The sequence below is a fragment of the Lepidochelys kempii genome, chromosome 10 (assembly GCF_965140265.1).
Source record: "Lepidochelys kempii isolate rLepKem1 chromosome 10, rLepKem1.hap2, whole genome shotgun sequence".
Classification (NCBI taxonomy): Eukaryota; Metazoa; Chordata; order Testudines; family Cheloniidae; genus Lepidochelys; species Lepidochelys kempii.
Genome location: NC_133265.1, coordinates 26343745 through 26415833, shown reverse-complemented (window position 1 = coordinate 26415833; position 72089 = coordinate 26343745). Strand labels below are relative to the sequence as shown.

The window sequence follows — 72089 nt, the reverse complement described above, 5'->3', positions numbered from 1 at the left end:
CATGGTGGAGAAGTTTAATGGAACTTTGGGGGCCATGATACATAAATTCGTAAATGAGCACTCCAATGATTGGGACCTAGTGTTGCAGCAGTTGCTCTTTGCCTACAGAGCTGTACCACTCCCCAGTTTAGGGTTTTCCCCATTTGAACTTGTATATGGCCGTGAGGTTAAGGGGCCATTACAGTTGGTGAAGCAGCAATGGGAGGGATTTACATCTTCTCCAGGAACTAACATTCTGGACTTTGTAACCAACCTACAAAACACCCTCTGAACCAGCTCTAGGCACCAGCAAAGCAAGCACATGCGTGGGGCAGCACAATTCCAGGGGCGGCATTCCGGCCACCCGTTTTTTTTTTGTTTGTTTGTTTTTTGCTTGGGCAGTGGCGCTCTTGGAGCTTGGGGTGGCAAATTTTTTGCTTGGGGCGGCAAAAAACCTAGAGCTGGCCCTGGCAGGCTGGACATGCAGCAAGATGAGACCATAGGCTGAGGTTGCCACTAATTGGTTGCATGTCTTTCAGTATCTGACCACTGTTTGGCAGGGAGAGAAGGTGCTAACAAGAATGGTAACTCCTGTATTGTGGGCCAAATGCTGTTGTCATGGACATCGGTGTAAGCCAGACGTGATCCCAGTACAGTCAGTGGGGTCAGTTCCAGTTTACATCAATGTAACCAGGAGCTGAATTAATTCCAATGGTTCTCATTTTACAAGTCAGTCATGAAAATGAACATTTCTCTCCGATCTCATTGCTAGCTCCTCAGTGATGCTAACTAATGGCCTTTCATGGTCTCAGCAACAACAGTAAACTTACCCTGGCACACTTCAGAAAAATGTTGGCCACTCTTGCTGCCGCTCTCGTCCTGTTTCTTTCGGGATTCAGGTCATAATAAATCCTGTTCCTTACAGAATATGAAAGACTGATGGTTTTATTTTAATTAAATTGTGATGGGGGTAAATTAGCACTTTCCACAATTTGGGAATTTTTTTTTTTAAGTATTCTCCCTCCAGCCAGCACTTTACATGAAATGTGCTACTCAGTCATTTGGATGTGTCTGACATGATCATTGCTGAAAACATATATTTGTAGTTTCACTATATTTCTCTTTGGGCGGGATGGGGGACTTTGCTGCTTCCCTGGGTATGGCACATCTTACTTGCTTTCCTGAAAAGGGTTATAGAGATAGTTGTCACATTTTTTTAATATTGCAACAGTGCTTAAATGCTGCCATCAGATTAAGGCCCCATTGTGGTGCTGTGCAAATATATAGTAAATGGCAATCTCTGCCCCAAACAGGTTGTGGTGGAGCTCAGGGAAGACAGGATAACAAATATTAGATGATAAAAACTAAGGACTGGACCCCATTGTGGTTCAGCACATTGGGGTTTTGCATGATTGGGCCACAAACAAGCATTTAGTGCCCAGGCCCTATTCAGGACATAACTTGACCATGTGTTTGTGTGTGTTTAAGTGCTTTTCTGAATCAGGTCCTCAGTCCTGAAAGATGCTGCTGGCCTGACTTTCAGAGATGCTGAGGACCACAGCTGCTATGAACTTCCATAGGAGTTGGTAATGCACCAGCACCTCTGCAGATCAGGCCATGAGTGTCTCCTGAGAGCTGCTGAGTGTTCTGAATGCCCCAAGTACAGTGGGAGTTGGGGGGCCTTTGTGACCTTGCAGGATCTGGCCCTAACTATCTTCACATAGAATATACAAATATATCCCTGGCTTGTTTGTAATTTCTGTTATGCAGACATGAAGGAAAGATACATGTGTCTCAAGCAACCAGATACGGTAGCTTCCAAAGTATAGTGAGTACATAAGACCGTCTTTAGAACTTCAGCTATTCTGAAAAAAAAAAAATATATATTTGTTTATACTTGCCAGCAGATTCCAGATTAATACTATCATGCAGGTGATAATTCACCTTGTACAAACCACTGCTGAGAAACATGATTATCACTTTAGTATGTTTTTAATTTAGAGGTCAACTTTGTGGGCTCTAGAATGTATGGCCACAATTAAAATGTTACAATCATTATTATACCGTCTTCTGATTCTTCATAGTTCCAACAAGTGCTATAAATACTATTGTTATGCTAAATTATGGATCCCCAATGTAGACATTTAATTTCATGGTATGTTAAAAGCCATAACAGCCTTATTAAAACAGGGGGGAAATCTGTACGTTTCCAAAAAAAAAAAAAAAAAGAAAGAACTAAATGCTCAGTAGTATTTCTCCAAGAGAGCCATTCATCAAAACCCAAATCTAAACAGATAAGTTATTTGAAATTCTATATTCCCCACTGGCTAATGAAAAGCTTGATGTTGACATACTTTTTAGCAAATGTTCACTGCAATCTCAGAAAGACATAGAGATGGGAGATTAAGAGAGGCTGTGCTGAAACTCAATTATGCAGAATTATGCATAATGTATATGACTCTACCAAAGATCAGCCTTCTCCCTTTATTTTTATTTAAAGAACTGAAAAAGCTACAACCGTTAGTGATTTTCCTAATATAATGTGGTTGGAGAAGTCTTTGATACTGTACTAGTGCCCAATCCTGCAAAGGTTTGCTTAACTTTGGAACTGTGAATAGTCCCGTTGACTTTATGCACATGAATAGTCTCATTAGAGACAAGCATATGATTGGCAGGATTGGATCCTTAGACACTATACTAAGTAAACAAAAAGAAAACTGTGTCCATCCCATGTCAACTCTCAAAGCATTGTCATCACCAGGCTTAGATCTTTCGGTGGAACTTGATCAGAGCTAATGAGTTTAACCCACCATCCCAAATTGTTTCCCTGTACTTCCATAGCTGCCAAAACACCAACACTGAACTATCAAACCTTTCAGTGCCTAGGTCATCAGTACAAAAATCTATGGGATATCCAACACTGAAAATAAGAGGTGTTGCAATAGAAAAAACTCCCAGGCTACCATACTATACTGATGGTATGATTGAATTCCCTGAGTGCCTGTTTCAATGCCCTTTGAAAACAACATGATTCTTTCCCCTGGCATTAGGAAGTATTAGGTTTGTTCCTAAAACCCTACCTTTAGAAATTAAATGAAGTTGCTGAGAATTTTCAGCCACAGTGCTGAGGAATCCAGAAATGTTGGTGTAGGATTTAGATCCATTTTATGCTGAGGAGATACCATCTGGGAACCATGGAAGAAGCTGAAATAGAAAGAGCAATTAAAAAATGTGAAACTCAATAAAACATCTGGCCAAAGAGCTATTGGCCCATATTGTGCATTTGACCCATGTTCAGAGTTTCCATTGTCCATTATTATTTACATCCCAAGAGCACCCAAAATGTGCCAAGGAATGAACAAGTTACTGCAAGGCACAGTCCAGGCTCCAAAGATCTTGCATTTTAAACAGACAGATGAAGGTACCAGGGGGGAAATGTTCAAAACATTGAGTGGCCAAGCTGGCAAGCAGCCAACTCCTGTCATTTTTTCCAGATGATTATATCTCAATTATTCCCAAAGGTCCATCTTCCTGGCCATTATCAGCTGAGTAATTTGTAGGTGCCATGGTAGAAGTGGATGTTTAGGTGGGGGTCAAAACCTGGAGAATGTAGTGGCTTGGGAGGCTAGCTCAGCCAGAGTGTTCCATGTGTAGGCAGCTTGGAAGGAACCATGGGCATGTTTTTAAAAGTGGACCTGGTGTCACTGGTAGACAGAAGGAGACAGGGTCAATGTGAAAAGAGCCGCTGACAGTCATGTAAAGGGAGCAGAATATTTTGGACCTGGAAGGCGAGGACAAGAAGCTTGACTGTGATGGGAGTCAAAGAACATTTGACTTTGAACTTTCGATGTTGAGGCAGTAAATAATCAGGGTCTACACGAGTGTGTTAGCTGTGGAGACAGAAAGAGAAGGTTGGACCTTACAAATGTTTGAACATGGACTGAAGGCAATATGACTAATACTGCTGCGGTCTTTCACAATATAATAAGTTTCTGCCCCTAAATTAACGCTTTTCTTTAAAGATCTTGAATCCAAAACTAACTGTCAAGGGAGCTTCAGAGAAGCGTTATTTATTTTCATTCCTAAACCTGACGTTGATCCAAATTTTTATTCCAACTACCGTCCCTTTTCCCTTGTAAATTAAGATTGCAGAGCTAAGTGGCTAAGATGGCTTCTAGGACTGAAAAAGCAATTTCCCACACCATAACTCAGTCCCAGGTTGGATTTGTTATATGTGGATTATGCACAAACAATGCTAGAAACGTCTATAGCATTATCTCTTGAGCCAATAAGCTCTTCTCCCCTACCAAATAGCACTTTCTAATGACACTGGGAAAGTGTCAGACTACTTAGAATGGGATTACCTGCTCCATAATCCTCCAGTGTTTTGGCTTTGGCTCACACTTAATAAATCTAATTTTTCTCCTTTATAAAAAAGCACCCCAAATGTTATGATTTTGTGAATGGTATTTTTTCCCATTGCTTATAATAGAGAGATATGAGGCAAAGATTCCCTCTCTGCCTATTTCATGGTTCCGCTACATGTCCTTGCTATGAATAGATGAAGTTGTACATAGAGGGCCTATATATTTAATGAGTACTTGCACTACATTGCCTAGTGTATCCCAGGCATCACTAGCATGGATGGGTTTTGTGGGGGGCGGAGAGTGTCCATGTTAATTAGCTTTGGGTTTGATCCATTTCCAATAAACAGTGTGTAGGTCATCACACAACTGAAGATAGATTTGGTATCAATATCAGATAAATGTGTTGCTTTTCTCTGCAGCTGGGTTTAGACACTTGATCCTATAGACCAGGGGTCGGCAACCTATGGCACGTGAGCCAATTTTTAATGGCACACTGCTGTCTGCCGGACCCGGGCAGACAGCAGTGTGCCACTAAAAATCCTGCCCGGCCCAGCTCGCTCTTTTCCGGCCCGCCCCCGCTCTCTCCTTGCAGGGCAGGCAAGCTTCCGCCTCCCCCTGCCTCTTCCGCCCAGCGTGCTGGGTTCCTGCCCCTCCCCCTCCCCCTCCCTGCAGCCGATCAGCTGATGGCCCTTGCTATGGAGGGGAGAGGGAAAAGTGGAGCCACAGCATGCTCTCTGCTCCGGGGACCTTGGGGAAGGGGGTGGAATCAGGGCATATCCCCTCCAGCCCCCTGCCGTGAGCCGTTCAAGGCAGGGGGCTGGAAGCACCCCCACGACCCCAGCCCGCACCCCCAGCCCTCTGCCCTGACCCCTGCACCCCCCCACACCCTCCAGCCCTCTGCCCTCACCCCTGAACCCTCCTCACACATACCCAGCCCTCTGCCCTCACCCCTGAACCCTCCTCACACACACCCAGCCCCGTGCCCTGACCCCTGCACCCCCACCACAACCCCAGCCCTGAATCTGGCACCCCCCACACATACCCAGCCCCTTGCTCTGACTCCTGCACCCCCCACACATACCCAGCCCCCCCACACCCCATGCCCTGACTCTTGCACCCCCCACATCCCCACTCCCACCCTGAGCACCAAACGGGAGCTCCTGCACACACACACACACACATATTCCCACCTGCACCCCTCACACCAAATGGGAGCTGCCCAGGTAAGTGCTCCACACCCAAACCTCATGCCCCATCCCTGATCCCCCTCCTTCATTCTAGCTCCTGGCCAGACCCTGCACCCCAACCCCCAGCCTGCTCCTTCGCCCCCAGCCCTGTTCTCAGCACACTCCCACCCTCATCTCAGTGCATAGAGAGGAAGAGAATGGCTAGAACCAGGGAGAAGGTAGGTACCTACTCTATGTGGGCAGGGCCGGGACTCCAGACCGGCAGCGGGCTGAGCGGGGCCAGCAGCCGGGTCCCTGGCTGGCAGGAGCTGGCGGACGGAACCCCAGACCAGCAGCGGGCTGAGCCTCTCAGCCCACTGCCGGTCTGGGGTCCCAGCCACCGGCCCTTCTCAGCCCACTGCCGGTCTGGGGTCCCAGCCACCGGCCCTTCTCAGCCCACTGCCGGTCTGGAGTTCTGGCTGCCTGCCCCTTGCCAGTCAGGGTCCCGGCCACAGGCCCCGCTCAGCACGCTGCCAGCCTAGGTGAACGGAACCCCAGGCTGGCAACAGGCTGAGCAGGCCGGCAGCGTCAGATCAACATTTTAATTTAATGTTAAATGAAGCTGCTTAAACATTTTGAAAACCTTGTTTACATACGACAATGGTTTAGTTATATAATATATAGACTTATAGAGAGAAACCTTCTAAAAAACGTTAAAATGTATTATTGGCATGTGAAAACCTTAAATTAAAGTGAATAAATGAAGACTCAGCACACCACTTCTAAAAGGTTGCCGATCCCTGCTATAGACACTTACTATCAGGAGTAGTACTTACTTCTGGTGCTTAATTTGTAATGAAAGTGGTGCCGGGGCTCAAGCAATTAGGTACAGAGGCTCAAGCAATATTTTTACAATCATAACTGATGCAGCAAGCCCAGAGGTGCCAGGGCTGTGAACTGCCAAGCCTAGAGGTGCTAGGGATATGAACTGCCATGCCTAAAGGTGCCGGGACTCAGCCCTAGCATACCCTGGCACAAATTAAGCACTGTTTATTTCTGTAAACAGTTGCATTGAGTTCAGTGGGGCAGCTCATGGTGGGTAGTAAGCTCTCCTCCCAGCAGTGAGTAAGTGTCATTTCATGGCTTACAATGTGACTCAATTACTACGGTGCAGAGATCTTACTGCCCCCCTCCTACCCCTACCTCTCTCCTGTGCCCCATCATCTTTATTCAGTAAGGGCTAGATTCAGACTTGGATTCTGTGTGAATGTAAGGGAACAAAAGGGAATAAGGACCCCTTATGTAGGCTACCTTGCATGCAGGTTTGTAAGGAGTAAGCAGGGCTAAGCACCCACTCTCTCTTCCCTTAGAGGCGGTGGATGAAGAATGGGCAGAACCTTGTTTATACCTCCCTACTCACTGGCCAGAACATCTGAGTCAGCAAGGCTTTTATACGCCAGCAGTAACTTACTGTCACTCAGGAGAAAGCAGAGAGTTACACTGACTCCCAGGCCTTGCATACACTAGAAAGGGGTTGCCAAGATACCTATGTAGTAGATATATAGCCAATACAGGTATATCTATCCTGATGAAGACACAGTTTATACCCACAAAAGAGTATTTTTGCCAGTCTGGTTTATACGAGTTCCCTGAAATAAGCTTTATTGACAAAACTTCGCATCAGGGACAAGATAATGGAGAATCAGGCCCCTCATCTCCCTGCCAAAGACACCAAACAAATATGAAACATGCTTAAACCTGGAGCTTCAGAAAAGTTCCTGGTTTTCCCTAATTCTTACAAAAGAGAGAGAAACACACCACCCACCTATCTACGCTGACAGTTCTTGGGAACCTGTGAGAAAATACTTTTCACAGAGTGATCACTCCATATCTGACCTTGCAATCCTCATCCTCAAAGGAAACTTGCACAGAAGATGACCATGGGAACTTAAATTCATAACTCTACTGGACACTAAAAATCATGGCCTTATCAGGGACACTGATTTTATGGCTCATCATAACAAACTGTAATACACTGCTGCCTACTAACCCCACTTCGTTCTACAACTGCAGAGGCGTTAAGTGCCCATTTCATTTTAAGTGGTCTCCTTCACCGTGTGTAAAAACAACGAGGAGTCCTTGTGGCACCTTAGAGACTAACAAATTTATTTGGGCATAAGCTTTCATTGGCTAGAACCCACTTCATAAGATGCACCACGTGTGAATTCCTTAAGCTTAACAATCTGTCCCACCTTGTATTTAGCTGTAACGCTCTAGTTACCATTTCACAACCTCTGTGAAGGACGAGCTCTGTGAAGCTCAAAAGCTTGTCACCTCCACCACCAGTCCAATAAAAGATATTACCTCATCCACCTTGTGTGTCTCATATTTTTGGAACTTATATTTGAAGCAACCCTTAAATTGATCATGTAACATATCGAGTTAAAGGTTTAAAAAAGGAAAACCAGTATGTATCTTTCAGCACCTTCTCTCTGATCTTCCAGCTCTGTACAGTCAGTTAAAGGCTAACAGGATGTACATCTCTCTTCTGTTTTAACCTAGAGTATTAGGAAAAACTTTTTGATAACAAGAACAATCTGGTAGGAGAACAACCTGTCTCCTGCATTAATGAACAAACTTGGTAGAAAGAAAAGTTAATTGTATCCAGTTTGCAAATTAATTCCAATTCAGCAATCTCTTGCTGGAGTCTGTTTTTGAAGTTTTTTTGTTGAAGAATTGCCACTTTTAGGCCTGTAATCGAGTGACCAGAGAGATTGAAGTGTTCTCCAACTTGTTTTTTAATGTTATAATTCTTGATGTCTGATTTGTGTCCATTTATTCTTTTACATAGAGACTGTCCAGTTTGGCCAATGTACGTGGCAGAGGGGCATTGCTGGCACATGATGGCATATATCACATTGGTAGATGCTCAGGTGAATGAGCCTCTGATAGTGTGGCTGATGTGATTAGGCCCTATGATGGTGTCCCCTGAATAGATATGTGGACACAGCTGGCAACGGGCTTTGTTGCAAGTATAGGTTCCTGGGTTAGTGGTTCTGTTGTGTGGTGTGTGGTTGCTGGTGAGTATTTGTTTCAGGTTGGGGGGCTGCCTGTAAGCAAGGGCTGGCCTGTCTCCCAAGATCTGTGAGAGTGATGGGTTGTCCTTCAGGATAGGTTGTAGATCCTTGGTGATGCGTTGGAGAGGTTTTAGTTGGGGGCTAAAGATGATGGGTAGTGGCGTTCTGTTATTTTCTTTGTTGGGCCTGTCCTGTAGTAGGTAACTTCTGGGTACTCTTCTGGCTCTGTCAATCTGTTTCTTCACTTCAGCAGGTGGGTACTGTAGTTGTAAGAATGCTTGATAGAGATGTTGTAGGTGTTTGTCTCTGTCTGAGGGGTTGGAGCAAATGTGGTTGTATCGTAGAGCTTGGCTGTAGACAATGGATCGTGTGGTGTGGTGTGATCAATTACAGACCTAAAAGTGGCAATTCTTCAACAAAAAAACTTCAAAAACAGACTCCAATGAGAGACTGCTGAATTGGAATTAATTTGCAAACTGCATACAATTAACTTAGGCTTGAATAAAGACTGGGAGTGGATGTGTCATTACACAAAGTAAAACTGTTTCCCCATGTTTATCCCCCTGCAACCCCCCCATTCCTGTCAACTGCTGGAAATGGCCCACCTTGATTATCACTACAAAATGTTCCTCCTTCCACCCCCCCCACTCCCACCCCCCCGGCGCTCTCCTGCTGGTAATAGCTCACCTTACCTGATCACTCTTGTTACAGTGTGTATGGTAACACCCATTGTTTCATGTTCTCTGTGTATATAAATCTCCTCACTGTATTTTCCACTGCATGCATCCTATGAAGTGAGCTGTAGCTCACAAAAGCTTATGCTCAAATAAATTGGTTAGTCTCTAAGGTGCCACAAGTCCTCCTTTTCTTTTTGTAAATACAGACTAACATGGCTGCGACTCTGAAACTTGGTAAAAAATTAATTAGAGCATAAGCTTTCATGAGCTACAGCTCACTTCATCGGATGCATACATTTTTGCGGATACAGAGTAACACGGCTGCTACTCTGAAACCTGAAACTTGGTGGAGACCCTTAAGTGAAGACTAGCAAAATAGTAGGAAATTATAGGGTAGGATCGTCCCAGTTTGTAGTGAAGCTGTCTTCTCATCCAGTTGTCCTACATAGGAAGGTCAGTTCTGGGTCTAGTGCCCTCTGCGAGTATGATCCTTCAGAGTGCTGTCAGTGCTGTTACATTCTGATTCTCCTCTGATCCGGAACTGATCTTTTTACCTCCTACACTTGCTCTGCTTTGAACCACTTGGGTGCCATGGCAGTGCAATTTACATCAATATTCAGCCTTATTTTTGTGAGCCAGTGGGAAGAACAATTAATCTGGGAGCCTTTACAAGTGAAGAGAGACAGACTTGTTTACCAGATCTCACATTTCTGGCAAACAGCTGGCTGTAGCTTTAATAATAAGCTGCTCATAATTGGCAAGTATTTAATCCACGTTAACACCACATGCACTACACTCGCTAATTGGGAATTTCTCTTTATAATAAGAATATTACTCTTGCTTTCTCAACTGATGCTGAAGTGCTGATACAGCGGAGAGTGCATCTCACTACATGAATCCAGCGAGCAGGCCCCAGCGCATGGTAATTTTTGAAGAAAACATATGGTAAGAGAAATGGCTGAAATCCATAGACAGCTTGCCTAAATTACAGTGCATCCATTGAAACCAGGACACATGCTAAGATGCTGAAAGCAAAAAGGTGTCATTAAAAAATGATTCATATACCTTTGCCTTAATGAGTGCTCACATCTGAGGATTTCCAGTTGCATGATCGATATCGTCAATGCTGTGCAGAACAAAATACTTTTGTACGAGGGAAATATTTACTATTGCCAAAGTCTGTAATTTGCACATATACACTTTTTGCCTTAAGGAATTTGAAAATAATTATTACTTTTTATTTTTTTCAGAGCTGTCTATATCCTAACCTAGCAAGTAAACAATCATGCACAGCCATATGGAGCAATTTCATAACAGCACATGGTGAGATTCTAATGAGTCTTACCATACTGTGCCTGACAGGTGAATCTTCAGCTTTGATTACAGGAGACCAAAAATAATTCATACAGGCCAATAAAGTTTGAGCCTCAATTATTTTTGCTCTCAGCCATTCAGAATGGTACATGCCGTGTTTTCATTTTCAGGCACACAAACTGGCAACAGACTATAATGGATATGTATTGGGCTCTCAAACTCACTCAGTTTTGTTTGCTTGGCTATTGTAATTGCCAATATACTGTAATCCACTGACTGTTCTCATTGAAATGTAGCTTTGGAGTTGTTTAAGTTCAACTCCTAAAATATCAGCAATTATTTTGAAGTTGTCAGTAGGTATTACAGTACTGTAGTTCCTGAAAGCCCCATTGTACAAATACGCAGCAAGAAACAATCCCTGCCCCCAAGAGCTTGCAAATGACCTTCTGTAAATTCCAGCCAGAAGACAGATAGGGTCAGACTCAGTCCTGACATAAGCGGGTGCCTCTCTGTACAAGTCAGTGGGCTTGAACTCTCTTAACAAGGTAGACTTTGCTAGTGAAGGATTAGAAGCATTTTAGGCAGTGTGTAATCTAATGGATAAAGCACCGGACTGGCACTCAGGAAACCTAGGTTCTAATCAGTGGCTCTGCAACAGTCCTATGAGGTGACCTTGGGCAAGTCATTTCCCCTCTCAGTGCCTCAGTTCTCCTAGCTGTAAAATAGATACTGACCTTTTGTAAATCACTTTGAGATCTCTTGAAGAAAAGTGCTATATAAGAGCTAGGTATTATTATTATCTTCCAGGGAAATATATATATCTCAGAGGTATTAGGAACTATGAATTGTGAGACTGGATCAGATCCATGGTCCATCTAGCCCAGTTTCCTGCCTCTGATATCAGCCAACACCAGATGCTTCAGAGTAGGATGTAAGAGTCCTACAGTAGGCAATTGTGGGGTAATCTGCACCCCACATACATCTCATCCAGGTCTCTAATAGTTAGAGAGCATCTTAAACCCTGAAGCACAAAGTTTAATATTGATGTGATAAACTAACCACATTCATTTTCTATGACAAATTCTCTAATATTCACTTTGATTGCTGTATCTGGGAGCACCCTTCACAGTAAACTTGGGCACTAAGAACATCAACAGAGAGTGAATACAAAAGGGGGTGTGGTGAACACAGCTAATGTGAATTAAATTTTTTAGTTGAGCAAATATTTGCGGAAACTCTTGGGGGATTTGTCCATTTCTAGTTCTTGTTTTATGTGAACTTTCTCACCCATTTCTAACAGATCTTGTTAAGTAAGAGTTTTTAGCTATATAGCTGTCACTCTGATTTTCATACAGTGTCCTGATGAGAATAGTGTTTAACAAAAGTCACAGTAGTTTTTAAAGTAGCTGCCATCTTGTGTAATATTCTGCTGTTTAACCTCTGAAAGAGAAGAGATGACTAGTTTTTTCTTCTCTTTATTAATAAATTTGTACTGATTTGGGACTTTAACCCCTTCCAGCAGTTCTCAGGTATGGAGACCTGGATGCTTTTATGATCACTGATCATAGAGTCAGCTAGGAAAGGGATGACCTATTTTGTATCTCCCCATACAGACAAAAGTACAAGAATCACACATGGATAATGCAAGAACTCTGTATTAAAGATTCAGTGCAAGGATCAGGGCTAGTGAATAACACTTAGTTATTCTGTCCATGATTGTTGCATCATATATGAGTAATTCTGGAACTTTTCCTCTGTGTTGAACTGACATACGGTGGATAGTACTGTTGCTATTGCCATAAAAATAAGATAATAAGAGCCTATTTCTGCCTGAGATGCTCATGTATAGCTCTCACCAAAGTCACTTGGGGTTGCATATTTGGCCATAAGCTTCTCATTAAAATTCCTTCTTGGTACTGCTTCCAGTTTCTCAGCTGTCTTAGATAAACAGCAGGGTTTTATCATCTCACTTGATTTCCTTCAGCCCATTTCCTTATTCCTCCCCATCCTTCCCTCTTTGGAAATAGACACAAGTTCAACAGGTGAAAAATGAACATTTATGCCAGTTCACAAAATTGTATACAGTGTTGGTGTAACTGTATTAGTCCCAGGATATTAGAGAGACAAGGCTGGTGAGGTAATATCTTTTATTTGACCAACTTCTGTTGTTGAGAGAGACAAACTTTTGAGCTTGTTCACAAAATTGGCGAACAAGTGGAATATGTCATTTCTGCTTTGTGTGTGACATTTTATGCAAAGCTTTATCTCTGACCTTTCTTTTCTTACCCTTCGTTACGTTTCTGTTTGCCCTGGGGTTTGATACAATGAAAAGTTAATTAGGACTCCTGCTAGTCTTTAGGGTTTCCTGGGCTCCTCATACACATCTATAAAAATATACCTTAAAGATTCCTTTCATAAAAGAGCTACAGATCTTGACTATCTTGTACTTTCTCTCCATTTCTCCTCCTTTACTTCTAGTGGAACTTTTAGCCTTTAAGTACAGATGATGTACCTGTTCATTATGAGTAATAGTGGTTATAAATTTAGTCCCACTTTTTGGTTAGAGAACCATCTGTGGATTGATTATGGCGAGTTTTCAGAAATTGGTGCCTAAAATTAGGATTCTAAATCCATATCCTAAATAAGGCCTGATTTGCAAATGTGCTGAGCACCCAGGAGCTCCCGTTACTGTTGAAAATCTGACCAATTTTTAGATGCCTAAATATGGCATTGAAAACCTAACTTTAGGCATCCATTTTTGAAAGCATTGGTCCTGATTACCTTCAAATATATTAGTTACTTTTATTCACCAAATAGTTTGGATGAATAAGTTTCAGTTTATGGCCCAGATCCTCTGCTGCTATGAAGTGGCTCCAATGACTCCACTTGTGTTAATATAGCTGTATAAAATGTATTTGTTTAGGGAAAGTACTTGCCATCAAGCCTTTTCCATGGTAGTCATGGTGGGCTTGGGAGAAAGCTGTGATATTGGTGCTTAGAGAAGGACTTCTTCAAAGCTAGAGCCACCAGGATCATGGGAGGTGGTAACCCAACCAGAACTGGAAGAGCAGGAATCTTGTCATCCTAATTTAGAGACCAGACGCAATACTAATGTAAAACCAGCAGCACAGGTCAATTTAATTTCATTTCTGTCACAAGGTTCTCTGAAGGGAACATAATGTGTGCAACTCACTGCAGCCCCAACCTGATGGCTCACAGGCCTGTGACAAGATCTGACATGTTTGGTGTGAAACTAATTAACCCCTGTCAAGAATGGAGAGTTAAAAGCAGGTCAGTAATCTCTTATTTTGCTCACCAAATGCAGGGTCAGATCATTTGAAATCACTGTTACTGCTGAAGTTTAAAGGAGCAAGTAAACGGTTAAATAAGTCGATTAAAAAATTGTTGGACATTACAGGAAAAGGGGAAGGCTGGAAAAAAATGAGACGGGGCTTGTTTTTATCCTCTGGTTTTATGGCAAGTGCTTAGTAAGCTTAAGGTAACAAAAATGTAACTGCGGCACTGGCTTGCCTATGAGATCTAATTTTCAAACAGACATAAATACTACAGAACAACTTGTCACTTTAAAAGGGTAAACAGAAAAATCAAATAAATTAAGTGACATTTAAGAAGTTCAAGGTTTATATTGCTGCCACCAGGGAAATCAGAGACCCAAAGGAAAAAAAATAGTTTCTTTAAAGCATCGATGTGATAAGAGTTTGGGGAGCAAAAAACTAATTCTTCAACCATTGTCCAAATAATTTACAAGAATAATTTTGGAAACGGAATATCACAAAGAATTAATGTTTTTTTTAATTGTGGACTTTGTGTTTTGGAATTAATTTTAAGCAAGGTGACTGAAAATTAGTTCAGTAAAGCTGTAAAAGAATAATTGCAGTCAGGTGAATAGAGGAAGGAAAAGAGCTCCATCCGATCGTAAAGCCCAGAGACATTGCTGTTTTGAAAGCTGCATAAATTGTTGCAAAGGAAAGAGAGTAGCCGGGGATAAGGGGGGAACTCTTGTCAAGGACAAAAAACAGTATTGTTTTAGAGGGAACCCCACAGAGTCATCTGTATATTGTTTTTTTTTTCCTCTTGAAGCAGGGAAGACTAAGGGCATTTTTATTTTTATTTTTTTTTGAGACTTGTGGAGCACCCATAACTCAAACAGAACTCAATGGGAGCTGTCAGTGTTTAGCACTTCTGGAAATCAGACACTAATGATTGGCCGTTGACTTGACTGACAGCTGGGTCAGACATGGAATGTTTTACTAGGGATATAAACCCTCCCAGGAGAGGTCATTACCCTAGCAGATAAGAGTTCTACTGGTATTTTAAGAAAAGGAGTACTTGTGGCACCTTAGAGACTAGCCAATTTATTTGAGCATAAGCTTTCGTGAGCTACAGCTCACTTCATCGGATGCATTCGGTGGAAAAAACAGTGGGGAGATTTATATACACAGAGAACATGGAACAATGGGTGTTACCATACACACTGTAAAGAGAGTGATCACTTAGTATGGTAACACCCATTGTTCCATGTTCTTTGTGTATATAAATCTCCCCACTGTTTTTTCCACCGAATGTATCCGATGAAGTGAGCTGTAGCTCACGAAAGTTTATGCTCAAATAAATTGGTTAGTTTCTAAGGTGCCACAAGACCTCCTTTTCTTTTTGCGGATACAGACTAACATGGCTGCTAGTCTGAAACTGGTGTTCTAGGCTCCTGGGGAACTTGACTAAGAATGGGAACAATTAACTGACAATGGGAACGTTAGCAGCCTGCCTACTTATTTGTTACATTTCTGCTCTGCCTCAGGGGACAGAGCCTGCCTCACAAAGCCCTTCCCCTCCAAGCCAGGAGCGTCACAAGAGCGAGTGAGAGGGACAGTGTGTCACAGGCACGTGCCCAGTCCTGCCTCCTTGATGTCTCTCCATGCACACCCAGCCCCCCCACCCCTCCGCGCACCGATCTACATCTCTGCCAGCTGCTCTGGGCAGGCGTGCCCAGGTTGCCAGGGAAGGGGCACAAATTTAGTTGCTCCACCATTTTTCTGCGGGGAGCAAAGAAATCTGCAGATTGTATGAATTCTGCGCCCCCCAACAGTAACTCAACAGTAAAGTGGATAGTCCCTGGAAGGCTTGCTTAGAGCAGTCTCTAACAGTGGATGTTGTACACTTGTTCTCTTCTTTTCAGTGTGCAGTTAGATGTTGCTGTATTACCCTGTAACTGAGGAAGGGAGCAAGTACAAGAGCAAGGTCACCTCCCAGGCTATCACTGCGTATCAAATGGCTTGCTGATATTTCAAACCCCTAGCTTCAGGAATTCATTATCCTCACGCCACAGTGCAGGTGCTCTCTCAGTGCTGTGTTCAGAACATAACATAGGAGCTTAAGGCTTGTCTTCACAACAGAATGTAATAGTGTCAGATGACCTTGAAGAGTCCAATTAACTAACATGATGCTGACTGGTTTCAGAGTAGCAGCCGTGTTAGTCTATATTCGCAAAAAGGAAAGGAGTACTTGTGGCACCTTAGCGACTAACAAATGTATTGTGATGAAGTGAGCTCACGAAAGCTTATGCTCATATAAATTTGTTAGTCTCTAAGGTGTCACAAGTACTCCTTTTCATGATGCTGACTGTGACTCTTCAGTAAGTGCAGAGGGCTAGTTGTATGAATTATTGCATCCACTCGCTATGCTTAAACCTGAGTGGGAGCAGGGTTTGACCATTCTAGCCAACTCAGTCCTGAACATGACCCATCCGTATCTATCCTGCCCTGTGAGTGATAATTGCATTAGTTATCTCATTTCTTCAAGATCCTGTTCCAACATGATATGATTCCATAGCAAAGACAAACCCTAAGGTAGAAATGTATTTTCATGACAAACCTCTATTTTTTAGTGTTTAGGTTGCAAAACACATCCATACAGGACTATTACTTGCTATACAGTTTCTTTCTTGATTTGTTTCCTCCTCAAAATGTGGTAATCCATATTCATTTTGGTCACACTTTATATTAAAGGTACATTCATATACAGTTTATAAAGTGTTAATAAAATGATTATGGATAACGAAACGGTTAATCAATTGTTATAGATTTTTAGAAAGCCCAATAGGTTGCAACTATCTGGAGTACCCTGTGCTGATGTGCATACAGCCATCTATAATACACCACTCATAAGTGTAACAAACTTATCACATCTATGAATCACTTATTACCCCCCTTTTAAACTATGTATAAATGAATGCTTAATATAAATGCTTAATATAAATTTTTAAAAAGAAAAATAACTGCCGGAGTCTTTCTCCACTGCCTCCCCCATGCCAGAGCTTTTCCCTGCTGCTCTGGAGTCTTTCATGAAGTGGGGAAAGTCTCCGGCAGCGCCTGTGGTGGGGAAAGGCTCCGGCAGTAGGAGGTAGCAGTGTAAACATGGGAGGCACTGCATGGGTGACTAGAGAGCTGTGTAAGTTATATAATCTAAGGTTCTGGTGTGTCTTTACTCACTTAAGCTGTGTTTCACCATCTATACTGCTATTAATAGCCATGCTATCTGGGCGTGTAGTATACATAGTCTACATGCTGGTGTAAATGTAGACATAACCTATGATAAAAGATCTCCTATAGCTGTGAAATTTGTAGTTATCCCACATGTGCAACAATCAATGTCTGCATAGAAAATGAAAGCTTTGTAACACTCTGTCCTAAAGGGTTTCATAAAATGTTGTGAGTGGAATGGGTAATATTGCTTATAGCTAAGGGTGCTCAATGCTTTCCAAGAGAGGACCCTGTTTTCAGTAGCTTATAATTTTGCCAGGTTTTAACCCTTCAAGCTGAAAATTGTCACGCTGCGTGTCTGCCTCAAGCTGAATTTTTCTGGTAAGTTTCAGCAAAAGTGGTTCAGCCATTTCCAAAACTGGAATTGGGGAAAGAACTGTTTTTCCCATGTCAAGCAAATTCTTAAACCATTTAATTGGGAAGCTCTGGTGCCTCCATGCTTTTGGATTTGAAATGGGGCAGGGAGGCTGCATTAGTGCCAGGGATATGCCTTTTGCTGTCCCTGTGAGAAGTTGTACAAGTTATGAGCATCAGAAAAAATTCAGTTTGCACATGCTCAGTAGAGAGCTAGGGCTGGGCGGCTAAATTTTCCAGAGATTCTATCTGCACTGGGTATGATCCAGCCCAAGACTGCAGGTCTTAAGTAGTGCTTTCCCTACAGCTGCTTCTTCAAGCAACAGTAGCTCCAGACACAGGTATGGAGAACAGGCATCCTGTCTCTCCTGTGCTCACAATGTTCCTTCTTCCCCCACTGAAGCCCGCAGCAGGAGGTGGAAACAAGCTGCTTTGAATGCAGAGGGAGGAGGAAAGATGGGGGGCCAGGGCAGGGGTCAGGGAGGGAGGGTGTATTGAGAATTATCCACATTCGCAATTGGCTGTTAGATGAATTAACAATCCCCCCCTCCCTTGTTGTTTAAAGGAGTCTTTAATGACCACAGTTGGTTTTAACTGAGCTTCATCCCAAAGACATCTCCCCTAAATCAGATAATTCCATGTGGATTTATGGTGAATGCAGATACCAGTCAGGTCCCAACAAGATTTTAGTTCTATTTTCATGGCATGTCTGTGGTATTAGAATCTAATCTTGTCAGTCGTTGCTTGCATCCAGACGTATTAGCTGTTACTAGAGGGGATATCAATTTGCAGTGACTTTGAGGGAAAGTTAATGCATATGATTTTCTATTACTTAAAAGAGGCTCCAATATAGTCACCATTAGTGTATGTGGAAATGGTAAATACAGAAACCGGGTGTAATCCCAGTATAACTCTAAAGAAGAAAACATTTAATTATCGATCTACTGGCACTGTACATTCAGGTTTACTCAGACTTGGAAAAGAATGGAATTCATTTTGAAAAAGGTCAACTAGCTACAGTACAAATATTTGTGTGTTTTTTTAAGGAAACACAGAGAAATGTGTTTTATATAGGCCAAATGGTGATGGCTTGTGTTTGCAGTATCTTTATTGGTCAGGGGGTTTATATTCATGTGTGAGATACCTTGGGAGTTTGCTGGATGGCACTGGAGACTATTGATATGTAGCTAAGCTAAGTGGTTCTTTGAAATGCAGTCATTGGTTAGTTAGAAATTCCAGAAATAAACAAGCTATTAGCTGTTGCTCTGACTTAATCAGAATGGTCTTGATTCAGGGAAGCACTTATGCATGTTCTTAAATCCATCCTTATTCAGGGAAGGGCTTAAGCCTCATTGACTTCAAAGGGAGTTAAGCATGTGCTTGAGTGCTTGTGGGAATAAGGATGCTTCCCTGCATCCAAGCTAGTACATACAAAATCCTGGAGGGTTTAGATGTACAATCTATTTTATCTGAACTTCCAAATTTTGTGGGATTTAGATTAATGGTTCTAGATAATTTCTAATTAAAAACATATCCAACTCGTAACATTAGAAGCCAAAGAATGCCCAGCTCCTGGTGATGGAATTCACCAGCATCTTCATGTCTACAGCAAAGGGCAGTAACACCTCATAATGTACCCAAGCACTGGAGGAGGTGACCAGGCATTTTATCTCAGTACCTTTGTGTCTGTAGCACTAACATTCTCCTAATGTTTGTGTTAGTTTTGTGACACAACAGACGTATATTTATTTTGATTCTCTTTTAATTGCCCCTGGCTTTTTTCTTCAAAATGAAGACAACAAAACAGATACATATCCATGAGCAAGCAGACAAGTGGATATAAAAGAGATGCACACAGTATTCCTCTGTTGGCAGTACCAAAAAGAAAGGTCATGAAAAGCCCCATAAACAGCCTATATTACCAGGAAAGAATGCCTCAGTAAGTGTCTAACAGAGAGCTCCCCAGCTCCCAGTAGCCGTTAAGAGCAGAATTTCATATTCAGCCATTAGAACATAAAGCTTTTTAATGAACGGAAGATGTTTTTAGTCAAATTGTTTTCCTTTCATATTTGTTTCCTCCACTTGAACAAAATGGATATGACAAATGAGTTCCTAAGCTTATGTAAAAAAGTCACTGTTTAAGTGGACAGTGTGAATCATAATTAACAAAAAATGCTGTTTAAATGGAAACAATCCAGACATCATTAAAATAAAGTAGAATTCCTTTAGGGAGAAATTATTTCTGGTTTGATTTCTATCAAAATGACTTTGACTTTCAGAATTCTTTTACAAAATGTTTCCTGAGGCTTTGCCTTTGTGAAGGGTATTTAAACAAAGGAGCTATTTGCTTCTAAACAGGAGGAATCTAATAAAAGATTCCATTCAAGTTAAGTATCTCTGCCTCTTTTTTAACAGAAGCATTTCTTTATTATTTTATATTGTTTTAAAACGTCACCAGATTAGCACATAAATCTTCATTGTGGCCACTTGACAATCTCATTAATTTTCTGTGAATATTTCAGTCTAAAGATAAGATATAATTCCATGAAGGTAATTTATTTCAAAATCAGGTGGTTTGTATTTTTAATTCTTTGGCTTTTTTTAAATGAATACAATATTGATTGTATACTCCTGAACTCAGTTTTCCCTGTGGATATTGCATGATTACAGATCAATATTATAAAGAGTGTAAAATGTAGAAGGCCTGATTCTACTCTTATGAACATCAGTGTAAATCAGGAGTAACTTCACTAGAGCCACATTAGGATAAAAAACAATGTACGCCAAAAGAAACCAGGCCCAAAGGCTTCTTCAGAATTTTAAAAGCAAAGGGATTGATCCTCATTTACATTAGGGCAGTGGTTCTCAACCAGGGTACATGTACCCTGAGGGTACGCAGAGGTCTTCCAGGGGGTACATCAACTCATTTAGATATTTGCCTAGTTTTACAACAGGCTACATAAAAAGCACTAGCAAAGTCAGTACAAACTAAAATTTCATACAGACAATGACTTGTTTATACTGCTCTATATACTATACACTAAAATGTAAGTACACTATATTCCAATTGATTTATTTTATAATTATGTTGTAAAAATGAGAAAGTTAGCAATTTTTCAGTAATCATGTGCTGTGACACTTGTATTTTTATGTTTGATTTTGTTAGCAAATAGTTTTTAAGTGAAGTGAAACTTGGGGTACGCAAGGCAAATCAGACTCCCAAAGGGGGTACAGTAATCTGGAAAGGCTGAGAGCCGCTGCACTAGGGCCCCTTTACATTGCTGGAGTGCTGTGACAGAGCTTTAGTGTAAATGAGAATTAGGGTCAATACACTGAACCTTACATCCCGTTACTTCTATAATACTTGGGCCTGATTGACCACTGTGTCACTCTGGGTTTCCACCAGTGTGGCTACTTTGAAATAAGTGTAGCAAATAGGCACCCACTTTTCACAGATGGGATCTTTACAGCTCTTGTGCTATTTAGCCCAACTGACCATCCTCATGCAGTGAGACCTGCATAAACTGGACTGATGCAGTGATGAATCAGGTCCCTTACATACAGGGCCGGATTAACCTTTTGTGGGCCCGGCACCAAACTTATTTGTGGGCCCCCATGGGAGTAATGGAGCATGGCGCGGAGAGGTCAGTCCCCAGAGCGAGGGGCCAGCCAGCTCCGCCCGGCCCAGTGCGAGGGCACTATTTACAAACCGGCAGGTACCAGACACACACTGGCTCGCCCGGCCCTGTGCTGCCAGCATGCCCCTTCCCCTCAGGGGGTGGGCCCATGCCGTGCCACACAGCCCCCCCCCCCCAACATCCTCCCAACTCCCTATGGCCAGAGCCCCCCCAGACCCACTGTGCCCAGCGCCCCCCCATCCCCCTCCACACAAATGCATAGCGCCTTGCACAACACCATTCCTGCCCAGCATCCCCCTGCCCATAGCCCCACCACAACTGCCCAGCACCTCCCACAAAACCCCCACTCCCTAGTGCCCCAACACACAGATCTTCCCTTCCCTTTCACAGCCCAGCACTGCCCCTACAAGAAACCCACTCCCCCACGCCCTGCCTCTGGTCACACTCACCGGCCCTGCTGGGAGGCAACTGTGTGCCAGCAGTGCAGCCAGAGCTGGTACCAGGGTAGGGAATCGCTCTGGTCCCTCAGCCCTGGCCGGGCTCCCTCAAGATGCACTTCTCCTGGAGGGGCCCAGCCAAGCTCCCCGCATTGTCCCGTTTCCCCCCTTACCCCCCCCCCACACCACCACCCCCCAGGCTGAGACTGGCCAGGCTTCTGCACCAGTCCCAGGCTGCTCAGCTCCTGGAGGACAGGTGGGTTCCTACAGGTGGTGGGAAGCAGACTGCCCGGAGTCGGAAGTGCACTAGGGTCCAGCCAGGGGGCAGAAAGGAGCAGGGGGGCAGGCCAAGAGGAGCAGGGGGTGGGCAGGGGGAGCCAGAGGGATCTCAGGGCACAATGCAAGTGGAGCAGGCCAGGGCTCCTTCTGAGCATGGGCCCGGCTCCATGGAGCCACTGGAGCCATTGTAAACTCGGGACTGCTTACATACACCGAAGCTGTTTGCTTTCTCTACATCTCCATCATTAAATTTCCGATACATTCCCAGCAAACTACCCTAAGAGCAGCATTCTATGCTGGGGGGTACTTGCATGTTTGGGGCCTGATCCTCCACGGCCTTGTACTTATGTACTCATTTACATGTGTAAAAAGTGGGGGTAAAGTGCTACCAAATCTGCATTCTCCATTCACTTATCGCAGTGGCAGTGTTTTACTTCGACTTAGCTGTATCTTGAGTAAGCTTTGCTGCTGCTTTTCCTGTTTTATCCATCCTTTTGCAAAGCAACAATCGGCATTTTGTGGGACTTAGCCTGCAACTCTGCTGTCTCTTTGCAACCTTTATGGGGACCTTGCAGCGGAGTGGGGAAAGGGCGGAGCCAGTCAAACTCTCTGATCTTCTTCCCCAGGTAGATACATTAGCGCTGAGAGAGGCTATGTCAGCCACTGGACTGAAGTGAGTCTGAAGCATCTCCAATGCTGACCTCTCACTAATATATTTTGTGCACAGTCTACTACTGGGTCCCCATGTTGGATGCCTGAGTACATACTGTAAATATAGACTAGCAAACAATATCCTAAGTTTGTCTGCTCTCTACTCCTCTACTGAGGAAATAATCAACTTCTAAAATACAGCTCCTGGAGCCTGGACAATACCATACAAGTCAAATATTGTGGCTGTATTTTTAAAAGATTGGCTATATATAGCCAATAATAACTCTGTGCATAGTCCACTACTGGGTCTCCATATTGGATGCCTGAGTGCATACTGTAAATATAGATTAGGAAACAATATCCTGAGTCTGTCTGCATTATAATGAGGGTATTACTATTATATGTGTGAAAGCATGAGCTGGTCAGCCTCGGGGGCAGGAAGGATATTTTTCTCCATATACAGCGGTGAACAATTATCTTAGTGCTCTGGGGTTTCCTTCACTTTCCTATGAAATATTGGGTATTAGCTACTGGAGAGCTCAGGCTATTGTTGGACTAGTGGCCTGATTAGGTATAGTTGAGTCTATGTTCCTACAGCAAAATGTTTTCTTCATGATAATATCCAATTTTCACTGTTCCTGTTGTATCGTTCATCAGGTTCAAATACCTGTGCTTGCAAACCAACATTAGCACCTGAAATAATGAGAGAAATTGCATGAGATGGGAGCAACCTTCCTTCTGGTGGCTTGGACCTTTAGCAAATATAAAAAGCAATTTCCTGCATTGTCTGAGGAGTTTCAAAAACATGCAGAGCAGAGTGTACAGAAAGCAGCTTTCAAAGATGATTTTGGAAATTGCTAGTATTTGAAACCAGCTGGTGTAACAAGGTTATTGATGTGAAGAGAGAATTGCTGCCTGGAGACATGTATTAGAGGGATCAGAAGATGTTGCAAGCAAGTTCAATATCAGTTGCTATTTTTTATAGTGATTTCATTGCAACATTGACCATTGAGAACAACCACCCTTCATTTAACCAGCTAGGCAACTTCTTCGCCCCCCACCCTTTTAATCTTCCAGTGGAGGCAGCTGAATAATACTCTTTTTTTCAAGGCAAGTGCCTGATATATTACATCAATCACTAGAGTTTCTTGTAAGATCCACATTATACTTTAAACCTTGACCTTAAAAGCAATATCAGCATAATAATTTGTAGATATCTGAAGGATTTAATACTAGATCTAGGGAGCAAGGTGTAGAGGGCTTCTGTTATGAACCGTGACAAGTAGGAATAAGATTCTAATGTTCTCCCACAGGGACTGCATTTTCTTTTTCCCCAAAGTTTTTTCAAAGTGGTTATATTGGCTTTTAAGGGGACACATACCCATCTGTACAGTTCTCAGCTTAAGTAATAATAAGCAGTAATAGTAGCTACCAGGCAGACAGCCTTGGAGAGAGATGTGAGGTTCCCACACCAACTATATCATGGAGAGTAGCAGTGGAGGCATCATTGCATCATCCAACCGTGGTCTGGCAGGATCTCCCACCCCTAAGGGTTTGAAAGTAGTTCAGTCTTCATGGCCTGCTCATTCCTTGCCTCACCCCTGAGACTGCCAACAAGGTGACAGCTAGTGGTTTTGAAATGTTGGCTTCTGTGATGGGTTCACCTGTCTATGGGGAAATGGGCTGTGACCATCAACTCACTTTCACATAGGCTGCAAAATGTTCTTCAGGTTATAATGACTTTAGGTCCTAGAAGAGTCTGGATCCCTAGCCATTTACCAGTATCTCCAGTCCTAGAAGAGTCTGGATCCATAGCCATTTACCAGTATCTCCAGTCCTAGAAGAGTCTCACTCTGTAACCACTTAGTCTGCTATCCAATTCACTTGCATGTGATGCCAAAAAACTTTCAGACCTTCTTCTGCATACATAAAACATGGGTAAACAAAACAGCCCCCAATCAAGTATATTTCCCTAATGCGCAAATGTCACTAATGCCTAGCAAGGCCATTGCGCTCTTCTCACATGAGGAGTTCATTTATCCCCATTACACTTCTCTGGACAAATCTTTAGCTCTCAAAATTTTGTTGATCAACACCTGTGACAAATGCACAGAATGTTAATGCACTCATGAGGGTCATTGTTCAAGAGCTTTTGAATGACTCGTGCTCTGGGTCACCTGTGTCCAGAGCCACTCATGGAACTGGGTGAACCTTAAGTTCTTTGCAGGCAGTTTTCTGTCCATGGCAGTTCTTCTTGATGGTTGTTTTCCCTCAGCTGTAGCGTAGCCAATTGTGGCTGGGATTTTCAAAAGAACCCAAGGGATTTATGCACTCAGTTCCCATTGCATTTCAGTGGTATTTGAGTGCCTAACCCCCTTGGTCTCCTTTGAAATTCCCAGCACATGTGTGTTCTCTTCCTGGTATTTCATAGAAGGAGCCACATATTCTGACCACTGATTTCAGAAAATAAAAATTGCTGTTGACTGGAAAACAATTAAATAATGTAAACATTAAGTTTTGTTGGCTTTTGTCTTTATCTCAGCATGCCTCAGACACACACGAGAACATAGCAGTTTCGGCTGAATTATCCAGATGGAATCTCTTCTAGTTCACCTGACAAAATTGCTACCTTTGAACCAGGGGAAAAGACAAACTTGGGAAAGGGTGTTCAAGTGGTTAAGCACAGGACTGGGATTTAGAAGATCTGTATTCTCTTCCCAGCTCTGTCCCAGACTTTTTACTTGGCCTTGGGCAAAACACTTAACTTCTTTGACCCACAATTTCTCCATTTTTAAATGGAGTGATAATAGCTATCTCTTAGGGATGTTTCAAAGGTCTGTGCATTCATGTTTAAAACACACAGATCCTCAGACAAAAGGTGCTATACTTGTTCAACATATTCTTGTTATTCACAAAACTCTTGACAAAAATTTTCTCTTCCTCGCTGATCTCTTGCTGATGAGCCAAGTCATTGCATGAGTTCCCCTTCAGGGGATGTCACAGGATTTCGGCTGTAGCCTGTTTATCAAGGGGTTGCTCCAACCGCCACTGAAGTCTGTGGGTATCTTTCCACTGATGTAAATGAGACCTGAATCGGGCTTTAGAAAACATAACCATAGCCAAGATAGGGTAATTGGTGCCTTAGAACCATGTACAATGATTAGTGAGACAGCGAGATCTCAATAAAAACAGTCAGGTGACTGAGTGAGTGACTAAGGACCTCCCTTCCTCCTTGCAATATTTTATAAATAAGGATGGCTGAATTAGTGCTTTATTCTAATGAGCATTCTGAATGACAAAGAGTTGGATCTTACTTCCTGTGTAGTGTCTCCGGATTTAGCCCACCAAAATGTATCCATTTTTGGAAAAAAGGCATATTGTCTCAAGGAATACATGTGTACTGTGCACAAAGAAACACTTCTCCTGTAATCTACTGTGCTATTTCTGCCAGTATTTATGTTTGAATAGCATTTTTCCACTCCACTTCTCCATGCTTCTCAATCCAGCAGTGAAGTTGTCATAATCTTGCATTTATGACATCGTCCGTTGTCCTTGAATTTATTGTGATATGACAAACATAGCATTCAGACCTATAGGATCATCCAAAAGTAGTTGAGCTGTGAAAGAAAGAAAGACTTTGGTTGAACTCCTATTTTTAAGGTCATCAGTAGAGGTGACTAGGACAGCTATGAAACACATTTATAATGGCATATTTTCTATAGCGGTTAAATCCTTATTTAAGACAGTGCTAAAAGTCCTCCCTGGTTTAGGTAAAATCAGTCATCAAAGAGAAAATCAGTTGTTTTTTGACATGTACATTTTATTTTAGGGGACACAACTGAAGCCTGCTTATTATTTCCCTGGTTTGGTCTATTCCTGGGTCGAGTTTTCAAAATGGGGGCTTCATGTAGCATACCTACTCCATGCAAGTTCTTTATAATCATTTACACAAAGTAATTTCTGTTACGGCAAAACTGAAAACTATAAAGTACCCCCACCAAATGTTCTGATCTCAGCACATTTTCATGGTGTGCAGAAATCTGCACAATTCCTGAATGAATTTAATAAATAACATGTCATTCAGCTATTGGCTGGATTATAGCACATGGCATAAACTCAAGCAGTCAGCTGACCTCTCATTCCCCCCACTTTACCAATTCTGTTCAGTGTGAGCAGTTATAGAAGTTTTTTTAAAACCATTAATAGAACACAGGCAGAAGATGATGAATTAAGGGAGCCTCCATTAATTTTTCATTTTGACAGATTATCGTCCGTCAAAAGGCAGAGGAGATGCCTCTTGTACACAGAGCTAGGGAGCTTGTTCTTTGTAACATAGGCTTACGTTTTTCACATGAATTAGGTAGTGGGCACCAAAAGGATAAAAAATTCATGACAATCTATAATTTACATGCTGGAAGATAAATAATGAACTAAATCCTGTCATTAAATTGGTCTTTCATTTTTCTTAATCCCTGGGGTGATGAATCTGATTTTGCAACAACATTTAGTATAAATTGATTTTTTTTTTTTGGTGGGGGCAAAGCTGTTAAATATACCTTTGTTATAAATAGCTTAAGCTGTACGGTACATTGCCTTAGGCTCAAAGATACACCAGGCTATTAATGTAATATTACATTAAGATTGACATTAATTAAAGTCAATATTAACATCACCTTTTATAAACCAGGCTAAGCTACAAAAAAAATCATAAATACTGTAGGGTTTGGTTTAATTAACTTGGCTTTTTCTTTAGAAAAGAAAAAAAAAGAAATAAAATTACTGATATACAGTGACACCTCCTTTATCCAAATGGAATTAATGTGGATAAATGAGGGTTTTCAAATTGTTTAATACACATCAAGGGACATGACCTCATTTCACATAAATTAGGCTTTTTCTGATAGCTGAGGTTAGGGTAAGTGAAGTTTCACTGTGTATAATAAATAATAAAAGTGGAAACCTTAAAAGAAAAGCTTAACAATTCCAGCTCTAGGATAAACAGCTCACCTGGTGAATTTCATGGTGTTCTGTTTCGAAAAGACTGAAAGAACTCTGGGTATGTAAAATGGAAACCCTTTTGTTACTCCCTCTTGTTTCTTTATAGAAATTAGTGTACACATCGTGTGGCCTGGTTGACAGCTCTGTAAATTACCGTACCTATGTGTGTGTCTAGATATACCCCACAAGACATTGCCCGCATCATTCCCTGCATCTCAAGCAATTGGGCTGCTTTCAAGATAAACTTTCCTTTAAAAGAATAAGGCCCTGATCCTGTAAGCTGTTTCACCTGTGTGAACCCCTTGCCCCATGCAAAACCCCACAGAAGTCATTAGGACTCTGCAGGGGGTACTCCTGGATGGAACAGCCTCTCTAGCCACCGGCCTAGCATACAGTGAAATATTAGGTGCCAACTTCCTCTCTACCCGGGGGGTGCTCGACCCTTCCACTGCAGGCCCTATCCCCATTCCACCCTAAACCCACCACCTCTTCCCGCCCTCATTCCACCCCCACTCACGCCTTCCCCAAGGCCGCACCCTGCCCTGCCTCTTCCCACTCTGCCTCTTTCTGCCCCCTGCCCCGAGCATGCCCCGTCCCAGCACCTCCTGCATGCAGCAGAACAGGTGATCTGCGGCAGGCGGGACGTGCTGGGAGGGAGGGGGTGAAGTTGATCAGTGGGGCTGCTGGCGGGCAGGAGGCACTGTGGGTGGAGGAGCTGGCTGCTGGTGGGTGCTAAGCACCTGCTAATGTTTTTCTGTGAGTGCTCCAGCCTTGGAGCACCCACTGAGTCGATGCCTATGAGTGAAATCCTAGCACTGAGACATATGTGGCCCATACACCTCCCCTGGGAACACACTCTCCTCTCTCTATCTCAAGGAGGAGGAAACCCTTATTTGACTTCCCCTAACTCAAGTGGTTTCCGTCCTTTTTGGGCAATTGGCACGCAGAGCAGAAAGGGCAGAGAACATCAGGCTATGTTATCCTATTCAAAAGGATCAGCTGAACTAACTGAAGCTGAGCAACCCCTGGTTGCTATTAGTAATGATAAATAAAGCAGAGAATGTAATCACCTCCATTCAAGGAAATCTAATCAGCACAGCTTTGGTCATCCTTCTTTATCAGATTGGCTATGGAACAAATCATTAATGATGATTACAGAAGCTGAAAGCTGAAGTCCATTTAGCTTGGATGTACTAGAAAACAGGTATCTTAATGCACTACTAACCATATCCTTTTCAATAATGGAGAACATTGTCGTGCTGGCAAAGGTCAGGTGGTTTTAGAACCTGCTGCAATATAAAAGGGAACTGCTGTACACAGCAGGATTTGCCATTTGATCTGAAGTGACGATTTGTTTGTTTCTTTGTTGGAATTGTTGCTAGAGGCAGGTAACCTAATCTAGTTAACTAAATGCATTCGGTCTCATTCTTATCTCAGTTACCATGGTTTAATTTAATTGACTTTAGTGGAGCTACTCCTGATTTACATGGTACAGGATCAGAATCAGGCTAATTAATTTAATGGTTGAGCCATGCCTCAATTAGAAATCTACCATTGATTATCAAGACATTCCTCCTTATGGAAAGATGCAGTCCTTGATGTGGCACTGTAACAGGCAATCCTACATGCAAAGAGTCGAGTGAAATTTATAGGGGGGATCAGTGATTTTGCTGGAGAGTCCTTTTCGCATCATTTTGTAACTTTCTGACAAAAAGAAAAAGAGGACTTGTGGCACCTTAGAGACTAATACATTTATTTGACCATGAGCTTTCGTGAGCTACAGCTCACTTCATCGGATGCATTCAGTGGAAAATACAGTGGGGAGATTTATATACATAGAGAACATGAAACAATGGGTGTTACCATACACACTGTAATGAGAGTGATCCCTTCAACTAGAAACTTTTCCATGCTTTGCCTTTTAGGTACTCAACTTGAGACACCTTCAAGGGGCTGGATTTTCTGACAGAGCTGAGCCCCCCACCCCCAACTCTTTGCAAACATGGCCACTTTGTGGGGTCTCAAACATCAATAACTTTTGACAGTCTTGGCATTTAATCAGTAAGACTGCAGTAGGTTTGCATTTTACTGTTTCAGTGGCATTGTGGGATTTGGCTTGTTACGAAACTCTTCTAGCAGCGGTCAATGATAGATATTTTTCCCATTCTGTGCATGGCTAGGAATTTGCAGTGATTCCTCACAGATACTCACCTGTGGGGCAAGTGCATAGCCCCTTCGACTTCAGTGGAACTGTGCAGTTTGCACTTGTTAAAGATATGGCTCATTATCTCAATCTATCTCTTTTACTTTTACAGGCGTCCATTTTACAACCACTCCCATTTCCAGAGCCCTCGTAAGCACGAGGCCCAAACACAGTTCCTGAGCACAAGGATTGTTCGTGCCCTACTCCCTAGGGGAGCACAACATCTGAAATGGGCCCCTGTCCCTACCCCATCCTCACACCAGCCTGCTGAGGGCGACCAGCACAGTGGGGAGAGTAAGCCGCACTCAACGTAGGAGCATAGCAGTGAGCTCACTTCCCTTGTCCACCAGGAAAGAGTTCTGCCAGGAGCCACCCCCAGTGGGGCTGTGCAGCTCTGCACTGCTCTTTGTTGTGAGCGATACCTAACGGGCACACTTGAGCCCACAAGCAACAGTATGTTTGCAAGTGGCAATTTGATTGTACAAGGATTAAACTCACTTAGATATAACAGCCACATTATCTCAAACCAGTGTGTAGTATTCTCCCAACTTTACGGAATCCAGAACTTGTATGTCTCTTTCTACACTGCTTATGTCCATCTTTTACACAAATACACTTAACTGGGTCCATAGCAGTCAATGGCTCAGTATCCCATCGCCTTGTATTTATATTGTGTGACTGTGATGTCCTGTGAAAGATACAGCTAGGTGCAAGCTAATGTACTGTGATACATTTTAAAATCATGTCTGTAGATCCTCTTTTGGCATCTCTCAGTCAGTTGCAGGAAATGTATCCTAAGGAATTACCATAAAGAAAGCTGGACTAACGACAGATTGATTTAATGCAAGTTCATGCCATTAATTTCTAGAGATTGGTAGATTTGAATGAGCTTCCTGAGGAATATTACAAAAATGTTTCAGTTAATTCCAGACTGGAGTAATGATCAGTAGCTCCCTTTCATGATCCCCTTTCCTGCACAGGATTTTATACATGAAGATTTCCATACAAAACACAGTGCTTGACACCAAATTTTATTATATGCCGTTGTGATGTCAGCACTAGCTGAATACAAAATGATATTGCACATGTAAAATTATCATTATCACTTTACATCACAATAAAGAGGCCTCATCTGCATTGTGCTAGACACTGTACAGATATCTAACAAAAGATGGTCTCTGCCCCAAGAGTTTACAATCCAAGTGTAAAATGAGAGACAACAAATGGACACATCAAGAAAGAATTAAAATGTAAGAATATAAATTAATGCCAGTCAATGTGGTTTTATGGAAAATAGGTCTTGTCAAAGAAACCTGATTTCATTTTTTATATTAAAGTTGGTTGATAAAGATAACTGCATAGATGTAATAGAGTTAGACTTTCGTAAGACATTTGACTTAGTACCGCACAACATTCAGATTACAAAATTATCACCAAAAAGTACCAATAAAGCACACATTAATGGTTTAAGAATTGGCTAACTGACAGATCTCAAAATATAGTTGTCAATGGGGACTCGTCTTTGAATGAGGGTATTTCTAGTGGAGTTCTGCAAGGAATGGTTACAAGGCCTGACCCTATTCAACACTGCCATCAGTGATCTGGAAGTGAATATAAGATCACTGCAGATTTAAAAAAAAAAAGATTGGCAGAATGGCAAGTGATGATGAGGATAGGGCAGATATACAGAGCAACTTGGATTACTTGGTCAGAGGGGTCCACTCAAACAAAATCAATTATAATACATTTATATCTATGGAATGAGGTATCTTGGAAAGCAATGACTCTGGAAAGGCTTTAGTGGTCAAATTGGACAAGCAACTCAGCATCAGCTCCCAATGTGATGCTGTGGTAAAACAGGTTAATGCAATCCTTGGATGTGTAGACAGGGGAGTAGGGAGTAGATTTTTACCTTGGTATACAGCATTGGTGAGACCAATACTGGAGTACTGTGTCCAGTTCTGGTGTCAACATTTTTAAAAGGATGTTGAAAAAATGGAGAGGGTGCCAAAAAAAAAAAAAAAAAAGAACCACAAAAATTATTCAAGGGCTAGAGGAAATGCCTTGCAATGAGACACTGAAAGTGCTTCATCTGTTCAGTTTATCAAAAAGAAGATTGAGAGGTGTCTTCATTACAGTATATAAGAAGACCCATCACAGGGTGAAAATACTGAGTGCTCAAGAACTCTTTAATTTAGCAGGGAAAGACAGAAAATGGCTAGAAGTTGAAGCCAAACAAGTTCAGATTAGAAATAATGCAGATATTTTTAACAGTGAGGGTGGTTAACCAGTGAACAAACTACCAAGGAAAGAGGTGGATTCTCCAGCTCATGATGTCTTCAAATCAAGACTGTGAATGCTTTTTTGCAAGCTATGCTTTAACCAAACTCAAGTTATTGGACTCAATACAGGGGTAACTAGATGAAATGTAATGATCTGTAATATGCAGGAAGTCAGACTAGATGATCTAATGGTCCTTTCTGCCTTAATGTCTGTGAATCAGATGGGAAGAGAAAAAGGTAACAATGTGAATGTTAATAAGATGTTTCTTGGCACTTAATGCTGTAGGTCAGTGGTGGGCAACCTGTGGCCCGCATGCGGCCCATCAGGGTAATCTGATTGCGAGCTGCGGGTCATTTTGCTGACGTTGACCATCCGCAGGCACCGCCCGACCCAGCTCCCGCACGTACCTGTAGCCCGCCGCTTCCCGCAGCTCCCATTGGTCGGGGACAGCGAACCGCGGCCACTGGAAGCTGCAGTGGGCCGTGCCTGTGGACGGTCAATGTCAACAAAATGTCTTGCAGCCTGCAATCAGATTACCCTGATGGACCAGAAATTGCCCACCACCTGGTCTAGGTCATATATTTACCTTATCTCTTCAGGGCTTGATATTATTTCTGTAACTTTTGGAAATCTCCTAGATACTGCTCCTAATAAAACTTAGTTCTCAGTGTTGCACCACCTCTTTTTTGAAGAGCATCCTCCCTATCAGCCATTGGAGGATTTTGGATTACTTGCCAATTAGTGCATGGCAGCAGTGAGCTTACCCATGTCATTTAAAAATTGTTAGAGATCCAAAAGAGTGGCATAATTCAGATCTTTCCTAACAGGAGGTGCATGTGTGGTTTCCGGATAACAACGCAACATATTAAAACAAATTAGCTCACTAACCAATTGTCAACTCACCTATAAGGGAGACAGCGTACATGTGTTTAGATAGGACCTGAAGTAAAGTATGCTGATTCTTCTGTCTACTGAGCTCAGCCTTATAGACTGTAGGGAGTAGCAGTAAAATTTTCCAAAGCACCTAAGTTACTTAAGAGCCAAAGTCCCCTTGAAAGTCAATGAGATTTAGTCTCCTGAGCTGCTTAGGCACTCTTGAAAATGGTACCCTAGAGCATTTAGTAAATATTGCTTAGAGAAAAACTACTTTAGGCTACTCAGTTCACCATTAGTTTTGTTCATAACTGTCCATTTCTACTTAGTGTTCTCTGAAGATATTTTTCTTTGTATTGTTATCCCTTTTGACCTGAGCACCTATTCAATATTCAGGGCTTTGCTGAGTTGTTTCCATTCAGAGGAGAAATTGAGGTTGGAGTCAGGTATTTATCTGATGTTGTTTATTTACAAAGAATGTACAAAGTCCTATTTCCCTGAACACAGCAGGAATCAAGCAACAGGAGGCAGTTTCTTTGCTCACAGTTCCACGCCTCTCTCCAGCCAACACTGTGCCCTAAAAGTTTTCTCTCTTGGCTGTGTTACCTGTGCTTCCCTTGACGTCTGCTTCTGGCTCTCCTAGTTTTTCTCTCTCATAAGCATGCCAGCTCATGCATTTGCATTCAACCTCCAGCAAAATCCCTTCACCCACATAGCTCAGCTTCTGACCAGCTTTCCATTTTGGGCCCTGGATCTTACTGTTTCAGCTATTTTACTCAAAGGAACTTAACTGCTTTTTACATTTATCCTGAATGTACGGTAACCATGAGGCTCACCAGCTTCAGGGAGGTTTCACCCAACCTCCATCATGACATTATCTTCTGGACAGAAATCAGCCATTTCTGTATTATACTGAACATCTTTCATGATTTAAGATGATCCAAAATACTTTTGTGGAATTTGGGCCAGATGGGTGTAATGCCAGTTTACACCAGCTAAAGATCTGGCCCAATATTAGGTACAGTGTGCAGAACATTATTCTTCTGATTCGTAAGGCCAGTCATGGTAACATCATAAAACCAGTCAGGTGGAATCTCTCATTGCTGAAAAAGATTTCTTTAGCCCATGCAGCCTATACCAGTGGTTTTCAAACTTTTTTTTGGTGACCCAGTTGAAGAAAATTGTTGATGCCTGTGACCCAGTGGAGCTGAGGATGAGGGGTTTCGGTGCAGGAGGGGGCTCTGGGTTTGAGGGGGCTCAGGGCTGGGGCAGGGGATTGGGGCCCAGGGCTGGGGCATGGGCCTACCTCCGGCGACTCCCGGTCAGCAACGCAGGCTTCCTGCCTGTCCTGGCACCATGGTCCGTGCTGCACCGTGGAAGCATCCAGAAGTGGGCCCGGCTCCTAGGGGGAGGCGTGGCTCTCACCTGCAGGCATCGCCCCTCCCGCCCCAGCTCTCATTGGCCAGTTCCTGGCCAATGGGGGTGTGGAGCCGGTGCTCAGGGTGGGGCAGTGCATGGAGCCCCATGGCTCCCCTGCCTACGAGCCAGACCCGCTGCTGGCCACTTCCAGGATGCAGTGCAGTTTCAGAACAGGTAGGGACTACTAGCTTTTAATGGCCACCTGCCAGGGTCCTTGGTGCTGAGCAAGGTGACCCAGTGGCTTGCATTCCGCAACCCAGTACTGGGTCGTGACCCGAACTTTGAAAACCACTGGTCTATACCACTGAGACATTTGGGGTGAAACTCTGACCTCATTTAAGTCAATGGGAGTTTTGTCATTGACTTAGCAGGGCCAGAATTATGCAATCTGCATTTTCGGTGTTTTGTAGCAAACGTGTATAACAAATGCATAGGAAATACTGGTGGGTTTTCACTATGGATTAGGCTTTGGTAGTCTCCCAAATTATGTTGGCCTATTTAGGCATATTTAATGCTATTTTGGGCTTGTTGGTATGCACACTGCTCATTGCTTTAAATGTAGCCTCAGGGGCCCTTTGAGCTGGAGTTAGAGATTAGGTTCTCCCAAGGGGGCACTGTGGACTCATACATGGAGGATAATGGGACTGAGCCAATTTGTACTGAAGTCAGTGGTTGTAGGACCGAGTCCAGTATGATGATAAAAGTACTATGTATATGAGTGAGCCCGAGTATCACCTGAGTAAACAGAATGAAAATATCAGAGGAAAATCCTTGCATGCCCATTATTGCAAGAAATGTATAGATTTGTCACAAGAACGATCTTAGTTATACACTGATTGTGTAGAAGAAAAATCTACCAGGCATTTGCCACTGATGCTGCATGACACTTAATTTCTTTCAGGGAGGTTAAATCTGGGATGCCTAAATAGTCTGACAGTGTCTCTTTGTAATGTGATCTCAGATTCATGGGTCTAGCAAAAACGACAGTCCATCTACATTGGCAGTCTGCCGAAGGGATACCTGGACCTGGACTATCAAGAGACGTGCAGGACTGGGGAGCAAATAGAGACCTTGGTGAAATCCTGGCCCCATTGAAGTCAGTGACAAAACTCCTATTTCACCCCTTGATCCAGCAAAGCACTTAAGCATGTGTTTAACTTTAAGCACATGAGTAATCACATGAAGTCTATCAAGTGCTCTTATATTTAAAGTGCGTGGCAGTGCTGTGCTGGATTAGTGCCTAAGAGCTTCAGTGAATATGGCTGGGATGAGCATGTGCTTAACACAAAGCATATACTTAGGTTCTTTGCTGAGTTGGGGGTCAAAATTATTTATTTGAGACTGCACTTTCTTGTATACAAGAACTTACACAATTAACTGGTAGGAAATTTAACTTCCTTTATACATCATAAAAGATGACAATCTCAATCTGCTTTGGAATTTAGGTGTCCTACAAAATATATGCCTTTGCGTGGCCATTGTCCCTATACAAATTTCCTTTTACTAGTTTTTAAATGAGAAATGTGCTATATAGATTCCTTCAAAGAAGAATTAGAATTGAGGATTTAATCATAAAGAATGGCAATTTATACGTGTACATTATTACTCTTTCAATTTAGTAATTCTGAAGGAAGGGACATGTTATGAAACAACTCTCATGTATATGGTGAAACTGCTTGTTTTATCACATGAAACCAATAGATCACTATATTCTCTCCAGAAGGATTAAAATATGATATGCTTGAATATTGGGAAAATTTATCTCTCTATATCTTTAAGGAGTAGTAGATTTTCAGTGATAATCCATTGTCATAACCCTAGCATAACGACCATTCAGTTAGATGGGAGCAACACTGAGCACTTTTGAAAACCCAGCCCCAAGTGATAGGTGTCTTTAAAAAAATGTAGAGACTGGCAAGCCAAATTAATGCACTGTGATGATGGGATTTCACTTTTGATCTCAGAACTAGAAGCAATTCTAAAAAAAATTTCCTTCATTTATCCCTATGTATAGTTTAGTGAATTTTGTTATTTATTTATTTTATTGTGGATCTCACTTGGAGCCCCAGTCATGGACCAGGACCCCATTGTGTGAGGCATTGTACAAACAGAGAACAAAATGGTGGGTCCCTGCCTCAAAGAGCAATCTGTTTCAATAGGTTTGTATTTTTATTATAAGAGGTTTTAACATAAAGGAAAATAAGACCGAGCATTTCAGGGTGCAAAACAAATGTGGGGAGGCAAAGAATGGACTTAGCACTGCATGAATGAATGACAAGCAGCATGATAGATTTATTGCCACATCAGTGACAGGATGGGGATTATAAGGCATCCACCCCCCTCCAAAAAAAAAAGTATGAATAGTGAGAAAAAGAGGTGATGAATGCAGAGTACAGTGATGAGACACATATGCATGACTTTTACAAAGGAAAGAACAAAGTTGGCAAAGATCAAAATGATCAAGTGTCTAGTTTAATGTTGTAATAACTGTCACTGCCAGTCAGAAAAGACCTCTTCTTCAAAGACATGGAGCATTTCAGTGAGCAGCAAGATGAATATTCAAACTTTCAGACAAAAGGAAAGATGATGATTGAAGAACTCTGGGAAGACAACATGTGGCTAATGGAAAAGGTGCTTGGAATCACAAATATTAGCATTGTAAAAAGGAATAGTGTGAGGCAAAAGGGATGTTTATTATGTTGGAAGAAAGCTGTGTAAAACCTTTGAGATTTGCCTGATGGATACTTCACAGGACAGTGATGCTCCGTTAACTTTGCATCCTAAAATTTCCTTGGGATGATATTTTCTCCTGACCACAAACTAATTTCAGTCTACCAAAGGACAACAATTGAGACCAACACAGCCATTTGGAACAAAGCTCTGAGGGGAAAAAAACTGTAACAATAAGATACAGCCATTCCAATTGACTAAATATTCTATTTTCAAAAACATGGCAGAATTTAAACTTCTATTATGTAGGATAATGTATAATGGGATAATGTCCCAGGGCCTAATACGGCTGATGATGAAAGCTTTGCCATGAACTTTCATGGGACTATGGTGGGTCCTGTTTTTCTAATCTTGCCGGCACTTGGTGGCCCATGCTTTTAAAAGGAAAGGACTATATGCTGCTGTTAGTTATGCTGTTGTAAATTCAGATGGCAATACAAAATACTTGTTGATTGCCTGTTCTGTTGGTTCCCGCAGAAGCACCTGGCATTGGCCACTATCGGAAGACAGGATACTGGGCTAGATGGATCATAGGTCTGACCCAGTATGGCCGTTTTTATACCATCTGTGTAATGTTGGAAACAAGTCTAGTGTATCAGGGTGTGCCTGTGTCATTTGACTGGAATCAGAGGAGGTTCAGTGAGAACCTAGAATTCCTCATGACTGAAAAAGTTATTAACTTAATAATCATACACTGTAGAATATTATCATGTTACTAACTTGGGTTTCAGGATGCCAGAACACTGAGTTACATTGTTGTGGTTACTTTAGGTTAGATTATGGGATTTTAATTGCTTACTGTATATTTTTTGTCTGTTTTAAATACAAGAGCTTTAGATTTCAAAGTAGCAGCCGTGTTAGTCGGTATCCGCAAAAAGAAAAGGAGTACTTGTGGCACCTTAGAGACTAACAAATTTGTTAGAGCATAAGCTTTCATGAGCTACAGCTCACTTCATCGGATGCAAGAGTTTTAGAGAGCCTAAACTGCTCCCATTGAAGTTACTGCTAAAAATCTTGATGAGGCCAGATGCTCTGGTCCGGCCAGACTCTGATCATAGCACGTTGTCTCTGCGGTGTCTGGATCGTATAGCTGACCTTTAACAGCTCAATCCTCCAATGCATGTTAGAGCAGCCTTGGGGCTGCTTTAACTTCCATCAGCTGTTTCCTAAGTTTCTGTTTTGGGGGTAAGGACAGCTCCAGCAACAAGGACTTGGCGGGAGGGGTTAAAAAATAACTGCTCTAGAGGTTCTGCAACCCAAGGATCCCTCTACTTAGGGGGAATTCTCAAGTAGCCCATTAAGCCACCTTTAAGGCTGCTTTGTGCCTTTCAGGACTGACATTGACTTTAAAAGATCAGGATTCAGTCCAGAGTAGATAAACAAGGTCAAAAACACAAATGGTGAAATCCTGAACCATTCAAGTCAATGGGAGTTCTGTCATTGACTTCAGTGGAGCCAGGATTTTACCCAAAGGGTGTAGGATGAATTAAATCACTTACATACCATGGAAAACAAACATAATCTTATCTGTATGGAAGACTCAAAAATATAATATTTTCAGAGTATGTTGCGGAAAAATTAAAGTAAAAAACATGAAAAAATACAGCAATATTTTAATTAAGTATTTTACAAAAGAAGAGAAACTTAAGCAATTACTCACCAATTAGTAACAAATTACTCAACAGCTTAGCATATGATGATTTACTAAAGTGTCGATCAGCTGACTCATACAGCTGTATTTCAGTCAAGAAAAGGGACAACACTATGAAACTGGACCCTAGAAAAACTTGGAAATAACAGACAGCAATCATTTTTGGCCTTCAAGGATTATCAGCTCTTACATAAATTAAGGATGGTGTGCAAGTTAAAAGGGTAGGCTGCTGTAGTAGAGCAATACATTGCCAGAATACCAATGCATGCTCTTGTTTACTGTAAGATCGTAAGTCTAAACTCAGTTATATAAGGAGGATTATGTTTCTATGAGCATACAGGGCAAAGGATTTGCCTCTACTCTTAATTTGTTGAAAATGGAATCAGTCAAGAGCTATTCTGCTGGTTGAAAAGGAGACATTTGAATACAGAGAATCACCTGGTTGCTAGTCAATAATGGAGCTTAATTCAATATTCTGATATTATTGAAAGCATCTATCACTGTAGCATCTGGGTTTCAGATATTCAAGAGCTCAATAAGAGAGAAGAATGGAATATTACAGCAAGCAAAGTGCCAAGTCCTTATGAGTATACCACAATTCCATTGAAATGTTCACCAACATGGGAATAACTGTGCAAGTGGAAGTGAACATCAATGTACTAGTAAAGGGACCAGATTATGAACTCAGGTATACACAGGAGCTTCCTATTGAGTTTACTGGGATCCATGTAAGAATAGGAGGGTGGATTTGGCTCTAAAATGAAGCTGGCAAGAATGCTTAGGATGGTGATGCTGTTACTTTGCAAATGATTTTTTTGGGAAAATCATAAAAGAAGAAATTACATTTGAGACAATGAGATTCTGATCTTTCTAAAAGAGGATTCTGTATTCTTGTTATCATGTCTTAATCAGAGTGTCTTATAATACAGGAAACTGACATTATCCAAAGGAGAATTTAAATGGATGTAAAAGGAAAAGACTGTTAAGAAAATATCTGGACATCAGTTGTCTCCTTCTATGAAATCTCTTAGAGGACCCCTTTATTACCATCCAGATTTGGTTTGAAAATTCGTGTTTACAATAACCTTTCACCATTAGGTAGTCCAGCTGTCTGTCCCTAGAACTATTGTGGGTTTAGATTATTTATTGAAGTTTGAAGTTTATATTCTTGCAACACTGCATTCCCCTTGGGGTATTGTTATTTTTGCTAAATGAAGAAGAAACAACATTTCTGATAAGAACATTTCATGAGAATAAAGTTATTTCTTTATGGTGAGTTAAACTAAGTGTTCGTTTTATGTTCTGAGATCAGCATTGCAGAAGCAATACAAATCTGAAATTTAGGAAGCAGTGCACTATACTTTCCATACATCACATTAAAGGGAAATAATCCCAGCTAATTTCAGTTTTCTGTTACACCCATGAAAACCTATTTACTCCACAGATGTAAGTGAGGGCAGAATTTGATTCTCCGTTCTAGCATAGCATGCTTCTAAACCAGTCCATTGTGCTAGATTTATAAATGAAGAGGAGGTGGGCTCATCAGGGAGCCAGTTCTGGCTCTCTGATGCATGGAGTCAGATTCATCCCCAATGCAATTTAAACTGCTGCAAGGCAACTTTAAGTTCTATCACTGTTATAGGGTTCTTAATCGAACCTACACCAGCGGGAAAGAGCTGTGGGAGAGCTCTGCTCCATCACCCCCCTCCTCTGTGTCACTGCCACTTCTGACATGCCTCCCCACCCCCATGCTAGGGAGTGGGGTAGAAGCACCAGGACTGTCTGTGCCACAGATACACCAGCAGGTAGTGTTCCCATCTGTCAGAGGACTCTGCTGGTGGGCATCTAGGGCCAAATTATGGTCTCAGTGGCACAATGAGGCTGTAACCTGGCTAGAGAAATCTAGTCCAACATGTTTAGAGTGGTTAAGTTTTCCATACTGTCAGGACACAGTTTTTGTCACTCTAAAAGCACCATATGATTGAAATATGTGTCTTTTATACATTTATATGCACTATTGATTCTCACTTGCTTCCCATCTTTCCATTTCAGTTTGAAATGGAAGCACTTAAAGCACTGACTCCAGATCTAAGCCTATAGTTAGAACAGTGTAATGTCCTAGAAGAAAAAGATTTCTGCCATAAAAAGCCAGAGGTGGAGAAGCAGCGTGTTCTAGTGGATAGAACATTGAACTGGGACTTGGGAGATTTGGGTTCTGTTCTCATCTCTATTACTCACTGCTGTATGACCTTGGAGAGGTCACGTCTCTGGGCCTGTTTCCCTTCACACCCGTTCGTCTATTTAGATTTTAAGTTCTTCTGGGCAGGGAATGTATCTCAATGTATGTTTGCACAGTGCTTAGCACAATGGAGCCCTGGTCTTGGCTGGGGCCTCTAGGCACTACTGTAATACAAGTAGTAAACCCGCCCTTCTTTGGCTAAAAATTACAATGCTGCCTTTCCCAGTCTAAGGCCCTAACTCCATTAGAATAACTTGTACTTGTGTAACTACATTAGTGCTGCTATTCTACACAAATCTCTAATGTAGATGTGGAAAGTCCTCCAGGGGGGCTTAGTTCAGGAATATAGCAAAGTAAGGTACTCTGGGTAGGGTCTCACTTCAGTGCAGTGCACTTACCTACACTGGGGGATTGTGCAGGTGTAACTACATTAATGGGGTTACACCAGTGTGAATTTTCTTAATGTAGAAATGACGTAAGAGCTTGATCTTTCACTGCTTTGCAACTGATAAGGTGATATACTGCCATACAGAATGCAGGTAAATCATGAGCATTCTTAACTGTCCGCCCTTTGAACCACAAGTATAAATGGCGGTATGGGTTCCCTTTCTGGGACTTTAGAATCAATAAACATAGAGTGGCAAGCTCTTCAAATGGGAGATCTTTATATTCCCCCACAGACAATGGAACTGGGACCATTGCAGAGCAGAATTGGGTGATGGGAAATTTTGGACAAGTTTGCCAAGGAAAGCAGTTATGTTAATGAAAAATACTTTGTAATCTCTATCCACACAGAGCAGACTGGACCTCAGCATTTAAAGTTTAATTCAAAAGACCCACATCTAAGAATTATGGGTAGAACTGAGTTTATCTCTCTTAGAAGGGAGGATTGAAAGCTATGGTTCTCAAGAGACTAGAAGTCCATTACCCTGTGTCTTGCATAGGAATTCCTAAGTGACTGTAAATAGTTACCATTCTGATAGAGTTGCAGTTTACTCCCACCTTCCTTTCAATTCACATTGGGGTAAATGACTACACATAGTGCAGGGCAATGGAGAATCTGTCCCCAGCTGTTTCATACTGATGCTTACCCATTAAGCCATCACTATTACACTGCTACTCCTGAAAGTCATTTGTATTTGTGATACAGTGGTACACCTGAATGCAATATCTCTATTAGCAACTTTGTGAACCCTATTAGAGACTGATCTCATTCCATTGAGTTTAGTGAACATTGGATCAATCTCTAATTCTCTGTGACAAGGTGGTCTGGTGCTTTTTCTTTGGTCTTTCTCCTGTTGTAATTGACCCCAAACTCTGCTTTCTTCAGCAAGCCTCCCCTGGCCTTTCAGGATTAAATCATGTCTTTCCTGCCTAATTGTTGTTAAAATAACCCAGCTGATTCCCAGGTGTCCACATTCTCTGCTGCTCAGTTGAAAGAAAAGAAAGTGGAAAAGGAACTAGAACATAAAAATTCTGCAGCATAAATAAACCTAATGCAGGGAGAGGGGAAAAAACCCAGACAATACGATCTTTCATACTCCATTAATATCACATTCACTCACACTACATGCAACGTAAGAGTAGCCTAATGTATCCAACCTCACAAAGCAACAGGCCATTGTGTCATACTCTGCTGAATGCATGGTTGTCCTCCTATCACTTTGACACATATACACCTCCAGCATGCGTTTTTGGAGCTAGCCTTTTAAATGCAGCAGAACCAGGTAGCTGCAATGCTACAGTAGCCATCTTGCAATGGGTTGCTGCAATTTTCTCTTTTCCAATTGGTAAGTACCTGTTACATTTTCCCTTTCTTGTTGCTGAGATGGGACTTTCTGTCATGCTGTATGAATCTCAGATAAAGAAACCTCACCCTTTTTTTTGTCCTAGGAGTGAACTGCAACTGTAAAGATGTTTTCAATATTTAAACTAAGAGGAAATGCAACTATTTGTACCACATACTACAAGTGCTCCATAGATGTGATTTTTTTTCAGTGTGGTCTTTGATATATTGTTTATTCTAAAAACATAGCTTTGCAAACCTATTTCTTAATATAAAATGTAATGAGAAATGATACTTTGTCCTTCTAACTTTCCTCCTTGTGTATTTCTGTTTGTTTTGGAACAAATTTTTTTACCACACTTGCACTCCCAATCTGAATCGGAAAGAATGAGAACTCCACAACCAATGTCAAAGACGAATGATTGTAAATCAATAGAGCAGTGCGTAGCAGTACCAATAAGCGTTACCTGTTGAAATAAAAGGGCTACTTATCTTGACTTCTAATGTGCTATGTTATTTCTATCATAGATATTGCTATTCTTTGAACTATGCCTTTGCCAATTAAATCAATTCAGACCAGCCACTTGCATCCTGAAGACAAGACAAAGCAGCTCCAGGAGAACATGAAGAATAATTAGCATTTTCCCCATATAGTAGAAGAAGAACAAAGTTAGACATACTAAAAAAAGCCCATACAGTAAAACTAAAATCTGTGGCAAACTTTGCAACCACAGAATCAATGAATACATGTATAAAGACCCCTAGAAAACTTCTCTGGCCCGAGGAAAGCCTTAAAGTGGCTATACATAGTTTGTGTCCTTGAGTATCATCAGGTTGTTTGTCACAACAAGCTGTCCTTTTATATCTTGTGAACTCTGAAATTACATGACAGAACAGCAGTGATAACTTCAATAGGCTTGTATGGTTAAAAGGATGTTACTAGCTTCTTAAAGAAAGCAAGCACTGCTTCAAACACTAGAATACATGTTTGAACGTTTTAGCGTATTCTGTACTTGGAATCAGTTTGTTTGACTTCGTAATAACGGCCATGTATACCTTGTTATAATTCTACAATATTCTTCCCAATGCACTAGATGTGTGGCTGAGAAAATTAGAAGGCTCAACTTGAAATGAGAATCCAGTTCACTGATACTTTATTTATGCTCGTGCAATGCCATGATCTCCTTAAAGCATTAAGCACATGCTTCACTTTAAGCATGTGAGCAGTTCCATTGAACTCAGTTATTTTTAACTACGTGCAGGGGCAGTGACTCATGGCAATATGACCTTGCCTCCAGTGATGTCGGTGGACAACAATAGCAGTGACTTCAGAGGGACTAGTCATGTGCCTAATTGCTTTGCTGGACTGGGGCCTAGGTCGGTAATAACTTTGTGTACAAAGCCAGTGGAAGTGCTTGTCTATACAGACAATTAGTATGTGTTAAGATGGCAGTGTAAATCTAGAGCACACTAGCTTGCTGGGCACTAACTGGCCAACCCTGCTAATGTGCACTAAAAGTTCTATGCTCTTTAATCTACTCCCATTTCAAACTGCAGTAAAGCATGCTATGGCATTTTCAGTGTGCAATAGTAGGCTCCATACAGCCAGACAGTGCACTGCAGACTAGTGTGCTATGGGTTTACACCCCAGTTTACCGTACATTAGTTTTCCATATAAACAAGCCCTATATAAAAGAATCAGGCCCACGGAAGGCTGTGGGGGAAAGGATTTGATTGCTTTGCTGTTTCTAAAGCCATAATCCCAAAGGTATGCAATGTGTTTGGGTCTTCTCTTCTCTTTTAACTGTGGCTATTTTAAAAACAAACATCTGGGCTGAGATTTTTCAGAGCTTTGCAGGGGGTTTGGCCACATATCTTCTGTTAATTTCCACTGCTTTGAAAACCTCAGATCAGACTGTAGAGACCTTTCAGCTGGGAAAAATGTGTGCCGGGAAAAGTTGCTAATTTATAGGCACATCAATGTTGGGAGGAGATACAGAAATACCGGAGGCACATTTAGACTCCCGCTCTCTCTACTCCATTCTTTGCACTCACATTATTACATCATAAGAGTTGTGCAGCACATTTTATCTTAGGATCAAAGTGATCTGCAAACACTGATGCCTTTTAACTCACAATTGCACTGGGATGTAGATAAATAAGTGTAATCCTCACATCACAGAGAAAAAAACAGAGGTACAGAGAGTTCCAGAACTTGACTACTCAAAAACTTGAGAAGTTTGAATTTGTGATGCTGCTGGAAATCTGATGAGTGACATGGGAATCCAGAATGCAAAATGGGTTGCATTGCCTACACAAGAGGCCATGTGGTGTCTGCTGCTAGCTTTAGATGGAGAGTCATGTTGCCACTAGTCTCTGCCCTTGTATGTGGGATGACAGTTATGGTCCAGTGCAGTAGTAATACACAGATGTGGGGAGGAATAAAAGAGGAGTAGGGAAATGTGTGGTGTTCCTTCTGCATCTTGGCTGACGCAACTAACCAGGGATTGAGCCAGAGACTGAAACTTCACATCTCTGCAGCTTGAGCTAAAGAGCCAGGCTGCGTAGCCTGGAACATATCCTCTGTGGGTTGGGCTCGGAGAGGTATTTGTCACATACAGTGACCAGTTGGTTGCATGTGCAAAAGCATGAGTGATCTATAATCCTTCCCTGTTTTAATAGGAAATAAGCTTAATAGTAGGTGTTCAGCCTTCTTGTAAATCAGTAAGGGCTAAATCCTGCAAAGTGCTGAGCACTCTAGCACCAGCGCAGCAAAGCACTCAAGCATGTGTTTATCTTTACCTGAGTTTTACCACTGAAGTCAATGGGAGTCCTCACAGTGCTTTGCTAGATCTGGACCAGAGGCTCAGTCCCTCGTAGCATCAAGCCCCAGGGTCCCAATCTTGCAAATCACCAAAATACGTGTGTATTTGTAACCAGGCATGTCTTTAATCTAGTCAGCACATGCTTAAAGTGCTTTGCTAGACTGAGCACCAGTTCCTAATATTCCTGTACAGTGGCATTCTCTCTTGAGAATAGTGCTAGCAGAGCCAATGCAGAAAGGTAGCCCACAGGCCTACTAGCAGGCTGTAGGGTAAGCATCTCTGTGGAGTAATTTAGGGTGGAAGAAATCCTCCCCCGGTGCTGGGGAGCTGCTGCACTGATGCTGCTTGTGCCTGGTAGATGAAATGGCCTTAGTAATGCCATCATCCTGGTGGGAGGATCTGTAGAATCTGGGCAACAGCCTACTCCGTTCACCCCTTGCATGTTATCATGAGTCCCTATCGTGGCAGGCCTCACACCAGCGATGCACAATCCAGGCATGGCCTCTCAGAATCCAGCTTCCTCCCTTGTGCTGTGGAACAGCACTGGTTCCAGAGCCAGGAGGTGCTCTGCTGCCAGAGGGGTGGGGACTGGAGCTCATGCTTAATGCAGGCACTGTATGTTATCCCCTCTTTTGTCTAATGTCACTCAGTTTATTAGTCTGGCTAGGTTGGGTTTTTTCCTTTCCATTAATTTTTATGTCAGCAGCATTCATGCATTCTTCCCCAGAGGCTCAAGGAAAATAAATAAGGGAGTTCAATTGAAAACTAAGGAAGAACTCTGGTATTTAAGAAAAATAAACAAATAAAATTGATTATTTATATAACAGAAAGGATTGACTTTGCGATTTAAATGATTGAAAGAAACATTATTGCCTAAGAAAAATTAAACTACATTAGTGTCCAGACAGCCCAAATCATGAGTCACAATTATACTTTATGATGGAAAGCATGATTTTGACATGTTTGTGTATGTATTCTATGTACACACTGTATAAAATATAAAGTATGATTGTGATGCACATGTCTATATACATATTTTATATATCATACGTATAGATATAACACACATATTTTCAACATCATAATCATGCTTTATTTTATATATAGTATGTGTAACTAATAAATAGGACCCTACCAAATTCATGGCCATGAAAATCATATCATGGACCTTGAAATCTGGTCTCCCCCAAATGAAATTTGGTCTTTTCTGTGCTTTTACCCCATACTATACAGATTTCACGAGGGAGACCAGGGTTTTTCAAATGGGGAATCCTGACTCAAATGGAGTTGCAGGGTTATTTTAGGGGGGTTTCAGTCTTGCCACCCTTACTTTTGCACCACCTTCAGAGCGGGGTGGCCGGAGAGCGGCAGCTATTGCCCAGGCACCCAGCTCTGAAGCCAGTGACCCACCAGCAGCAGCGCAGAAGTCAGGTTGGCTGTACTTCAACCCCTTCCTACGATAACCTTGCGACCTACCCCCTCCCCTGCAACTGCCATTTGGGTCAAGACCCCTACAATTACAACACCATGATATTTCAGATTTAAATAGCTGCAGTCACAAAATTTACGATTTTTAAAATCCTCTGACTGTGAAATTGACCATGTATTTGATAGGGCCCTGCTAATAAAGCATGATTATGGTATTTGTGAATGTATAGATACACGTGTATCAGAATCATTTTACCTAATCTCTAGATTTATATCTAGAAGACATTTTATACCTCAAAGACATAGATATATATAAAATAAGTCATTGGGCTTGATCCTGCAGTATTTAAGAAAAATTCCTAGTGACTTCAGTGAGGCATTTAACTGAGTAAGAGCAACAGGATAATAGTAAATGCTTTGGGTGGTCAAAACTGCCTTCGGGATTTGGATTCCAAATTCTCTTCCCCAGGGGAGCCAGAGCTCTTCTACAAGCTGTTCTCTCTAGCATTTAATCTTATGCTGTCGCACAATTTTTGCCTACCTTTTGTCATTAGCTCAGCAGTCTGATTAAGTTCAAGTGATGCTTTAAATGCAGGAGAGAATGTCGGAACTTTGACAAGTTTTCTGAGATACCATGGGCTCTTTCCCATAAAAATAAAATGAAGTTGGGTGTTTGCATCTAAAATTAATGACCGTATCACTAGGTAATCTGTTCTTTCATCTTTCCTTCCTTAAATTGATTGATCCCTACATTCTGAATACAGCACCAAGCTTTTGTGGCAACCTGAAATAGATTTTGAATTGTGCTGTAATGGCATGGATGCTTGTTAAAAGTTTCTGAAAGTTTAATCCACGAATGATTTATGGGTTTGTGTAAGAGCAATAGCAAACATTATTTGTATTTATCACGCCCCAAACCTATTATCTGACACCAGTGGTAATTTTTTATTGTTTGTACTTCAATGAATTTGAATTATAATTATGTACAATAGCAGCTTTATGATAAATATCTTAGTGATTTACAAAGTATAATTAATCCTACTCTAGAGATGGGGAAACTGAGGCCCAGAGATGTTAAGCAGCAGGCTTGAGTTCTTACAGAGAGCAGAGCGGGAAGTAGAATTCAGATCTCCTTGTTCCCAGTCCCATGCTTAGACTACTACCCCACATGTCAGAGGAGTATAAATGAGGGGAATAATAAGAAATGAACTGAATTTGAACTATTCTTAGTTTTAAAATGTATGAATAAGTGACACTTTTCTCTTGTACCCCAGTTCCTCTACTACTTCTCCCTTTACAATTAGATGGCCTGAGCCTAAGAGTTCCCATCTCTTTCTCTTTATTTGTCTGCCATTTGCCCTAAACCACTTTATTTACTTTCTTGCCTTGCTCTCTCCCCATCCCCGTCCTGATATTCCTGTTTAGGCTGACCAGACAGCAAGTGTCAAAAATCAGGACAGGAGGTGGGGGGTAATAGGTGCCTATGTGAGAAAAAGACCCAAAAATCGGGACTGTCCCTATAAAATTGGGACATCTGGTCACCCTATTCCTGTTGCAGGCTGTCACTGGGCTTGCCAACTTTGGTTGGACAAATTCCTGGAGGTTTCTTCATATGACACAGTCTTTAATTAAAGATTAATCTTTAATTCCTGGAGACTCCAGGACAATCCTGGATAGCTGGCAGCCCTAGCTGTCTCACACTCGTTAGGTCTACCACTCTCTGCTGGGCCAAGTTGGTGGCTGTATTAAAATCCTGCATAAGCAGGTTTTTCCCCCAGGTCAGGGATATCTGCATATATTATGTGCCTCTCTGGGGAAGCTGAGGTTTAAAGCTAGCAGCCACCCCAGCAGAACTGACCAGGTCACATACACATCTAGTGCCCTGCAATACATTTGTCAAGGTTCAATGAAACTGAAGGCAGCATTTTTAAAGGTGATATGAAGAAGTACTTTTTCACCTGACTCATAACTAGCCTGAGGAACTCATTGTCACAAGATCTCATACAATCTAAGAGTTTAGCAAGATTTAAAAATAGGATATTTATATGAATATTTAGAATATTCAGAATTAAAATGTATAAAAGTTTTTTGGAAGGGTATAAACCTTTATGCTTGAGGGCACAAGCCAACCTCTAACTGATGGAGATTAGAAAGCAACTTTCCATTATATATGTAGTACTCTAACTGCCTACTGCAAGGTTTCTTACACAGGTTACTGAACTGCTCTGGTATTGCAATTTCTCTGTCCCTAAAATGTCAGAGAAGGTGATAGAGGAAATCAAAGAGTGTGGGTGGTGTTCTGGGGCCATAAAATAACTTAGGTCGGGTAGGGAATATTTATCTGTAATGATCAAACTTTTCTAAAGTTCAGGTCAAAATTTGGTCTTGAATTTTAAGCAGATTCTTAATTAGTTTGAACCAGTTTGCTTAGCTTTAATGAAGAGGATATTTTTCTCAACACCTGTAGGGATTTTTATTTTTTTTAAATACAATTTGTGCTTTAAATGTAAGCTGAATCACTTCTATGGGGTATAAAGATGGACAAACGCAAACCTCCGCAGACTTAATGTGACAGGTAATAAAGGCAACATGTGAGATAGCAGTATTAAAATTTAATAGTCTAATAATAAGGAGAATGTGCTGGTCATTGTGTAGGAAAACAAAAGTTAAAAGTTCAGCCTGTGATTACAGCTTTCCATGTTGAGCCTTAAGGGCCTAATTTAGATCTGTGGCTTTGCAGCACAATGCGGTGGAATCTTTCAGAAGAAAGCTGCATACAGATTTCAGCGCAGTGTTCATCTCTCATGATCTGAAATACAAATGGCTGCAAACATAATTGCGTCATGTAAAAGAGATGGGCTTCGTTCAGTCTTCTCTGTGAGGCTGTTGCCACGGGACAATATATTTTCAGCTAAATATTTCTGTTGCGTTGCCAAGAACATTTTCTCCCTAACTAAGCTTTCAGAACAGTGATCTTCAAATTAACTGTGGTGCTGAAATGCTAATATTGGTATGTAAAGGCATAGCTCACTTAATATGCAGGACTCCTAGTATTGTAAATTGGATCTAGATTCTAGGTATTTCAGCTTTACGAAGTTAAACACTACAATCTTGGACCAGTCATTGGGAATACTTGACACTACTTTTGACATAGTATAATAGCTGTCATGGCAAAGCAAATTATCTAGGTTGCCTCCGTTCATCATATGATGTCTGTTGCAAAGGCAACTTAGTGTAGATATTGAACTGATTTCTGCACCCATATCTAGTATCTCAGAAGTAAACAGGATACTGCTTCTTTGGATATGAGCTAGCCCAGCAACTGCTCAGAGCATGGTCATAAGAGAAGGAGCCACTTGTTCAGTTGACCCTGCTAAGGAAATACAGGAGAGCTTTCCTGAGACTAGCTGAGGGGAGAAGCAGGGGAAAAGACTATATCCTAGCTGCCTCTGCCAAAGGAGTGGAGAGAGGTGTGTCTGGAAGAACATTCATTGGTCAGCATTAACTCAACAGTTATCACAGAAATTCTATATTCTATCCAAACAGAAGGGATGTGGCATCGTAGTAAACACTGACTTTTTAATGACAGCTACAATGTGAGAGACAAAAACTCATTGTCCCAGCCAGCCAAAATCAAAGGTAAAGTGACACTACCTTGAAGTGTTTAGTTCCCAGCATGATTTTTAGGCCATGTTGTGTATGTAAGCTGAAATAACTCGGCAAGTAATAATGTCCCCACCTAGATTTAATCACTGATTAATGTATTTACTGGATGGAGAGACACTTTGTAAGCAAGTAATTTGAAGTTTAAAAAAAAAAACATGTTGTGGCTAAACTGATACTTTGTCCTGAACTTTAGACATTGTGCCATGAAGATTTTGAATTTATTTTACTTCTCTAAACAGAAAGGGTCATGTTAGTTTTCTCATCAAAGGCTATGACTTTTCTTTGAAATTGAAGAATGGTTAAGAATGTCTAGGTTGGTTATAAGGTGCACAATGACCTCTAGTTCTTATTCATGGTAGTATCACACCTTAAACATGAACTTCTAAAAACAATAGGTATTGTTAAATTAATAGAATCCAATAACATGAACAATTATTTAGAGGTCATTCATTTTGATTTAGTGGCGTTATTTCACTGGGGTTCACACTTCAGTTAAAAACTAGAGGCCATAACAATCCTTCTGTAGATTTAAACCTCAGATGGGTTGAACTGTCAACCTCCATCTTATTCATGTTTCTGTACAACTCAGAAAATATTTCTGATTTGCATTGTATATCTGTATAATTAAGTTATGGTTATGAACATTTTGCTCCTTTTTAAGGGAGTCTAGTAGCAGTTCTTTAATATTGTGGTGTGATTTATTTTGATTTTGAAGTAGCAGTTAGTGTTGCTTTGTTACAAGTGCTGTGTGAAAGGTAAAATTTGAAACCTAAAACTAAGCAAACTCTGCAAATTTGGACTTTGAACCTAAAAATGGAACAAGTCAAAGTTTACATGAACCAGTTTTTATCAAACCAGGAGATTTTGCTGCTTCTAAACACATATGGTTTAAAAAAACAGTGTTTTTTGTGGTTGAATTTTGGTTTTGTCTAAATGTTTTTAACTTCCATGGTAGGTTTTCTCAGTGGAATAAAACTCAAACTAACAGGCAATATTCTGGAGCTGAACATAACGTCAGTCGTTCATTTTGAGTTCTGGATTTGAAGTGAGTGTGAAAACATGTGAATCAAAATTAATGAAAAAGTTAGCTGATATCTGTGTGAAATGAAATTTGCGAGTTTCACATAGCCCCATCGGTTGTGATTGATTTGACTTTAGTAAAAAAAAAAAAATGCACCTATTTCAAAGTCATCTTCATATTTAGCATCAGCAGTAATGATAAAGGACCCAATCCTGAAGTCCTACTTGGCAAAGCATCCCATTAACTTCATTGGGAATGTTGTCTAAGGACTAAAGGCCAAATTCTGTGGTCCTTACTCCCACTGAAGTTAATGGGGAATTTTGTTGTATCTGAGGAGCCCAGTATTTGTTTTACATTAAGAACTTCAGGACTTGTTCTTAAGTAACTGGAATATAAGCTAAATATATATATGTGTGTGTTAGAATCAAATGACACCTACATTATATAGTCTTCCTTCAGTGTTGACTAGAACCCTGATCCTCAGGAGCCGCTCTGGAAAATTCATATTATTGGTCATGCATATAACACACAATTGAAGTAGACCACCATGGATGCTGCAAATCACTATTACTAATTCATCTTCAACAGTGGATGGATCACTTGATAATTACCTGTTCTATTAATTCCCTCTGAAGCACCTGGCATTGACCACTGTCAGAAGACAGGACACGGGGCTAGATGGGCCTTTGGGCTGACCCAGTATGACCGTTCTTATGTTCAACACATGTTGAAATAATGTGCAGTAGTGGTCACTCTCTTGTAAACTTTCCAGTTGCCTTCTGTAAGTTGATAGGTTCCCTTGGTTTGGCTGTAAGAAATACATAGAATATACTGCAAATACAGAATTAAAGTTATTTAAGGCAATATTCAGACTCACTTTGACTATACATGTGCTCCCACCTAAGTCCTTGGGGCTAGTTATGGAGTAAGATGCTACTCATGAATCAACATGTCTGCATTTGGCCATTGTGACTGAAGGCAAGTTCTTACGGGTGACCATTGGGTCCAACACACACAAATTGACAAAAGAGAGGAAATACATATTGCTAAAATTGTAGCCTGATATCACAGTCATCACTCTGCCATCGTACAAAGGAGGACATGCCAGCTTGACTTGAGGTTGGATTATTAGTCAAAGTTTTTCTGTCTTTGCTATGGATTTTCTTATTTTTGCAGTCAGACTTTTTGTCATTATGTAAATCAATATATCTGCTATTAGAAAGTGTATATACTCTGCAAATATTTGCCGCATCAAGTAAACAGGGATTAATGCAGGTGGGCAAACTGTGGCCCAGGGGCTGCATCCGGTCCGTCAGACACTTTAATCAGGCCCTCGAACTCCCACCAGGGAGCGGAGTCTGGTGCTTGCCCCTCTCTGTCGCTCTAGCTGGGGAGCGGGGTTCGGGTCTTACCCTGCTCCATGCAAGCCATGGTTCCGCGCAGCTCCCAGAAGCAGCGGCATGTCCCCACTCCAGCTCCTATGTGCAGAGGCAGCCCAGGGGCTCCACACGCTGCCCCTGCCCCAACTGCTGCCCCCGCAGCTCCCATTGGCTGGGAACTATGGCCAATAGGAGCTGCAGGGGCAACACCTGCGGACAGGGCACCACGCAGAGCGGCCTGGCCACATTGCCACGTAGGAGCCGGAGGGGGGACATTCCGCTACTTCCGGGAGCTGCTTGAGATAAGCGCCGCCAGGAGCCTGTACCCATGACCCCCTGCCATGCCCCAACCCCCTGCCCCAATGCAGATCCCCCTCCTGCCCTCCGAATCCCTCGGTCCCCTCCCGGAGTACCCTCAACCCCTCATCCCCAGCTGCACCCCAGAGCCCACACCCCCCGCCGGAGCCCTCACCCCCCCCCATGTGCCAGCCCGGAGCCCCCTCCCACACCCTGAACTCCTCATCTCTGGTCCCACTCCTCAGCCCGCACCCCCAGCTGGAGCCCACACCCCAACCCCCAATTTCATGAGCCTTCATGGCTCACCATACAGTTTTCATACCCAGATGTGGCCCTTGGGCCAAAAAGTTTGCCCACCCCTGGATTAATGTATAGTTGACATTTTTGACTGGTTGTGGTAACTTCTTTGGAATCTAGTCAAGGGCTTATTTTGAGAATGTAGAGCTCATAGGTCTGTAAGCTGTCTGCCTGAGATCAACTCAGGTGTCATATGTACAGTATTTAGTGGATCCACGTGCTACAGTTCTTTGAAAATGTTGTGTTTGCAATGGAGACTTTCTGTAAACTGTCTCTGCACAATGTAATGTCTGAGAGAGATTGTGCATACAGTCAAATTTTGATTACTTGAAAAATTCCTTTATTTGAAAAGAGACATTGTATTAGATATGTATTAGAGTACACTGAAAAATGAAGCGACGATGGATGGTCTTGTGGTTAAGGAACTGGCCTCTGTCTCTGGACACCTGGGTTCAATTCTGAACACTGCAGTAGAGTTCCAATGTGACCCTAAGCAAGTCACTTAGTCTACATGCTTTGGTTCCCCAGCTGTAAAATGGATGTAATATTTTCCTACCTCAGGGGTGTAGGGGGGAAAAATACTTTAATGACTGGGAGTGCCTAGATACTATGGTAGAGAAGGGATGGGCCATATATAAGAAGTATTCTTATCTAGAAAGATAGATGGTTCCCTGCTTTCCCAGAACTATGTTTATTTGAATTATTTTCATCTACTCCTTTTATCTGGATAAATGAGTGTTTGATTGAATAGCTACTGTAAATAAAATCTTGGGTTGGATCTCTTGGGTCTGCAAAAACCAGCTGGAAAAACCCTTGAGGAAAAAGTTTCACACCAGATTTCTGGTGTTCTTCTAGTCCTAGTTGCAGGCTGAGATTTCAAGAGACACCGAAATCTGAGGGGCAGGGAGTGAATAGGAAAGGAGGTTTCTTACAATTTTTACATTACTAGAAGTATTAAATTACGTGCCAAAATGTCATGGCAGTGAAGTATAGGAAGTGTAATAAGTATGATGATAAAATACAGCATTCTTGTCCTTTTTTCATTTGATAATTCATTCCCTATCAGAACAACAAACAAGTCAACAGCTGCCATACGAAAAAGGCAGTTGCTGCTTGCTGGCAAAGCAGAGGTTAATGTTTCAGTTCTCTTTATGCCTATCCCAGCACACAGCAGCCATTTGCTTACCCCCAGCCATTCTGAAGCGCATAGACCCCCTTTGCTCATGAAGTTCAATAGCACAGAGTAGCACATTTCCATGCCCTGATTAGGCATTCTCTTGACACAATTTATGCTTTGTTTTTAAGCATGTTTTCAGAGTACAGTGCCAAATGGATTTACTTGCAGTATTCACTTGACATTGCATCCCATACCATCCTTGGCAATGTAAAATTTGCCTTATTTTGCCATCCATCCCTATACCAGCACTAAGCTGACTGCTGATTTAAGGTTGGCATCTGAAGCACCCAGATGTCCAGCTTCAGGAGGATTCTCTTAAGTACAATCATCTGCTTGACAATTCATTTTTTCCTTGGCTGTTTCTTGGCTTTGTAGCAGGACCCGCCTATGCAGTGGTGCAGGGCCTGACTGCTGCAGCTCTATGGATTTTATTTTTATCTTGATGGATTTTATTTTTCCCTAAGCTTATTTAAAAGAAAACTGTGTTTCCTCCAGTGTGAGACTGAGAAAAGAGTGGGGCACAATCTTATCACATCCCGTAGACTATAGAAAAGATTTTCTCCTTTCCACATACGTTCCTTGTTTGGGGAGTATATGTTCATGTGCAAACACACACCCTAAACAGGGGAAGATTGTGGAAAGGAGAATTTTTTTCATCTCATGTGCATAAATATATTTTATAATGCTGCAATATGCCACATTCAATAGGGCACATGTAGTGATTTTTGTGGGTTAACTGAGGATCATAGAATCGTATTGTAGGACTGGAAGGGATCTCAAGAAGTCTTCTAGTCCAGTCCTTCTAGTCATGGCAGGACTAAGTATTAAAGTCTGGGGATGCCTCAAGGGGACAAAGTGTGGACTGTCAGTGCTTTCTGAAAATCAGGCCCCTGTTAAGGTGGCTCGATCCAGGTACCCAAAATCACTAGTCACTTTTGCATCTCAGGTGCCACTGTGTGTTAGCTGTTAGCAATTATTGTATTTTCTCAGTCAGGAATTGTGCTTGTAAATTCAATTCCCTAATTTTGGACTCTGTGCCTACACTATGTATGAGACAGAAAGGGCAGCTTAGTTGGAGATTCTGTGCTTCCCCTCTTAGAGGCCAGAGAGTGGGAGGAAGAGTAAGGGGGGGTAGGGATAGCTCAGTGGTTTGAGCATTGGCCTGCTAAACCCAGGGTTATGAGTTCAATCCTTGAGGGGGCCATTTAGGGATCTGGGGCAAAAATTGGGGATTGGTCCTGCTTTGAGCAGGGGGTTGGACTAGATGACCTCCTGAGGTCCCTTGAAAGCTGCCAATTCTGGGTTGCCCTGGAAATCACAGTGGACCCAGGTATGACTTGCACAGTTCTGGAGGCTGCCTGTCACCCACTGCGTATGGGCAGGAGCACTGTTCAGAATCATCAGAGTGCTATGGCTCCACCCCCTCCCAGCTTTGGCATGTTCCCCGTGGCTGAAAGAGTCCTGGAAGGCAGCCTGTGGCAGTCTCCCATAGGCCTTGTCTACACTACCGGGGTAAGTCAACCTAAGTCAACCTTGTCTACACTACCGGGGTAAGTCAACTACTCCAGCTACAAGAATAACGTAACTGGAGTCGACATAGCTCAGGTCGACTTACCCTGGATTCTTCACTGCACCGCGTTGACGTGAGATGCTCTCCCATCAACTTACCTTACTCTTCTTGGGGAGCTGGAGTATCAGACTCTAACAGAGAGAACGCTCTACTGTCGATTTAGCAGGTCTTCACTGGACCCACTAAATCAACACCTGCTGCATTGATTACAGCAGCTTGGATCTCCCCAGTAGTGAAGACAAACCCTTAGTTCCTGTGCCTGGAGAATTTTCCCCTAGCCAGATCTAGGGTTTTTAAAGACCCTTTATATGGCATTCTGCAGCTGGGTTGGGGCCTTCCTCAGATTCCACAATATACCTGTGTTAGAACTAGTAAACAAATCAAATTGTGGAATATTTCAATGAAAAATAAGGTGGATTTTTTGTGAAAATTTTTGCCAAAAACTTCCTATTTTGACCAGTTCTTTAGCTTGTTGAAAAAGAGCATTTCACTTTTTTTCCACAATAAAGAGACAAATTTTTATGACCAGTGTCCCATCTAAAACCAAGGTCTGGATTGTGCTGTGTACAGCTGAACTCTAGGCTTGCTTCTGAATAGCAGCCACTCTTATTAATTGTTGGTTTTACCTCCATTTTGAATTAAACTATAAATTGGCCCAGTTGTGTTCAGAGTTAGGTTATCACAAAGTTTTGTACAAAATTTAATGGAACCTGGACTAAATGTTGAGTTAGTAACAAGTCCTTATTACTAGGAAAATTGTACTGTGGGAAGGGGGCCGGAATTGTTGGGAACATTTCCCAACTCTATTCAAAATCATGAAATACATTAATTACATTAACTGGCTGTACAATATTTGCTATACGGGAAGACTTGTCTTCAGCCACTGTTCAAAGTTCTGGCAAAATTGTTCTGTGGCGGTTGGCTTCTGTTAAAAATGTACTCAGAATACTTGAGGAATACTTTGGCATGGTCTCTCAAGACAGGAAATTGCCTAGTAGGGTGCTCTCTTGTACATTGTCCCCTGTCAATATAGACTTTGAAGAGGATGTTATTTCATATTTATAATGTCCGACTATGATATATGCAACTCATGATGGATTTGTACTGGCCAGACTAGTATACTGTGTCCTTGAGACTGAACAGGTTCCATAACTATGTAATAATTTCAGTCATTTGTTTGCAAAGTTCAGCTTAAAGACAACTCTGGTATTTTTGAGTCAGGCAGAGGAATCTCAATAAACATTGGATAGCATACAACCAAATTTTACACAATCCTCTAACTTCCAAATGGTTAAGCGTCTTTGCTTTTAAATTTCATAATAAATGAGTGTTCCCTGGATAAGTCTTTGGACTTGGGTTTTTAAGCTAAGCTTTCAACCCATCTAAAGGTATAGGGTTAGATCATGCTTGCTGCCCATAAGGCTCTGACTGTAGGGACTAATTTATAACCCCTCTGCTTGGGGTGCAGCATACTTCAGCTGATTCTACTTGCCAGTGCATAGCTGTGATAGAGCCATGAGTTAATTTACTCCCCACCCCTCCTTGCCCCTTCCCTGCCTGGTTGTTCTGTGGGGAAGTATCTGGGGTGCAGCCCCTGTGTTCCCCTGAGCCTAAGTCGGGAGCAAAGAGGCATTTCTGACTCCCTCCTGTGCCCTTCCCAGCTGTGATAGTGCATTTGTCTATCTAGGCTTAGGAAGTGGCTCCTAGCCTCCTTAGCAGGGGTGCAAACATCGGGGCTAGAATCATGATGGAGGGTATGATTTTCTGGAGACCTGAGGAGTTACACAGGATGTAAAAATAAAACTGTTTTTCTGGGCTCAGTGGAAAGCAGATGCTAGGCCAATGAGTTATTGATGCAGCAGAAGGACAATATGTAGATTGTAAGTAACCAACAAGCAGAATCCTTTACAAGGCTGAAGTGAAAAATTGAACAGAAAAGGGGGCCTTGGTATATGGAAAGGGGGTAAGGGTGGGAAAGGTGAACAAGCACAAAGGGCTGATCTGTTTTAGGGATACCACAATGCTTGATACCGCTCTGCAAGATGGCGAATGAGTCACAATTCACTACTAAAACTGAAATGCATTTTGTGGGCTGTTCCCATCCCATTAATTGCCTATGAAAGTTCAGCTCTGGTGTTCAACACGTTAATTACCCAACAACATTTACAGTAGGGTTTGCAGAAGGAAACACAGAGAGGCTGTAACTGATCCAATAAAGAAGTTGGAGAGAAGATTTTAAAACAGTTCTTTGGAATGTCACTCAGATTATGTTCTTTTGGGGTCAAATGCTGCCCTCTGTTATGCATCATGGAGGGGAGCAAACATACAAATGTAGTCCAAAACAAAGGGAAAGGAGCGGCAGCTACACAGCAAGCTCCGCTGCTGACGTGCCTTCCCGAGCCCCATGCAGCTGGAACACTGAGATTTGGAAAGGCATAGCCAATAGCTTGCAAGAAGTCAAGAGCTGTATTTGTCCAGAAATCCAGACAAAGACCTGGTTCATGCATCTTTCTCCACCTCCACTCTTTTCCTCTGCTCCATACTCTATCCATCAGAGTGGTATCTTGGCACTACGGACTGTGTAATATTGACAGTCATCCATCTACTATATCAGATCCAGATCCTCTGCTCATGTCACTCAGCACGGCTTCACTGAGGTCATTGACAGCAGCTGTGGATCTGGCCTATAAAGTTTAGGGAACGGCATAAATGGATAAAATGTAGATGACTCCTCATCGCTGAACAAGTCAGTTTATATATGGGTAAATAACTATCTACAGATTTGATCTTTATGGTGTGAAATCTCAATGGGGTACAAATGAAAAATGTATCTTTTCTATTGGCTGTCATCAATTGTGGTATGAAGAGCATTTATACTGTACATCGGAGAAAGGGTGTTTCTTTGAATTGGAGGGAGTTAAGGCTTGAGTTATTATCAGAATTAATGCTTTTTATTGACTCTGATAGTCCAACTTTCCCAACCATTATAGTTTTACCAAAACATTAAACTACCTTAAAACTTTCACGTCCCCTTTAAAACTAAATTAGTTTTCTTCTCTCCAGCACTAGTACCAACCTAACGCATGCAAGTTACAATAGAGTGAACACATAAACAGCAATCAAGACATCATAATAACTGTCTGGGCTACCCCAGTTGTGTCAATTAAAAAGGAACTACTTCAACAGGGACCTTAATCAGATATGAACAATACAGATGGCCTGGAGGCATATGTGTATGGTTTTTGGGGTGAGAGGTCTTGGGTTCAATTCCCAAACTTTCCAGGATGAATGGAATAAAAATTGCAGGCACTAACAGTTTCCTTTAAAAAAAAATTGTGATTACCCAACATTGGGGTTTTCAAAACAGGTGGAGGGAGCTGAGTGCCTAATTCTGTTTGGCCTCTTTGAAAATCCCAGGCTTAGTCAGTTATGATGATGATTTTTAAGTACATCAGAAGCAGGAAGCCTTCAAAACAATCAGTGAGGCCACTGGACAATCGATGTGCTAAAGGAGCACTCAAGAAAGACAAGGCCATTGCAGAGAAGCTAAATGAATTCTTTGCATTGGTCTTCACTGCAGAGGATGTGAGGGAGATTCTTACACCTGAGCCATTCTTTGTAGATGACAAATCTGAGAAACTGTCACAGGTTGAGTGTCAATAAAGAAGGTTTTGGAAGAAATTAAACAGTAATAAGTCACCAGGACAAAATGGTATTCACCCAAAAGTTCTGCAAGAACTTAGATATGAAATTGCAGAACTACTAACTGTTGTATATAACCTACCACTTAAATCAGCTTCTGTACCAGATGACTGGAGGATCACTAATGTGATGCCAATTTTTAAAAAAAAGATTCCAGAGGTAATCTTGGCAATTACAGGTCAGTAAACCTAACTTCAGTACCACGCAAATTGGTTGAAACTATAGTAAAGAACAGAATGATCAGAAACACAGATGAACACAATTTGTTGGGGAAGAGTTAACACAGCTTTTGTAAAGGGAAATCATGCCTTAACAATCTATTAGAATTTTTCGAGGAGGTCAACAAACAGGTGGACAAAAGTTACCCAATGGATGTAATGTACTTGGATTTTCAGAGAATCTTTGACAAGGTCTCTCACCAAAGCCTCCTAAGCAAAGTAACCAGTCATGGAATAAGAGGGAAGGTCCTCTTCTGGATCAGTAACTAGTTAAAAGACAGGGATGGGGAAAGGGGAAGGAATAGATAGTCAGTTTTCAGAATGGAGAGAGTTAAATAGCAATACCCCCGACGGATCTGTACTGGTAAGAGTGCTGTTCCACATATTCATAAGTAAACTAGAAAAAGGGGTAAACAGTGAGGTGGCAAAGCATGCAGATGATACAGAATTAGTCAGGATAGTTAAGTCCAAAGCAGACTGAAAAGAGCTACAAAGGGATCTCTCAAAACTGTGTGACATGGCAACACAATGACAGATGAAATTCAGTGTTGATAAATGCAAAGTAATGCATATTGGGATTATGTTTTCCAACTATACGTACAAAATGATGGGGTCTAAATTAGCTGTTCCCACTCAAGAAAGAGATCTTGGAGTCATTGTGGATAGTCTTCTGAAAACATCTGTTCAATATGCAGTGGCAGTCAAAAAAGGTAACAATGTTAGGAAAGGGATAGATAATAAGACCATAAATATGATAATGCCAATATGTAAATTCACGGTACATCCACACCTTAAATACTGCATGCAGTTCTGACTGCCCCATCTCAAAAAAGATATATATTGGATTTGGAAAAGGTACAGAGAAGGGCAACAAAAATTATGAAGGCTATAGAACTGCTTCCATCTGAGGAGAGATGAAAAAGACTGGGACTTTTCTTCTTGGAAAAGAGGTGACTAAGAGAGCTTATAATTAAGGATTATAAAATTGATGGGTGTGGAGAAAATGAATAAGGAAGTGTTATTTACCCCTTCACATAACACAAGAACCCCGGTCACCCAATAAAATTAATAGGCAGCAGGTTTAAAACAAACGTAAGAAAGTACTTCTTCAGACAACACACAGTCAACCTGTGGGAACTCATTGCCTGGGAATGTTGTGAAAGCCAAAACTATAACTGGTTCAAAAAAGAATTAAATAAGTTCATCAATGGCTATTAGCTAAGATGATCAGGGATGCAACCTCATGCTCTGGGTGTCCTAAGCTTCTGACTGCCAGAAGCTGGGAGCAGATGATAGGGGATGGATCACTTGATGATTGCCCTGTTGTTTGTTCCCTCTGAGGCATCTGGCATTGGCTGCTCTCAGGCGACAGGATACTGGGTTCGATGGACCATTGGTCTGACCCAGTATGGCCACTCTTATTATGATGATTCAGCATTAACATAATAAATGTACACTTGACATAGAGAAAATGAGTATCGGAGCACATCAGTGAACCATGCAAGAATACTTAAGTGACAACCAGGCACTTAGACCTTCCTCGATTAGGAATTTCAGTGTTGTAACTCTGATTTCAGTTCCTTGCATTTCAAATCAGAAGCTTTTTTTGAGAGTGAGCAGTGGAAATGTACAGCTTATTTATGCAGTGTCTGTCTTTAAACAGTAATAAAGAGTTTAATCACAAATTAATGCTCACTGAAACCAAGAACAGCAGAAAGGCATCACATCATTAATCTGGCTAGAAGAGATCCCAGCAGGGGATATTCTATGTAGAAAGGTACTTCAGGGTGCTCCAGCAAGACCTTTAGCAATGTGTGGGCACAAACCATGATTTCATGGAAAGAACTCAAGTTCCAGAGGACTTCCTTGTTACAAGAGAGGTTTATTTTACTACTGGGAGTGGGTGTCTCATAAACTCATATCTAACAGTATTTTATGCAGCAAGTGAAACCAAAGCACATTCAAGGGCAATGGAAGAACCTGAGCAAATGTGTTCGCTCAGTGCAGCTGGACTTACTGAGATGGCATGTAGGTGATGCCGCCAAATCTATTTTGGAGCATAATTGCAGTTGGGTAATCTCTAAGGATCCTTGTGTAGTTTGATAGCTACAGAATTCTTTGAAAGCAGAACCCAGTACTGTGTGTGCATCTGTATGCAAATAGATAGCAAGTTTAATGTTCAAGGGCATTGTGTCGTTCCCCAAGTATAATGAGCCAAATTATCCCATTCTTACAGTTTAAGGCCCAAATTTAGCAATGCACAGAAGCACCTGCTTAACTTTAAACTTTGAAGTCAACAGGACTTAAACACATGGTTAAATGCTTTGCTGAATAGGGATGGTCTTAAAGTTAAGTATGTGCTTAAGCATTTTGGTGAATCAGGGCTTAAATAATGTGCTGTTATAGGCCAGTGGAACTTGCAGTGCTGACCAGTGAATATTACTTTTCTCCTGCATTTCAAAAAAGGGAGAAGCTTGAATGCCTAGCAGTTTAGGAGGACATATATCTTGCTTGCTCTCCAAAGCAATCTCCTCTGGCAAAATCTGGCACCAGAAAAAGGACTGTGAAATTCTGTAGTTTAAGTGCCATTTTGCCAGCTCTTGGATGTGGGGAGGGGTGAGCCAGTCTGCTGAATCGGAAATGAAACTTACTTTGCTTTTCCTTGTAAGTAACAGTTGCTATTTTTAAATAGGGGCCATACTGTTTAGAAAGCACTCATTTCAAGGTCCACACAAGTCTGGCGCATCTCTCCTGGCAATGTTAATTCTGCTTGGTTAGCCACAGTCAGCATTTTTTATCATTCACTTTCTGTTTTAAATCCTTCCAACCCAGGAGTCATTTGGTGAGTGAGAGAAAATAACTATGCACTAAGCTCTTCTCAGCTGCAGATTTCCCACTCTTTTTTTCTATGTATCTAGTCATAATCTGGCTCATATAAAACGTAAGCACTGCTGCACCATTAGCATTTCCCTCTGTGAATTTTTCTAATAATGTGCTACCAATTTACTTGAAAAAGAAGCCAGAATCTGTGTTCACAGCTAACCTGTCTAAATTCTGTTATGATATTCCACGAAACAGTAAATTGGGTGAAAAAGTCACTAAATATTCCTTTATTATATTCTTCGCAAAGCAATCACCTGGAAGGATTATTATTCATCCACTGGCTTTAAAATAATGTCACCCTGAAACTCCTTGTTCAGGCAAACAGAATTACTTCTGACAAGAATTCCTCTCTGCTAACACTGAGAAAGAAAAGCATTGAAAGACTACATAGATCTTACTCCGTCTAGTAAAGGGGCTTAGGGATAACAAAAGGCCAGCACCTCAGAACAACTCAAAAACTCCTGAGTAATTAAGGTAACCTGATTTGATTTGTACTTGGAAAAACTGAGCACTTGTGTGTGGAGAAATGATCTGTAAATGAAAGAGTTAGAGCTACATTAGTATTCTGCATTATTTGCTGCCATAGAGTGAAGTGAAGGAGAAAACAAAAACATGGAAATAAAAGGAAGAGGGAATGTGACAGGCATGAGAAGAAGAAAATGCTGCTTAGCTGTATGCTAGCAAGGGTGTTCTCTTTCCACTGGATCCCTTTCATGCAGCACAACTGGTGCTGAGTCCAAGCTGGGGTAGTCCAATTTGAATACAATCAAACCCCAATGAAGCTCTATCCATTTCTAGAACTGAAACTCTCTTAAGATTCTGAAATATCAGATTGTTTGTGCCCTTTGCATTTGCAGGGCCAGAGCCGGGCATGTTGTCAATTTCCTCAGAAAGGTTCTTGTTGAGAAATTTCCATGTCAGCTTTGCAGTTTTGAGAAGTTTGAGTAGTGGTGATGCAAAACTCTAGGATGCTTCTCCAAACTACACCGGAATTCCAAATCTGGTGGGGTTTACTCAGTGCACGTTTAAAGAGAAGATTTTAGTGGCATAGTCAGCTGAGTAAATATAGGTGCTTTTGTTTGTATCCCAGCAGCTATCTCTTTCAGATGTGAATACAGAGAGTCCTCTTCCTTTCAGGGTTAAGTAGGAGGCCTATGTGTATAATAAGTAGGATCTTTCTGCCTGCACCAAAATTACCACACGTTACTTGAAAATGAGTGGTCTGATATTCAGAGGTGCTGACAACCTACAATGAGATCAGTGGGATCTGAGAGTGCTCTGCCTCTTTTGAAAAGCTAACCAACAATCCATTCTCACCATAGTGCAGCTGAACAACCCTTTGATTTGTCTTTGTCCTTCTATGCTGTAAATTCTTCAGGGCATGGACTGTCTCTTCTTACACAGCTGTACTGTGCTTAGCATATTTTGGGTGCTACTATCATTTTAAAAAAAAGAATAAGTGACACTGGTATGGCAGAGTTATGTCTTTGCATATACCAAAAGATGAAAAAATGTCACTTTCACCTAGAAAATGTTTAGGAAAATAATACCTAGCTGTTTTAGTGGTTTTCATCTATAGATCCTTGCCACTATCCTGAGGAAACAGAGATACAGAAAGGCAAAATGGCTTACCCCAGGCCATCCAGCAGTCAGTGGCAGACCTGTGTCTCTTGAGTAGTTCAAGTGCAGGACTTTATCCACTAAGCCAAGCTGCTTCTTCGTGTGCATCAGGAAAACTCATCTGGAACTTTCCTTTCTCAGTTATTAATCAGGTGCAGACTAAGGGTAGGATGCTCACACAAGCCCTCTAGTTAAAAGTAGGAAAAATGCGTAGCAAGGATACTCTAAATCTAAATGTTCTTCAGCCACTTCCTCCTTTTGGGGGATGATTCCAACAATGAGCCCTCTCGCTGGGACACATGTCAGTTAAACAGTGCCCTAGACAAAAGAGCCTGGTGGCTGTCCCAGTTATTTATAAGTGTGGACTAACATGCGCCTGTGGTTACAAAGATGTACCCTCATTAGGAAAGCCCTGCCCAGGTCAACACTTTTATCCCACACACATTCATTCTCTTTTCTTTCTTTCTAGACGTGAACTGCTATTATAGAAAAGGGCTTACTTGGAGGTAAAGGTCCAGTGGGTAGCAGAGTTATGCCAAAGCACGTCTAAAAATAATTACTGCAACTGTATACAATGATTAACTCTTTTCTTCGTGCAAAACGAACTAGCTGCTACTTGGCAATTTCAAGCAATGTGACCCCCTACTGTAGCTATCTTAGCTTGTTCTTTCAGCTTTTAGTTATTAATACAGACACTTTAGTTATCAAAGGTTTGACAGAAATGAAGGATTGACCTCCTGTGATTGAAGATGCAGACAATCTTGGCTTGTTAAAATAATAAATGGGTACCTGTCAAAGAGGCATTCAGAGCAAATGTGACCCTTGTAGATATCTCTATTGTAGATTTTTTAAAAAATCCTTCTTAATTAATTAATAATACTTTCTTTCACAGAGATAGATGGAAATACTAATTACTTTTTCCCTGTGAATCCCTCACTAGTACCACTTATCCTCCAATAATTAAACAACCTGAGGGAAAAAATGGTTGGTTAGAAGAGGTTAACAATGACAACTGCTGGAAAAGAATGGCATGTAAATTATTTCAAAGGCAGCAACAGTGGTTGTTAAGCCATAAGTGACCATTCATAAAGAATATAACCATGTGAAAACAGCCACAAGGCTTTGTTGTATTCTACCCTCCAATTTCTCGGCTCATCGTTCTCTTGGCTCTGAAACTGGGCAATAGAATTGTCTGACACCAATAATATGGCACACAACAAAACCCCCGTAGAATTATAAAGTCCCACTAAAGAGTGTTAAAACCCAGGGAGAGAGAAACAGACTTTTCTGTCCCATTCTGTATGGGCACTGCCATACTAACCTTTTTCAGCACTTAGAGCCCTGCGCTGTGATCTAACCGGATGCCCTATTGTACCCATGTCGAGTCCCACTGAAGTCAGTAGGACACAAATGTAGGATCAGGTTCTCGGCCCAATAGCGAGACCTCAGACAGATATTATATGCGGTACTGTATCCACAAACACAGATTCCCACAAAACTACAATCAATCCCTTTGTATAGTCTCTTCCCACTAATCCCCCTCAGCCAGTATGTCTGCTGCCACTAACTACATACAACTCAGTATGGTGTTCCACTGTGGCTGCTATTAGCTCCACTGGTAAGAGCCCCAGGTTTCAGAAGGAAGCTAGCTTTACTATACAAACTTGGAGGGCCAATTGGGGAAAATGGCACATGCAGAATAACCCTATCTTTCAGTTGCTATGTGCATGGCAGTGCCCAGAATGTCCAACTTTCTGTGGAGTTACTCTGGATTTACGTTAATATAAATGAGATCAGTCTCAGGCCCCTCATACCTTGTGAGTTCAAGCCAAACCTTCCTGAGATATTCAGATGCCTTTACTGTCGTGGAGATATGAGACTATCAAATAAAGCAACAGGTGAGCAATTTGAGCAATGAGCAATTTGAGCAATTTGTCTCATTTCTCTGAGGAAGGTTGGAGATGGCTTTATTGCAAAACTCTTCCAATTACTAATTCACTGTATTGTTAAGACCCCTGGTGTACTGCTTGAGAGGGAGGAATTGCCTCTTCCTATATGTACAAAGTAGGGAAGCCTCTTCATATCTAGAGTGAGTAATTGAATACACGTGTAAGTTCGTCCATAATAATTGTTAAACAACATTAGTTTAGGGCACTTGAAGCGTGCTGTGGAGAGAGATAATGAAATGAGCTGGTATTAAGAAATAGTCATCAGAATCTCCACTGGAAGCAAATCTAATGCTTCCAAGTATTTCTTAAGGTAATTATTTTAAGTAACGGATAAAAGCTGGAATTGTTATACTGGAATTATGTGGTGTGGGATATAATATAGCAGAAATTAAAAAGAAATGGAACAACAGAGTGCACAGTTAATGATTCAGATATCTTCTTACTTTGCTTTTTATATGCAAGAAAATGGACTCCAAATGTCCTCTGCTAAAAGCAAAAGAAAGAGACTTTTTCCCCCCTCAAAGTTAATTTTATTTACATTCTAGGCTTGTATTGTGCAATCTGACCCACTTGTGTGAACCCCTGTGCCAGCACAGAGCCCCCTTCAAGTCAGTCATACTCACTGGTATTTGCACCAGATACCTAATTCTAGCAGTAATCTTTATCCAGTCAGGAAGCAGAAACATACCTCGTGATCCCTGTGAAATCATACAGCTCAGATTTAAATACTCACATCAAGCTGCTTGTAAAAGAGTTACAAGCCAAAAGTTATTTGCAGAAATTGTTCTGCAAATAATTCTGAATACAAAATTAATGTGTGAAAATAATGGTCTGTTCATGAGCTATTTATTACCAGCGGAAGAGGTGAAATCTCTCATATAAATTATATGCTGGGTATTGTTCTCCTAGCTCTACTTTTCCTAGTGAAAGCACATTTTAATTTTTTTTTTTAAATAGTATAGACAGACAAACACATAGGGCCAATGGGAGTCTTGCATGAGTAAAGCGAGCAGGATTTGTCCTATGATAAATTGTGTCCTGGTCCTGTAATGTGTTGGAAATGGGGGGCAGCAATGAAAGGGGAGGCCCTACACACATGCAGGGGTCAGACTATGAACAATGCATTTCAGGAATGAGCTTCTTTTAGTAGGTAACATTGCATTGCTCTTATTTATTTGAGAGGTTTTTGTGTTGTTTTTCTTTTGTTTTATTTTGGAATAATTCTGCTGAGTTCTGTGTTTCTAGGCTTTGATGGTACCAGTGATCAAGTACAGCATACGTGATCAGGTCCACTAGCGTGGACCCTTTTACCGTGCAAAATCACTCGCAGGATCAGGCCTTACTTTGTGGCAAGAATAACTGCCAAAGTGAGAATCTGATTGGTCACTGAAAATTCCAGGCCCAAATGTTGTTATGTATGTTGTGATCATCAGCATTTCCAGGACCTGAAATGAACGGAATGATAGTTGAGGGTGATTATTTGAGGGGGAGAAGGAAGGGGGATAAACTGTCTCGATCGCTAGCACCTCTTCTACCAAATTCCAGCCTGAATTACTTTTTTTATAACTTCCAGAAGACCTAGTCTGAGAAACTGCAGCAGACTCAATGGTGCTGTTGTAACAGACTTCCAACAGTTTCCTCATTTGTGGTGTTAGGTAAAATACTGTGGGTTAAGAAAGAAAAAGAAGGGAAACTTCAGTGGAATTCTCTCTGCAATAAATCTGGTTGCAGAAATCAGATCATTAGCTTTGAAATACTGAGAACAGGATGTGAATAATTTTTAAATCAACTGAGGACAAAGGAACTGATACTGGTATTCATTAGTCTAGCCAATAAAACAGTATCAAGGCATCAGAGGTCTTACTAAGATTGATGGAAATTGAGGCACAAATTAGGTTTTTTTTTGTCTATGGATAATCAAAATCATTTACCACTTTCCAGCCACTACAGTATCTTTGGGACTAAAACTAGACTTGGAACTTTCTCAGTATATCATGATCTTCAAGAGGTCTCTTATGTTCATTTATTAAAGCATTCCTAAGAGATTTCCAAATAGAAAGATTTTTAAACTGATCTGAAGCAACCCTGTATGAGGCATTAGTGTCTTGCAGAGGGAGAAGAGGGAAGTCTTACATAATCTCAGTTTGCTATTTTAGGCTTCCATCCTACATCGAGAACCACATAGGCAGATCACTGCAGAATCACTTGCAGGATTGGAATCATAATGAGATGAAGAGTCTTTATGACTTTGGTTTCGTACCATTCTTGCAAAAGCCTTGGCAGGAGTGTTTAAGGCTATGTCTACATGACCACGTTTGTCAGTAACATTTTTTGGTCAGGGGTGTGAAATAACACACCCCTGACTGCCGAAAGTTACACTGATAGAAGCACCAGCAGGAAAGCATCTCCCACTGACATAGCTACCGCTGCTGTTGGGGATGGTTTAATTATGCCGAGGGGAAAGCTCTCTCCCATCGGCATAGAGCGGCTACACAGGAGACCCTACAGCGCCGCAGCTGCAGTGGTACAGCTTTGCTGTAGTGGTCTGTAGTGTAGACCTGGCCTCAGAGTCTGATCCTCTTTCACTGAACTCAGTGGGAACTTTGCCATATGCTGCAGTAGGTGCAGGATCAGACCCTGGTAGAGGATCACCATTCCATGTGCTGCTGACAAGAAGCTTGTTGGTAGCAGCTCAGTGTTTCTGCTATGCAGGTTTCATAATAGACAGAAAGAAAATATAACTGGCACATAACCATTGCTGAATGGTTGCTAGTAATGAGATGAGTATTTCTTCAAGGTGGTAATCTATAATATGGCATATATTCCATTACTGTCCATGATGTTAAAATCTTGATAAATCATTTAGTTCTCTAAAACACACTCAGAGATGTATTAAAGCCATCTACTGCAACACAGAATATGGAGGCCAAGATTTTAAAGAACTAATGAGTTTGTGTTTGTCAATTTTTTGGTGGCAAGATGCACATACCTTTACAGGGACCCATCTCTCAGAGGTGGTGCTAAGCTCTTGAAGAAAGTCTCAAATTAAGGTATCTCAAATTGAGCACCCAAATTCCATAGCCACTTTTTAAAATCTCAGCTATGGCATCTAATGTGCCACTATTGGCAAACCGTGATGCATTTCCTCAAATACTGAGGAGCTGTGCTCAAAAATTCAATTACCAGTACTTACTATTGTTAGATTTATTTTGATGTTTCACCTCTGAGGTTATGGGTAGGCAATTTTCTTTTAATGTGCTCTTTCATAAGCAAATCAGATAGCATAACAGAACACAGACTCACTTGGCAGATATCAGTAAGATCAACGTTAAATGTGCACAAAAGAAGGGTGTAGCATATTCTGCCTATATAGCTAGATGTTGTTAAAATGAAATCTCTAATTCCCCCAGAGATGCACAGTTGGTCGAGAGGGAGTGCCCATGGCTCAGTGAAAGAGTTCACTTTCGTTTCCAAGCAAAGAGAGCTTGAAGGAGGACATGTTCAAGGCTGGGTGTAACTCTGTCCTGCCGTTCAGACTAAAGGAGTGTGAATAGCAGTGCACACCAAAGTGCTGCACTGTCACTGCCCCACGTGGATGCTGTGGGCGTGAACTTAAAGGTCCTCAGTGCGCACTAATGTAGTCCTCTTCAGAATTCCATTGACTACATTAGGGTGCATTCAGGACCTTTAAGTTTGCACCCACAGCATCCACACAAGGGAGTTACAGAGTAGCACTTTGGTGTGCGCTGCTATTCACACCCCCTTAGTCTGAATGGTGAGACAATGTACACATGCCCTTAGTTCATTATTTTCAAGGGGGTTTGGCATTGTCCTGAAAGCCTGAACACAGAGAAAATAAATATAGGTGTGGCTATTCTGTATCCCATTTCATCTTCAGAGAATGGATATGGTCACAGATAAGAAACAGAATATCAATTATCAAATATCAATCATTCAAGCATGGTGTCTCACAAATACCACCTCTCTATTAGGACAGCTTCTTCCATGTCACTGAACCCTGTGGACTGATTAGAAGAACAAACTTCTTGCTCCACCATCTCTCTAACTTGTCAAGCTTTAAAATACCATGGGTGAAATCCTGTCGTTACTGAAGTCAATGACAGGACTTCCATTGACATCAGTGAGACCAGGACTTTACCCTATGATCAACACATTCAGAGTATTGCTGAAAATTCATGTTTCATCATCTTCCCTTTTAATAATTTTTAATTATTTGTATTACAATAGTGCATAGAGGCCCTGATGGAGATCAGAGTTCTATTGTGGCAGACACTATAGAATCATAGAAGATTAGTGTTCAAAGAGACCTCAGGAGGTCATCTAGTCCAATCCCCTGCTCAAAGCAGGACCAACACCAACTAAATCATCCCAGCCAGGGCTTTGTCAAGCTGGGCCTTAAAAACCTCTAAGGATGGAGATTCCACCACCTCCCTAGGTAACCCATTCCAGTGCTTCACCACCCTCCTGTTTTAATAGTGTTTCCTAATATCCAGCCTAGACCTCCCCCACTGCAACTTGAGACCATTGCTTCTTGTTCTGTCATCTGCCACCCCTGAGAACAGCCTAGCTCCATCCTCTTTGGAACCTCCCTTCAGGTAGATGAAGGCTGCTATCAAATTCCCCCTCACTCTTCTCTTCTGCAGACTAAATAACCCCAGTTCCTTTAGCCTCGCCTCATAAATCATGTGCTCCAGCCCCGTAACCATTTTCATTGACCTCCATTGGACTCTCTCCAATTTGTCCACATCCCTTCTTTAGTGGGGGGACCAAAACTGGACACAATACTTCAGGTGTGGCCTCACCAATGCCGAATAGAGGGGAATAATCACTTCCTTCAATCTGCTGGCAATGCTCCTCCTAATACAATATGCCATTGGTCTTCTTGGCAACAAGGGCACACTGCTGACTCTCATCCAGCTTCTCATCCACTGTAATCCTCAGGTCCTTTTCTGCAAAACTGCTGCTTAGCCAGTCAGTCCCCAGCCTGTAGCAGTGCATGGAATTCTTCCTTCCTAAGTGCAGGACTCTGCACTTGTCCTTGTTGAACCTCATCATATTTCTTTTGGCCCAATCCTCCAATTTGTCTAGGTTACTCTGGACCCTATCCCTAACCTCCAGCTTAGTGTCATCTGTGAACTTACTGAGGGTGCAATTCATCCAGATCATTAATAAAGATGTTGAACATCCCCAGGACCAACCCCTGGGGCACTCCGCTTGATACTGGCTGCCAACTAAACATCGAGTTGTTGATCACTACCCATTGAGCCCGACAATCTAGCCAGCTTTTTACCCACCTTATAGTCCATTCATCCAGTCCATACTTTTTTAACTTGCTGGCAAGAATACTGTGGGAGA

The 72089-nt window shown here is 41.7% G+C and overlaps 1 long non-coding RNA gene across 4 annotated transcripts; it reads right to left on the bottom strand.

Annotated features, from left to right (window-relative positions):
- Nucleotides 1–25014: 25014 nt before the first annotated feature.
- Nucleotides 25015–65151, bottom strand: LOC140918356 (uncharacterized). 4 transcript variants are annotated; one of them, XR_012161159.1, is made up of 4 exons: nt 64777–65151; nt 52233–52429; nt 52061–52113; nt 49538–49743 (listed from the first exon to the last, which is right to left on the bottom strand). It is a non-coding gene; the product is annotated as an uncharacterized lncRNA (long non-coding RNA). The 4 variants fall into 4 exon arrangements; XR_012161157.1 differs by lacking the exons at nt 49538–49743; nt 52061–52113 and adding an exon at nt 25015–26116 and having other exon boundaries at nt 64777–65134; XR_012161160.1 differs by lacking the exon at nt 52061–52113 and having other exon boundaries at nt 49538–49758; nt 64777–65137.
- Between the last annotated feature and the right edge of the window lie 6938 nt (nt 65152–72089).